We start from the raw sequence: 68,357 nt of genomic DNA, 5'->3' as shown, positions 1-68,357 counted from the left end.
AAAGCTATAAGCTCTGCCTTAGTACTTAACTTCGTTACTAACGTCTACTTAGTAGAGTGCTAGTTAATTGGTCCCCTAAATAGGGTAAACAGATATCCTTCCGTACTACGTCTACTTGTCAAGTCATCTCTAAACGCTACGTCACTTGCTCCCGTAAAGACTTAACTCCCTATATTATGCCCTAAGTATTTAATTGTAAGGGTCCTCGTCTAATATAGGTAGGTAATCGCTTAACGGGCTGCGGCGTTGTGTAGGGGTAAGGGGTTTCGTAGGAATTCCGATAGCTTACTTAAAGCCTAAGCTATATTAGGTCTCGTAATATAGGTCGCGTAGAGAAGTAATCTAATTATCCTCTAGTAGATATAGGTGTCTTAATTTAAAGCTTTCTCCGGGTTTAATAGGAGCCTATTAGTGCTTATAGGTGTACTAACTAAGCGTATATTAGTTAAATAAAAGTTATTAGCGATCTTCTTAATATAGAAGTCTTAATAGAGCTATAGCTTCCTCTAACTTTTGTCTCTTAAGACTTAAATTTTTAGGAACTAGAATAGTTCGCCTAGGTTCTTTATCTCGTATTTCTTTATAAACGTATTCTTAAAGCTTAGAAGCTCTAACTAGTTCTCCTTAGTACTTATAGCATAGATATTATCTACATAGAAGAACATAATTAGTTAATTATTGTAGTAGAGATATAGCTCTCCGCTAATAGGCTTTAACCCCAATTTAGTTAGTTCCTAACTTAAGTTATTATACTAGAGACGTAGTAATTATTAAAGTCCGTAGAGAGCTCTATATAGTAGTAGATATTTGCTTTTAATAGTAAATCCATCTGGATACTTAATATAGACTATTTTGTTAATTAAACTATTTGTAAACGCGTTAACAGCGTCGCCCTGCTAAACGTCCAAATTAAATGCTGCGATGACTGCTGCGAGAGCCCTAAAGACTTTGGCTGCTAGAGTTGCCGTATAGGTTTCCTTATAAATTAACTCTTATAGATCGCCTTTTATATAGAGTCGTGCCTTAAACTTTATTAGATATCCGTTAGTGTTCGTTTTATAGGTAAATCTCTAGGTAGTAGGCACTGTTTTAACTAATGGAGTCTTATTTATAACCTTGAATATTCTATAACCGTTTAGGTCCGTATATTCTTTTATAGCAGCAATAAGGAACTCTTCTCTATACTAGTATTTTATAAGCTCCTTCTAGTTCTTAGGTAGAGGTAGTAGCTTATTATAATAGATTTTCCTATAATATTTTAGGCTTACGTAGAAGGCTACCTAAAGTGCTTTAAAGCTATCTACCTCTTTAAGGTGAGTTAAATAAGCCATATATTGTTTAGGTAACTTCCTTAATTATTTACCTTTTATAATATTATCTTCCTTAATAGCTACGCTGTCTTTATCCTATAAGTCATCCTCTATAGGTATATATTCGTAATATAGTTATTAATAGGTAGAAGGAGCTAAGAAGCTTAAGAATCCTTTAGTAGGAATTAATTAAGGTTCTAGCGTCTTATTTAAGGTAGGTAGGAAATCGTCCTTTAAGGTTTATAAGTGTTGGTTATACAAGGGGATATCACGTAGCTATGGTTCGTAGATAGTATAATAATTGTTCTATATTGATCTTAAAGAAAGGGGTAAGGAACTTAGGGTTCCTTACTATGCTAGTGCCGCGGCGGCACGTGATGGCAACTTGCTGTACGTAACGGCAACTTGCCTTATATGGTAACCATTTACCTTTATTCCTAACACTAGCAACTCTTCTTTTATAGTTGCCATCTATATATATATACCGCTTAACTAGCGGAATAAAAATTAATCCTCCTTACTTACTATTGCCATTACAATATAAGTCTCGCTGTCCCAAAATTTGCCTCTTAGTATATAGTGCTTTCTTACTTATAAGTTATAGGTAGGTATCTTATTAGTAGGGCCGCTAAGGCGCTAGCGGTAAGCGAGCTAATAGCGATTTTCCATCTTGGGGATGGAAAATCCTAATTAGCTAGTTTAAGTCAGGGTCTACAGAATCTAACTAATTAGATAACTTTAACCGCTAGTTGAAGTTCCTAAATATCTTAAGACCTTACGTAACTAAGAAATTTCTAGGGACTCCCTTTTAACTTAACCTTTAACTCATATATATAGAGTATTTATATTAACAAACGTCTCTAGTGCCTTATTTAGGTTCGCCTTTATTATTACATCTACCAGGTTATCTTAGCTATTAATCCATTAAATCTTAAAGAGTTTTTAACGCTTATAGGATTGCCGAAGTGCCATAATATTAATTATAAGGCGCTTCTTCTTTATAGTACTAAGCTTAACTAAATACTTATAAAGGGAAAATGAATTGGTGTATATAATTATAGGGATAATAGGAAGTTCGAGTTAATCTATAATTATCTTTAGGGTAGTTCTAATTGCAATTACTATATTAACTCCGCCAACCATTCTATATATCTCTAATACTAAAACACTTTAGGTAACGCGCTTACTCTTAGTTAAGCTCTAATAGATAAGATTACTATAGATTATAAAGTTATTCTCTCTAGTAAATTCATTCGCGATAACAATCTTATATCCCAATTAGGAGCTAAAATCTTTATTATTTATAAATGATCTATTAATAAATATAAAGAGCTTAGCGGTAGGAAGATTAATAGGTATATAAAGTAGTCCCCAATCAAGATGGTTTATTTGCTAGAAAAGACGCTTATTTAGGGCAAGAATATCGTCCTTAATTAGTTCCTAGTGTTAAGCCGTAATAGAGAGATTAAATAAAGCCTTAGGTTGATAAATAGAAGCAACATAAGCTCCGTAAGCACGTTACTCCATATATCCTTACTTTGGAAAATTAACGTTAATAACATTAATCTTCTTACCTTAACCCTTCTAGCGCAAAGCAATGGAATCCTCGTTTAAGGAAAGGATGCATCTATTAAAGAGTAATAGTATTATTAAGTTAAGCTTTTCCTTTAGCTTTGCTATAAGATTTGCCTTTACTAGCTTATCCTCTTTAAGAGCTAAGAATTAGTCGTCTCCTAAGATAATTATATTATCAGTTTATATACCAACAATTCCAAATAGGGTTCCTATAGTTGTAATAAGGAAGTAGGGATTAAATATAGAAGTAGTTATTAAAAGCTTCTCTTTATAGTGCTTACTATAGGTAGCCCACCAGTAAGTTCCTGCCTCTGCAATTCTATATAATGGCTTAAGCACAACTATAATCGTATCTTTAGGATACTAGTGGCGAATTTGCTCCAAAAAGTATACCAATATTAAGCGCTAAAGGTGCATCTCTAATTGGGTATAGGCTTAAGTAATATCTTATAAATAAACCGCCATTCCATTCTTTATTAAGGAGGGAGCTAATATAATAATAACTTACTAACTAGCTTATTAAATTATAGGAGATTATATAAGAATTATCTCTTTACTATTATTATTGTAACCTTAGATAATAAGCCTTAATTTCTTAAATAGGACGTTAGTAGCCTTACCCTTAATCTTATTAACTATCCTTAACTTAAAGATGTAAACTTTATTAAACTTAGTAGGGTTATACTTCTTAAATTTAAAGACTCCTCTTATAATAAAACCGTTAATCTCCTACTTATCAGATGCTTAGAAAGGAGCTCTTAGGGTTATAATATAACCTTCCTTTTAGAGCTATTTTGTAAGCTTAAAGTTAGCCTTCTTCTTAGCTATTATAAAGGCCATTAATAACTCAACTCTATTCTTAATGGCGGCAACAAATTGTTCTTTAAAATTAATAAGATATTAGCAATTTTATAATCCCTTTAGGCGACCTCTACCGCGTCATAGTTATGGCGTATTTACTATAATTATATCGGGATCATAGTCGCCTTCTAGAGCGTATTAATTGTAGTTCTCCTCTAGGGCATCTTCTAGGGCATCCTATAAAGGCTTAAAATTATTATCTTTATAGTAAGGCTTAATAACAGTTAAACGGAATTAAGTAGGTCTATAAGGCATCTAAATAGTACAAGTTTAACCATTAATTATAATGAGTTAGTATAGGCCTAACTATCCTCCCTTTTCACGCTATACGCGTACTTTAGACTAAAGTAGTAGGTTAAGCGTAGTTAATATATTTAGGCCATTTCTTATTCCTAGTGCGTCATTAACCTAGCATATAGCGTAGAGATATTATACCTCCTTTATTGCCTTATAAATAGCCTTAGCTTATTACACAACAGAGGGAGACAGTAAAGAATTATTAGTTATTTAAGGGTAGGCGCTAAAGACTAGTAATATAGGTATAAGTTTATCTAGGCCAACAGAATTATTAATAACTTTAACAGCCATTTATAAGGTAAGTTCTTTGCTAGCGTCCTTTAGTTCTAAAGAGATAATCTTATATACGCGGCATAATGGCATGTAATATTGCTCTACTTTTTTAATGCTATTATATGCCTTAACGGGGACTTCCTTAACCTTAATTGCTATTGCCTTTATCTATTATCAGAACTCTATAGATAAGAAGTTCTTTTCTATATCGTAGATAATTTAATTAGGGGGTCCTAAATAGATATTAATCTAGTATAACTAAAGGGTATCCTATACGTTTCTAGCTAATATATCTTTTAAGAAACGCGCGGCTTAGAAGGAGGTTAAAAAGTTAATAACTTAGAGCACTGGCTTGCCGCTAAGATATATAATATTAATAATAATATAGAAGTTAAAGTTATAGTTATTCTTAAGGGTAAACTTAAATCGGCCAGGGGAGTGTTAAGCCGTAATAGAGAGATTAAATAAAGCCTTAGGTTGATAAATAGAAGCAACATAAGCTCCGTAAGCACGTTACTCCATATATCCTTACTTTGGAAAATTAACGTTAATAACATTAATCTTCTTACCTTAACCCTTCTAGCGCAAAGCAATGGAATCCTCGTTTAAGGAAAGGATGCATCTATTAAAGAGTAATAGTATTATTAAGTTAAGCTTTTCCTTTAGCTTTGCTATAAGATTTGCCTTTACTAGCTTATCCTCTTTAAGAGCTAAGAATTAGTCGTCTCCTAAGATAATTATATTATCAGTTTATATACCAACAATTCCAAATAGGGTTCCTATAGTTGTAATAAGGAAGTAGGGATTAAATATAGAAGTAGTTATTAAAAGCTTCTCTTTATAGTGCTTACTATAGGTAGCCCACCAGTAAGTTCCTGCCTCTGCAATTCTATATAATGGCTTAAGCACAACTATAATCGTATCTTTAGGATACTAGTGGCGAATTTGCTCCAAAAAGTATACCAATATTAAGCGCTAAAGGTGCATCTCTAATTGGGTATAGGCTTAAGTAATATCTTATAAATAAACCGCCATTCCATTCTTTATTAAGGAGGGAGCTAATATAATAATAACTTACTAACTAGCTTATTAAATTATAGGAGATTATATAAGAATTATCTCTTTACTATTATTATTGTAACCTTAGATAATAAGCCTTAATTTCTTAAATAGGACGTTAGTAGCCTTACCCTTAATCTTATTAACTATCCTTAACTTAAAGATGTAAACTTTATTAAACTTAGTAGGGTTATACTTCTTAAATTTAAAGACTCCTCTTATAATAAAACCGTTAATCTCCTACTTATCAGATGCTTAGAAAGGAGCTCTTAGGGTTATAATATAACCTTCCTTTTAGAGCTATTTTGTAAGCTTAAAGTTAGCCTTCTTCTTAGCTATTATAAAGGCCATTAATAACTCAACTCTATTCTTAATGGCGGCAACAAATTGTTCTTTAAAATTAATAAGATATTAGCAATTTTATAATCCCTTTAGGCGACCTCTACCGCGTCATAGTTATGGCGTATTTACTATAATTATATCGGGATCATAGTCGCCTTCTAGAGCGTATTAATTGTAGTTCTCCTCTAGGGCATCTTCTAGGGCATCCTATAAAGGCTTAAAATTATTATCTTTATAGTAAGGCTTAATAACAGTTAAACGGAATTAAGTAGGTCTATAAGGCATCTAAATAGTACAAGTTTAACCATTAATTATAATGAGTTAGTATAGGCCTAACTATCCTCCCTTTTCACGCTATACGCGTACTTTAGACTAAAGTAGTAGGTTAAGCGTAGTTAATATATTTAGGCCATTTCTTATTCCTAGTGCGTCATTAACCTAGCATATAGCGTAGAGATATTATACCTCCTTTATTGCCTTATAAATAGCCTTAGCTTATTACACAACAGAGGGAGACAGTAAAGAATTATTAGTTATTTAAGGGTAGGCGCTAAAGACTAGTAATATAGGTATAAGTTTATCTAGGCCAACAGAATTATTAATAACTTTAACAGCCATTTATAAGGTAAGTTCTTTGCTAGCGTCCTTTAGTTCTAAAGAGATAATCTTATATACGCGGCATAATGGCATGTAATATTGCTCTACTTTTTTAATGCTATTATATGCCTTAACGGGGACTTCCTTAACCTTAATTGCTATTGCCTTTATCTATTATCAGAACTCTATAGATAAGAAGTTCTTTTCTATATCGTAGATAATTTAATTAGGGGGTCCTAAATAGATATTAATCTAGTATAACTAAAGGGTATCCTATACGTTTCTAGCTAATATATCTTTTAAGAAACGCGCGGCTTAGAAGGAGGTTAAAAAGTTAATAACTTAGAGCACTGGCTTGCCGCTAAGATATATAATATTAATAATAATATAGAAGTTAAAGTTATAGTTATTCTTAAGGGTAAACTTAAATCGGCCAGGGGACTTCTGGTTTATTTAGTAGTAATAGTAGTATTTTATAAGATACTTAATTGCCTTAACCTTAACTTTATAGCCTACTTACTAAAGAACCCTAAGTAATTAGTAAACTAATAGGTAACCAAAATAACGGTATAGTTAGCGTAACTCTAACTTAGTTAAATAGCTCTAAATAACACTCTTTTCTAGTTATTAAAGAAGCAGCTAAGGGTAACCCTATTTATATATAATAGGCACCCGATTATCTCCCTATATAAGTATATTCTTAAGGTTATTAAGCTTAACGCCTAGTTTATTTATATCTCTAATACAAAATAGAAACGGGGTGTTTATAGGAATAACGTAAAAAGTAATATACCCTAAGGGGGTTTAAACCCTAATTGTGCTAAGAGAGATTATAGTACCCTTACTAAAACAAATTATATATTAGCCTGCCGTTAAATAGTTAATCTAAATAGAGCTATTAAGCTGCTAAAGGGCTTAAACTTAAGGTTCTCCTACTATAGATACTCCTGCGGCTCTAGTATCCGGCATAATACTATAGAAGACGTTCGCTAAGTATCTATCATTAAAGGAAAACGCGGAGCTCTCCTTTAGCTTATTAAAGATATCTAACTTTATAATAAAATGGAGTATAGATTGGTTATTAAGAACAGCAATAGTTTGTATGCCATTTACCTTACTATACTTAGTAAAGTATTAGTTAGGTAAGTAGTCCTCAATTTCTATATCTATAAGGAGCTATTTAGTCTTATTAACCTTACCCTTAAAATCTTCTACGCCTTCATATTAAACCAGGAAGCTTTAGAAGTAGGCTATAATAACCTTATAATTTTTAACGTTTTTTTACACTTTAACGGAACTTGTTATATGCCTCTTTTCGCTTATTAAGGGAGTATCTAGTTAACTAGCAATTTAGCTTCTTACAAACATAGCATTTCTTCTAGCAATTACTTTAAAATAAACCTCCACGAGGACCTCTATAATTACCTTATAGTTAATATTAATCGTACCCTCTTCTATATTCCCTACCACGGCCACCATATATTTAATCAGTCTAGTTATAATCATATTAGTTAGGAATACTTAGTTAGGTAGGGTTTTCGGTATAAAACTATTAAGATTCTTATATTTATATCGCAGTACCTACGGCAGAGTATAGCTTAGTATATACTCCTTTAAACGTATCCGCAGGTTTATATAGCGCTAAGTTACACTTAGGAACGCTATAGCAGGCTAAAATAACCTAGTCCCTTAAACTGTTCTTATTTTAGTAAGTTTTAGTAAGGCTATATTAGATTTTCTAAAGTTTATTAAAGAGTAGTTAAAGGCACTCTAAATAAGTCTTTATTAGGTTAGAAGCAATAACTCTCTAGAATATAGTTTCCCGCCATTTAGACATATAAAGTTGGCGATTCTTATTAGTCTTAAAGTAAGCTCTAGTAAGTTAAAGCATTATATTAAAGCTATAGTTTTTACCCGCAATATAGTCGTAATAGAATATTACTACCTATCCTTTTAATATAATGGAGAAAGCGTGGTGGTACTAGTAGCATTAAATTCCAACCTTATTACAATAGTTATAGAAGACCTATAGTTTTACTCCAAGCATATTATATAGTTCTCCTCTAAACTTCTTCTCTTTGTCCGAATATACCTTTATTAAATTCGTGACTTCTTATAATAAAGGCTTACCGGTTAGCTAGAGTAAAGGAGTTAGAGATAGTAGAGGTGGAGGAAGAGTACCTCTAGGTAGGAGAGTAGAGTTCTAGGGGTTTCGTTCCGAATTAAAGTTACCTTTTAAAGAATATAGGTTAGTTCTAGGTTTCTATAATTAATATATAATCTTAGTTTCCGTCTATACTAGTTCTTCTATACTAGTAATAACGGCCTAAATATTGCTAGCAATTGGGTTACCGTTCTTAGTAATATATACCCCATTCCTATGGAGGAAGTCTTAAAATTCCTAAACAATATTAACATTGCTAAGTACCTAGGTGTTAGCGGTCCATCCTATAAAATCCTCCCTAAAATATTCCCATAGCTGTAAATCAACGTAGTATCTACTTTAGTAGAACACAATATAGTGTAGGAAAAAGCTATTAACTTATTTTGCGGTACAAGTTATTATATTAAAGGTAAATTCGTCCCAATTTTCATCAATAAGTTTCGCGTATAAAGCTACCCCTAGTGGTAAGGAGTCTTCCCAATCGTTTAAAGTAGGCGTAGCTATGTTTTTAGAGGGAGGGAAGTGTTATTGGCGTAGGGATTATTATTTAGTACGCGTTTGTCGTTTAGTACGCGTTTAGATATGTATTTGCGATTATAGGGCTTAGGACCAGTTCTAGCCTTAAATCGCGAAGACTTATAAAGCGTGTTGTTCTACGTAATAGACGCAAGAATCCGTAATCTTAAAAAGGCTTAGGACCAGTTCTGGCCTTTAAATCCTTAGATTTATAAAAGAATTCTATTTAAGGTTTAGGACTAGTTTTAACCTTAAAAGACAGCTTCCTCTAGCACGAGTAGCACTAGTATAGTGGCTTATCTCTTCTTAGTGATACCTAGCTATTCTATAGTATAACTATAAAGTTAACCACTAATTAGTATTGGTTACATAAGGGGATATCACGTAGTTACGGTTCATAGATAGTATAATAATTATTCTGTATTAATATTAAAGAAAGGGGTAAGGAACTTAAGGTTCCTTACCATACTAGTGCCGCGACGGCACGTGATAGCAACTTGCCGCACATAACGGCAACTTGCCTTATATGGTGACCATTTGCCTTTATTCCCAACAATAAGCTTACTACATTATTATCTTAATTAGTCGCTTAGTTTTAATTTCTACCGGAATCTACCTATTAATTTCTATTATTATCTACTTAAATCTTATTTAAAGTCTTATTATCCTTATCTAATGTTTTATTAAGCTCTTCCTAAAGCGTCCTACCGACTTATAACACATTAATCACTTCTAAAATTTAATTAGCGCGTTTATAGAGCAGATTTATAAGATTTTGCTAACTATCGTTATAGAGTAACTACTTATTAAATATTACGTCTCTTATTTAAATTACCTTCTTTTCACTAGGTATATAGACCCTAAAGATATTTATTAACTAGTACCTAACTAGGTATCCAATATAAGCTCTTAGCTTAAGTTTTTAAGTATATAGGAGGTTATATTTAAGCGGGTAAGCTCTATAGCCGTATACACGTAAATAAGCTATATTTAGCTTTAATAGTAAGAGCCCTAGTGCTAACTAAAGCTTTTTAAAAGGTATTATCTATTTAAGCTAGGCGTTTAGTGTCTAATTAATCAAATACGCTATAGCTCTAACAATCTCTGGCTAAAGCTCTTCTGGTAATTAAGCTTTAATTCGCATATAACGAGACTTAATAATAATTACCCCCCTAAAACGTTTAGTAGAACCGTTCTAAGGCTTTATATATAGGGCCAATTACTCTACTATAATTCCTTCTTAGTTCGTCCAACTATAGAAGTCGCTACTAAGGGAAGTCTCGCTATTGACCAGAGTTGTTATTAAGCAAGCTAGCTTGTTGGCTTGGCTTGCTTACTTGATTAGTTATTAATTAAGCGTATAGAAATAGTTAAGCAAGTCAAGCTAGCTTGTAAGCTAATAAGTAAGTATATAGTTTAAGCAAGCCAAGCTAAGGGTCTTAGCTTGGCTTGCTTACTTAATAGCAAGTCTAATATTGACTCGGATTACCCTAATCTTCTAATTATATTAACGCTTTACCTTATTTGAATATTGTATAATTACTTACGTTAACGACAACTTATAAGCAAAGGTCTCCACCTCGTTTATTTATAGAAATTTATTATAAAAATATATCGTCTAGATATGACCGTTATACGCCATAATCTCTTAAAATAGGTCGATATATATATAGTAGAAGGGCCTCTTTGCCTTATTAGTAGGTACTCTTCTTAATACAATTTCGTGAGCCTTGCTAATAGCATAGGTGTTATAGTTAATTGTCACTAGTCCTTAAAGCTTTGTACCACCTATCTTCTAGGGTAAATGCTTAATTGCGTTAAGTCTTATATAACCTAGTTTCTTATACTAGAGCCTTCCCGCTACTTCCTAATTAGGAAGGGGGTCTCGCAATTAGATTGCAAATAAGGCTTTTAGCTTATTATACTTAAGGGTCAATTGGTTATAATAGTACTCGTAATAGGTAAACGTCTTATAATCGTCTTTATTATATAGTAGGTTCTTCTTATTATCCCACTATACGTTCTTCTAATTAAACTTCTTTAAGTAGGCTAAATTTATATAAAAAGCTGGTATATATACTGTGTTAGCTAAGAAGATCTTCCTAGAGCCTAATAGCGTCTAGATAGTAATCGCTACCATCCCTATACCCTTAATTAGATCTATACCCGTTCCGGTATATATAAAGTCATTACTTAGTTAGAGCTTATTAACAAACCTTAATTAATCGTTAATAACGTGTATAGTAGTTCCGTTATTAAGAATTACACTATTATATAGCTTATAATCAGTGCCTACTTTATAGGCGCCTATTTGGTATATAGTAAAGATACTATTATCTTCTTTTTAACTTCTATCTGGGCTTTGTATAGCTTCCTTTTATAAAGCTTCCTTACCTAAAGCCTCCTTCCTTATCTTCTCAATTTTTAACTTAATCCAATCTAATGCGCTTATAATCCTTTCCTTAACTTTTATAGCCGTGGCTTTATCTAATTTCCAATCCTTTAACTAAACCAATTCGTTAATATAGGGATAATCCGGAAACTAGTAAACATCTCCGCAGTAGTATATTAGGGTATCTTTCTTCTTTAACGTCCTAGATAGTATAGTAGGGGCCTTATCCTTAGGAGCCTTATCCTTAGAAGCCTCGTCTTTATAAGATCCGTTAATTAACTCGCCCTAAAAGCCTACTATATTAGCACTAAGCTAATCCCTTCTCTTTTAGGCAGTCTCTATTTATTAATAGTTCTAATATATTTTAACTAGTTAATCTATAGATATTATCTAGTCACTAGCCTAGTCGTATTTATTAAATTTAACCCTCTACATTAAAGCCTAGTTTAGTAATGCTAGCTCTATAGCTAGCAGAAAGTCTCTAATTACTTAGTTACCGTCTATATTTAGCAATTTAATCTTTTTACAGTCATTATATATCTTCTCCCACTACTATAACTAGGCCTCAAAGTTCTGGTTCTTTAGGCCCTTTTTAACCTTAGTATATTAAGTAGATAGGTACAGCTTATATACTATATTAGTAGGGGCAACCCTCTCCTTAAGAGCTACTAGGGTATTATATACCGAGTTAGTACCCAATATATAGGTGTTAAGGTTTTTGGCTACTATACTAGTAATATAGCTTTATAGGGAGGTTAAAGCTACCTTCTGCTTCTTATATTCCTTCTTTACTACCTTATACCTCTTATAAAGAATTTAAAGCTTGTCCTTCTTATCCTTAGAGAGAGCTGTATATAAGGTCGTTCTTATCTTTATATCTTAAGGCCTAAGAAAGACTAGTTTAAGCAAATAGGGCAACTAATCCTATTTAGTTAAGGGGTCGACATATTCTTATACGTCTCCTGTTTAAGCTTAAAGCCTAATAAGGTTAATCTATTTATCCTAATCAGCTTAATTCGATAATATCACCGTTATAGTAACAGCTTAGGTAGCTTAAGAAGTTATATTAAAAGGTGCTTATAAGGACAAATAAAGTATTTAATAAGGGGTATAATTAATTAAATTAATAGGTATAATATGGCAAGTCACCCGGGCTTATAACTGTCGATTAATAGTCCGTGCACTAATAAGTAAATAAAGAATAAAAACTCTGTCTATTGAAAATGTGGCTCTATAGCCTCTATATATATATAAGAAAAAGGGATAGTAGACTATGTCGGTGACTAAGTTATTGACCGAGTTGTTAACTGGGTCGCTGACCGAGACAGTAGTAAGACGGTAGTAAGGAAACCCGTTTTAAAACCCGACTGTCATAGGACGGGGCAGTGGCTACAAGACGTATGTATTTGAGGAGTCTACAAGACGTTGCGCGATCGATCGTAAGGGTTAAGGGCGTAAGGAGGTGATATACCTACGCGTAGCTGACATAAGCTGTATACGAGGTGTACGCGAGAGCACGGGGCTCTCCTATGGAGGCCCCTGCGGTGGGGTTCCGTAACACTACCCCCCCTCCTATAGAGGCGGAGCTCCGGCGACGCTGTGGTTACTATATATATATAGAAGGGACACTTAGGGTATAGAAAAGAAGAAGGGGGGGTATCGCTAAAGGCTTAAAATAATGTTATGTAATAAGGCTTGGCATTTAAGAATCTAACTAATTAGACAACTTTAACCGCCAGTTAAAGTTCCTAAACATCTTAACGATATTCCGGTTACGTAATTATACTTTACCGCAATCTAACAGTAATTTAACGGTAATTTGCCCCTACGTGGTAATGTATAACGGTTTAACTCTATAAGGGCTCCTATAGAGGATTAGGTATAAAATCTCTACTTAGGCCCGGTTTCTATAGGTTCGCGTAGTAAAAGTCGCTAATTAGATCCTTTGTATTTTTAAAGTCTTCCTATAGTTGCTATTCTAGCTAATCTATATCAAATCCTATATATATAACTCTGTAGTAGAGCCGTCGTCCTTTGCCTTTGCTAAAGTATTTAGAGTTAATAATTCGTTTAACGGTCCACTCCTTATAGTTCTTATCTTTATTCTTATCTTAGATTAGTACTAGTGGGGGTTTAGGCTATATCTGCCCTAGTAAGGGGTTAGGCTGGTAAAGGTATAATAGCTATAGGTAAAATATAGGCTATATCCTATAGGTGGCTAGGGCAGGCGGGAGCTTTAGCTCGTATATGGCTCCCCTATTAATAACTCGTTTAATTAGGTAGGGGCTGAGGTTCTTATAATTAAGTGACTTTATAGGCCTCTGCGTAGAGATATTGCGTATATCTAGCCATACCCAGTTGCCAACACGCATCTTCGGTGGTGGCGTTTTATAATAGTTAGCGAAGTAGGCCTGCTTTACTTAAGCCTAGGCCATTTCTCCCTTATAGTAGTTAAGTAGATTTTTTATACGGTCTGTATACTGGTTAGTAAGTAGTATCTTAAGGCGTTTTCTATATAGTAGTTTCTTATTAATAGGTTCTAGTGGTTCTATGCCGGATTAGGGGTAATATCCCTTATTCGCGAAGAATGGGGTAAGTCCTATAGTAGTTAAGATGTGGTTATTTACTATAAATTTACCTAGTGGGAGGTAATCCACCTAGTTATTTTAACTATAGGCGACTACCTATTGTAGGTACGCTTTTATGCTAGTATTAGCGTTTTTCAGTTACCTAGCAGTTTTATAGTAGAAGGATGTAGATATCTTAACGGAGATGCTAAGGCGTTGGTAGATTTGTCTCTATATATTAGAGCTAAACTATATGCCTTAGTCGGACGTAATTAAGTTAGGTAACCTATATAATTGGTAGATTTCGCGAAGAAAGGCATTAGTAACGTTGCTAACGGCTACGCCTTTGGTTAGGACGTAGTGGCGCTCTTTTATAAGTTGGTATATTATTATAAGGATATTCTTATAGGTACGGCTATGTTACTTATAGGGTGGTAGGTTAATAATAAAATCTATAGCGATATCTGCCCATTGTTATATAGGTACTAGTAGAGGGTACAGTAGTCCTTAGTACTTTGTATTAAAGGCCTTAGCGCGCTTATAACTATAGCAGGCGCCTATAAAGCGTTTAACTAAGTCTATTATTTTAGGCCAAAAGTAGTATCGGCTAAGAAGCTTATAGGTTCCTCCTCTGCTTAGGTGGCTGCTTAATTAGAGGTTATAGGCCATTTAGATTAGTTGCCGTTATAGATTTTCTAAGTTAGGGATGAATAGACGGCCTCTATAATAGAGCCTATTCTCTTTTACTTCTAAGGCTGCTATATTAATCTAGCCTAAGCTTTAGAGTTTAGTTGGTAGCGTACAGGCGCTGGCGGTCTTTACGGTAATAAGTTAATATAATAATAGGTTAACAGAGGTGTTATATGCTGTAGTAATAAGCTTATTAATTTCGGGAGGTAATTTTAGTTCTATGGTGTGGAGCTAAGGTATAGTTGGCTCTATTATAGGTAGCATACCTAGGGCCAAATTCCGTGCTTTTAGGATTGTCTATTATTGGAACTAGTTGTAGGGGTTATCTTTAGACTAAGGAAGGTCTTATAAGCGGCGTATTAGGCTATTAGGCTTAGTACCTTATACTCCTAGCCTATATATAATTTTAAAGTTAAAACTAGAGAGAAACTCGTTCTAGCGTACTTAGCGTTAGTTTAGCTATTTTGTAGTTATAAAGTACTTAAGGTTGTAATAATCCGTAAGGACTTTAGTTAGCTAGTTAGGTTCTACTAAGGAGAGTTCTGGTTAGAATTCCTTAAACGCTTATATAATTATAAGAAGTTCCTTATTATAGATCTTATAGTTATATTCTTATAGTATAAGCTTAGACGAATAGAATGTAACTAGGTAGAGGAAACCGTTATTACCTATCTAGGAAAGGACGCCTGCGTTAACGTGGTCTAAGGAGTTAGTCTTAAGATAGAGTTGTCGTCCTAATATAAAGTAAGCTAGGATAGGTGCTTTAGTAAAAGTATCTTTAAGGTCTTAGAACGCCTTCTTATATTTAGGCGTCTAGATAAAATATAGATATATTTTTCTTCCTTTTACGGAAAGGCCCTTTATTTGTATTATTGCTATAAGTAGTGCTATAATACCTAAGAAGTTATATATAAATTTTTAATAGAAGTTAGTAAAACTAAAGAAAGCTTATACGTCTTTAATGTAGTTAGGGGTTTGCTATTTAGTAATTATACGTACCTTCTTAGGGTCTATATAGACACCCTTAGTAGTAATAATTAGTCTAAGGTATTTTACTTCTATAACTAAGAATTCGCACTTCTTTAAATTAATATAAAGTCCTACGTCCCTAAGACGCTGTAGGACCTTTTAAACGTGCTTAGTATGCTTAGAAGGGTTATTGCTATAAATAAGTATATCGTCTAGGTACGTAGAGTAGAAGTTGTTAAGGTAGTCCTATAAGGTATTATTAATATAGCTTTAGAAGCTGCCTAGGCCGTTATATACGCTAAAGGGTATAACGGTATATTTAAATTGGCCAAAGCGTAATGCGAATGCGGTTTTCTATTTGTTACCTTCTTATATTTAGAGGCGGTTAAAGGCGGTAATAATATTAAGCTTAGTATAGATTTTAGCTTGGCTAAGCCGCTTAAGAGTCTTACGTATAAGCGGTATAGGGTATTAGTTCTTAATTATAATAGTGTTAAGTCCTCTATAGTTAACGTAGAATTAAATACCTCCTCCTGGCTTCTTAGTAAGGAGGATAGGGGCGGCTACTAGGGATATACTGGGGCGAATAAACCCTTTGTTAAGGTGTTTGTTAATATACTTTTTAATAACTAGAAGTTTGTCTTTTAATATTAGATAGGGTCTCTTATAGGGTAGCGTTTTTCCTTATTTAATATTAATGGTATAGTTATTAGGTTAATATAAGGGGAGTATATCTACGCTCTTTTGTAAGCATATATTAATAAAGTTATAGTACCTCTTAGGGAGGAGCTTATAGAGTTCCTTGTTAGTAAGTCCTTTTTTAAGCTTTATAAACTTCTTAAAGTCTAAAGGTGAAAGTCCATAGAGTTTTGTGGGGGCATCGTTTTTTAGAAGGTTAACTATATCTCTTCTATTACTATAGAGGATATAGTCCTATTCTTTATTAAGCTTATATAGTTATAATTAGGAGGCTGTGGTAACAGTCTAGCCTTTCCTATATACTATGCGGTAGAAGGCCGCGGCACTTATATAGTAGCAGTTAGTTATAGGTAGGGTAATAAGGGGTTCCTTAGGTTAGTATCCTAGGGAGTAGATAGAGGCGGCTAGGCCATATCCTAGGCAGGTCTCTCTATAGTATTTAGAGTTAAAGGTTATTTCTCTCTTTTTCCAGTTAATAGCGGGGTTATGTTATTTAAGCTAGTTTATTCTAAGAATAATAGGGTAGTTAGCAAGTAGTATAATATAGGCCTAGAGTTCTTCCTGGTGCCTATTTATATCTAAGTAGAGTTGTGCTATGTGGGTAATCTTCTATGCGGTATAACTACTATTAGCGAGTTATAGGGCGCGGGCTTTGGTAAGGGGTAAGGTAGGTAGGTTATAAGTGCGTATAAATTAGGTATCTATAAATTTATTAGTAGCTCCGCAATTAATTATAGAACGGCTTTTATATTATTTTTTAGCAGTAGTTCCTATTATAGGTAAAACTATCTATTTCTGTCTATTTATCTTTACTAAGTTATCTATTAAGCAGGCTAATATATAGATCCCCTTATTATTAGGGCGTCCCAACCTATAACTTAGGGCTGGGACTTAGCGTTTTCCGTTTCTGTATCTAACTCTACTACTATTGCTACGTCTTTGTCTTATATAGTAGTGGCATATAGCAATATATTTGGTGTTTAAGGTACTAGGTTAGGTATTAGGCAGCAGCTGCTAAACCTAGCTATTAGGTAGTTTAGGCTATAGCTATAATAGCCTTTTTAATAATATCTATAGTAATGCTTTAGCTTTCGGAGTAGCTCGCGTTCTTTATCTAGTAGCTTCTACGGGAAGGTTAGTATAGAAAGGTTAATATTAGGACTAGTAGTATTACTTAGGGTAGTGGGCGTTAGTGGTTTAGTAGGTCCAGAGGGCTTTTATAGGGAGGTCTTTAGGTAGGGGTTTATAGTAGTGATCTAATTTAGTTATCGTTTAATCTTCCGTATAGCTGCTACTATATTATAAATATTATTATAGTTATAGCTGGCGGCTGCGTAACTAAGGTAATAAGTGACTTTTTTAAGGAGATCTTCTTAGTTTTTAGTATTATCTTAGGTAAGGGCTCTGGTGTATTCCTAGAATTTAATATAGAACTTATTAAATAATTTAGTAGGGCTTATCTTTAGGGCACGTAGTTTAGCTTAGTTAGTGGCTAGTAGGTTATAGTCGCGGTATATTAGGTTAAGATTATTAAGGACTTCTTAGTAGGACTACTACTTCTGGGAGCTATTGGTCTCCTATTAGGCGAAGAGTCTATTAAATAGTATACCCTTTATTCGCCCAATAATATAGCCAATCTTAGTGTCTTTTATAGGAAAAAGGTAGGCGCTCTAAGTTAGTTTCTCGCGAATTTATATCTTTTAGTGGCTGTATTCTTTGCGGTCTCCCTAAAAAACTAGGGGATTAGGGTAATATATATTAGACCCTATAGTGGCAGCTTAGGTTTAGTTATTATAGCTTTTGTTATTGCTTTAGTAGGGGTTCCCGTTAAGTAAGGCTGCTTAGCGCTGACCCTCTATTAAGCGTTAAGTAGGTAAAGTTGCTAGGGGTATAAAGACTTAAGTGGCGTTATATGCAGTAAAGAGGTGTCTGGCGTTATTATAAATATGCTTATTAAGCTAAGATTATAGGTATTTAATTATGCCTTCTCTTTTAGTGATTGTAGTAATAAGTGCGATCTTAGCCTTTTTTAACTATTAGACGTCGCGTTTAGATATATAGAGGTTATCTTTAGTTTCTTAACACGTGTTATTAGCGAGCGCCTCGCGAGCTTGTAGGTCTTAGATGATATTATAATCTTAGGCAGCACGCATCTTGGCTTATATAAGCTTTAGGTGGTAGTTCTATAGAAGGCGGTAGTATTTATTAGGTTCTTGTGCTACTATTTTTGCGAATATCTTAGCGTCTCATATTTTAATTTTAATGGGTAGTAGCCCTTCCGCTTACTTATCCGTAGTTATATAGTTAATAAAAGATAAAATATTATTGGTGTCCATCTCCTTAGGGGTTAAGGCTAGGGCTAATAAATTAAATTCTCCTAGGATTAATTGGCGTTGTAGGTTAAGTATAGGTATTGGATTATTCTTTAGGTTTAATATAGTAGCTAGTAAGGAATATCGTCTTACTATTATAGGTTCCTTAGAAGTATAAAGTAAGGTAACTCATAGGCACGCTACTTTTAGTAGCGCCTGTAGTATTGCAAAGATATAGAATTAGTCGTAGGCTAGGTATTAGTGGTAAAAAGGCGCAACGTAATATCATGGGACGGGGCAGTAGCTATAAGACGTATGTATTTGAGGAGTCTACAAGACGTTGCGCGATCAATCGTAAGGGTCAAGGGCGTAAGGAGGTGATATACCTACGCGTAGCTAACATAAGCTGTACGCGAGGTGTACGCGAGAGCACGGGGCTCTCCTATGTTATCTCATGAATCAGACGCTCCGCAGAAGATTTGTTCCGTGACATGGGATAACGCATAGACCCTCTTCTGGACCAATTAGAACAGCGCACTAATTACAGCCCCCTGCGCACCCCTGTCACCTAACAAAATCTTCTGCGGAGCGTCTGAGAGCTTATGGGCGTCGCTTTGGTGAGAATTAAATATTTTAAAAATTAAATTTTGTATATTTTTACGAGCGACGTCCTAACCATAAGAGTTATTATATATTTTATTGATGTAATAGATTCTTTAGGTAATTATATCTATATATTTATAAATTATAACCCCCTACTAAGAACACTAGGGGGTAAGATACATCGTCGTAGAACGTAAGTTAGATTGTGGATTTGAATGTTTACTAAAACCAACTAGCTACCTATATCTAACTTCTTATAAAATAGAGCTAGAATATTGCTATAATATAAAGGCGATAGAGAAGACAAAGGGCTTTTAGCTCGTACTATTTTAGAAGTAATTAGACATAGAGAAGTATATAAGTTTTAGCAGTAAGGCAAGATTGCGATAAAATAGACTAAAACGACCGACTACCTATATCTAACTTCTCGTAGAATAGAGCTACGATATTGCTATAATATAGAGGCGATAGAGAAGAAAAAGAGCTTTTAGCTTATATTATTTTAGAGATAATTAGACGTAGAGAAGTATATAAGGCATAGCAGTGAGGTAAAATTGCGACGAGAAAATGCGACCGATAAGAAAATATAACTGATAAGAAAAAATTGCGACTAACGCAACCAACTATATAATATAGCTACGACGTTATTATTTAATGCAATAGATAGAGAAATTAAAGAGCTCCTACCTTATAGTATTTTTATAATAACTAGATATTATAAAAGGGTTAAGATACGCGTTGTAGTAGAAGAGTTATTGCCTAACAAAAAACATTAAGTTCTTATATAAAGGGCGCCCATAAGCTCTCAGACCCTTGGGGAGAAATTCCTCTTGGTGTGATCTAATTGGTCCAGGAGTCCACAGGACTAGGGTAAGGTCCACAAGCGTAGCGCTAGTCCTTCCACGTCGTAGCGCAATTTCTCCCCGGGGGTCTGATTTATGAGATAACTCCTATGGAGGCCCCTGCGGTGGGGTTCCGTGACACCGACCTAGATTAACACTAGGTAAAGTACTATACGTTTATAATTATCACTCGCGTTAATATCTACCCCCTTTCTCTACTAGTAGCCTAGGTACCGCCTCTTATCCTTTCTCTACTACTTAGTATAGCTGTAAGGGTTATTTTAACCCTTACTCGGGTGCATCGCCTAAGGGCCACTTAGGGGTAGCTAAGGCCTAGCCTTCGGCTAGGCTTGGCACCTCCTTATAAACACCTCGGGCTTGCAGCCCTTTCCCTCTCTATACTTAGGCTATTGCCTACCCTTATTACTATATCGTCCTCTTCTATCGACTCTCCTGTGACTTATGCTCGGCTTGCCGCTCCCTACTATACACCCTAGCAATGTGCCTTATAATAGCATTATCTATCCAATTACATTCTTAGTATTAACGTCCGCCCCTTTCTCTACTAAGATCCTAGCGATTACCTCTTGCCCTCCCTCCGCCGCCAAATATAGCGCCGCCTACCCGGCCTTATTCTTTATATTAATATCTACCTATTTTTCTACTAGTAACCCTGCAACCGCCTTATGCCCTCCTTCCGCCGCTAGATATAGCACCGTGCGTCCGCGTATATTCTTCGCGTAAATGTCCACCCCCTTTTCTACTAGCAGCCTCGCCACTGGCTTATGCCCTCCCTCCGCCGCCAGATGCAGCGCCGTCCGTTCGGTTTCATCCTTCGTGTTAACGTCTACCCCTTCCTTATTAGTAGCCTCGCCACTGCCTCATGCCTTTCCTCCGCCGCTAGATGTAGCGACGTGCGTCTGCGCAATTCTCTACGTAAATATCCGCCCCCTCCCCTACTAGCAGCCCCACAACCGCCTCATGCCCTCTCTCCGCCGCTAGATGCAGCGCCGTGTGTCCGTATATATTCTTCGCGTAAATATCTGCCCCCTTCTCTACTAGTAGCCTCGCAACCGCCTCATACCCTCCCTCCGCTGCTAGATGCAGCGCCGTGTGTCCGCGCATATCCTCCTCATAAATATCCACCCCCTTCTCTACTAGTAGCCTCGCAACCGCCTCGTGCCCTCCCTCCGCCGCTAGATGTAGCGCCGTGTATCCGTATATATTCTTCGCGTAAATGTCCGCCCCTTTCTCTACTAGTAGCCTCGCAACCGCCTCATGCCCTGCCTCCGCCACTAGATATAGCGCCGTGTGTCCGTATGTATTCTTCGCGTGAATATCCGCCCCCTTCTCTACTAGTAGCCTTATAACCCCCTCATGCCCTCCCTCTGCCGCTAAGTGTAGCGCCGTGTGTCCGTATGTATTCTTCGCGTGAATGTCCGCCCCTTTCTCTACCAGAAGCCTCGCCACTGCTTCGTGTCCTTCCTCCGCCACCAGATGTAGCGCCGTGTATCCGCACATAATCTTCACGTGAATATCCGCCCCAGCTGTTAGAAGCACTTCAGCTGCTGTAGAAAACCCCTTGTGAACTGCAGCATGTAAGATTCTGTCTCTAAAGCCCTTTGCAGCACCCGGCTCATAGTTTATGAGAATTTTTTTTAATTGCGAGCTAACCCAGCTCCCCAGCCAGAAAACGGCAGGATTGTCTGTCAATCCGGCAATGAATTGAGAGGTCATTCTTTGAATGTTTGCGTCTTGCTGGTAGCCATCAATGTGATGTTTAAGATGGCCCAGAGCATAGTTTGCTAGTGGCATATTGTCCAGGTATTGGGCGTAACCTTTGAAGTGCTCCCAAGTCCAAAACTCGATATCTGGTGGCCTCCCCGCCAAAGTCGTGTTTGCGGCACAAAGCATAAGATACCGGAGACAAGTCACAGATATGCAAACATGGGCATCTTTCTCGCACATCCTAAACTCGGAGCTTGCCACAAGTCCGTTGGGATCGAGAAAGAACTCGCGGACAGTTTGATGCATGACTTGAACTGTCCCATTTCCTACACGTTCGTTAGTCTTGGTGGTTTGAAGAGTCAGGGAAAGTTGCACTGGTACCATGATATGACTTGATTACTAAGAAGTTGCCTCCGCAAGAAATAATACGTCGCTCGAGTAGAATAGGTATTTGGAAAGAATCATCTGGAATGAATCTGGTGTCAGGGTCATCCGGAATACCAAGAGCATGGAGTAGTTCGTTCACTGTAAGAGGGCGTCTTGCCCAGAGGACGAGTCGGAACATTTTTATCCCATCCTGGAGATCCCGGTGATTCCGTAGATCCTGGAGATTTCGAAGATTCCAGATATTTGACTTTTTCGTAGTCATCCTCTCGAGCATGAGTTCATAGAAGGTTTCCAGCTCTTTTGGAAGGCACTTGAGGAATTCAATGATATCTTCTTCAGAATAACCAGACTCTTCACAGGCCAATAGTTCCTTTCCAACTAGTTCTACCCACAAGAATACTCCTTGAGCGTTTTCAACAATATATTCCCTCACTTGGACAGAGCGACGTCTGAGACTGAGACGATTAAGAAAGGAAAGGGCGAAACTAGATATATCGGCCTTGGTATTGTCTTGCAATCTTATGAAATTGTGAAATTGGGTTCTGCAGAGTTCAAGCTGTCCCAACGGCCGGCTTGCAATAAATATTTTCATGATGCAATACTTCGTCTCACTACAAAGTTTAAACAACAGGTCGAGAACATCGCGCCTGTCATTGTTCTCAGACTCGTCCAGTGCATCAATAATTAGGTAGAGTGGTTTCGCAAGCGAGTGATCCTGTAACGATTTGAGAACTGTCTTCAATGATGCGTAATCCCAAGTAATAAGATACCCGTCGCGACACTGAGTTCGGTACTCAGTTTGAAAGCGATGGTAAAAGAAGGCCTCGTCCTCGTGTAGAATATCATAAAGAATCGACTGAAACATACTATAGTGACTTCTTTGAAGCTCACCCTCTCTGTAACTGTAAAAGAACTTAGCTATAATAGCCGACTTTGCCGCTCTCTCCCGCTCCAGGAGATGATTGCTGAAATATTTTGTAATAGTACTTTTTCCGCTGCCAGGCTTTCCTTGGATATATAGAAGTCGGGAAGTATCGGACGTGCACCAATTCTTATACTCATCATGCACCCAGATCCACTCGAACGAACCTTTATATTGTGGTAAAATCTTCTTGTACCGCGTGTTATCGAAGCGAAGGCTAGCTAAGCAATCTGCGTTCATTAATGTGAGTCCAACTTTTAGTTAGAAAATGGGATAGGCAAACCTTTTCGTTCTCTGTCATATTCAATACACGGCAGCCCATTAAATAACTCTCTGATCTCGGCTAATGGTTGGCTTGTAAGCAAGATCTTAACTTTCGAGGCTCGTTGTTGTAGATGTTCAATGAATGCACGAACTCCCCTAATACATTCGTCTCTCTGATGCTCAACTTTGTCCAATCCATCGACAATAAGAGATAGACCCCGTTGCTCTTGATCGCCTAGGACTGCACGTAGAGCAGTAAAAAGTTCATTCACTGGAGCATTAAGGATCTTCTTTATGTTTTTATCCGGAGAACATTCCTTGTCAAGGCTCCACCTTTCCAAATTAAAAACTGCTTCCCTTTTAACAGCCTGCCCAAGAAGACTGTGTAGGAAATTTCGGATGATTGATATCCTCTTACCCATTGGTGAACAATAGACAATCTGTTTAAGGAGTGTATGAATGAAATTGGCGACACTTGGCCTTCCCCCAATTGCAGATGAGCAGAAAAAGTACAGAACAAAACGGCCTGTCTTTAAAGCTGTCTCCTTCTCCTGGTGCACAACATATGATGAGACCTGATCGATGTTGCGTTCGGGTAGACCAGACAACCAAAGCACCCGGGAACTCTTGGCAGAGCTCCATTGCGAAAAGTCCTTGTTCCTAAAGATCCAGTAAAACATCGGATGGTCACGATCCGGGCGTGGTATTGCGAATATATGCTCATCTTGGTCTAGTACTGACAGCATTGGAAGGAACCGCTCCAGATCTAAATCGTCAATAGCGGATCGAAGCATCCCCTATGTTAAATAAAGGATTAGGATATTAGGCCGCAAATTTCCATTTATTTAGGTAAGCAAAGGGTTAACATACATATATAGCAGCCCCATCGACAGTACGTGTCGTGGCTACTTCAGCTGCAGGAATGACTGACAGGATCTCCTTAGTATACGCAGCTGCAGTTGCCGCCGCGTAAGGCTGCCACTTTTTATTCTTATGTGAGTCCGCATAGTCACAGATCCCTCGGATTACAAGACACGAAAAACTGTTCATCAGCCCAGCAGCTTCCATCTCAAAGCAAAGGATGTTGCCAAGTTCCGAGCTTAGCCTGTCTCTTTGAAGACCGTCCCTGATCACTTGATTGCCGGAGGCTATCGTGCCGTAGTGGACCATAATCTCTTCGCTACTACGCGAAGTTCGCACCACTAATCTATCCTTGCTACACCTCTCACATGTATGCCCTTCAATATGATTATAGCTCGACTCGAAGAGAATATCGGGTCCTGTATTGTTGCGAGCGAATTTCGGTAGATCGCTAAATATAGATAAGTATCTAGTAAGACTACTTGTACTTATATGGTGATTGGCTTGCAATTTTGTAAGAGCTTGTAGCAGGATCATTGGCGGTGTATTGAGAAAGCTAGTCCGTTCAAAACCACTTGGCGTAGTCTTCCCAAAGTCATACTGAACTACTCCGCCGTGGCCTAAAAGTGGTTGACTGACCACTACATCTCCAAGCCGAATATTGGGTTCAGCGCTTGGGACCCCGCCTCCAACGCCTACCAGCAGGCCGAATCGTATTGACGAGAACTTCGACTTCATCCGGTTGGCGACACTGGCCGCAGAGTTGGTTCCCGTCTGGCCTGCCGGCAAACATGCGATAACGATATTGTGTTCGCTAATACGGCCAAGCGTGTATAGGTTGCCATCACTGTTGTCTTGAGGGAAGTCTTCATGCTCTTCGTCCAGCATTATCGTCGCCGCAGCGAGCTCGATCGGGAGGGCACACACCCATCCCACTGTGTAGTCCTCGGAGTGAAGGCGGTGCCGTTTCATTTGAAGGTCTCAAGGTGACACGATCAAGATATTCGGTTGGGAGAAGGCTGGATTCGGGGTCGCTACAGTTTGGCATTGTGACAGCGAGGACGGTGGAAACCACCTTGAGCGATGCACTGCTTGGCAGTAGTGTGCGCAGCTGCACGAATAAACGTTGTAGCTGAAGCCCGCGCTACGCACCCTCCATGCATAGACAAATAAGTCGTGGCATAACTTTCTTACTAAGCAGCTTCTTTAACGTAAAATTATCAAAGCTGGTAGGAGATAGAATGTAAAAAAATTTATGCTAAGTATAAAATTACTAATGGGCTTTATATACGAAACTTTAGAAAATTTTACTCGAAGTGTGGTTGTTAAACCTCAGTTGTTCTTCGCATGGGCAAAAAAGTGAGCCACGACTTATTTGTCCATGCCTGCCTTCCGCTTCCTATGGGGTCCACGGCGCGTCTCCTGCTTCTGATGGAGCGGAGCTAGGTTATTGAGACCTTTCCTAGCGTCTAAAGTCAGAAAATGGCTTTTGGTGAGGTTACTTCTCAAACATCAAAAACCCTAGAGTTGGGGAGAACGCTGGCTCTGTGTAACCGGGAGAAAATATTAATAGGATATATCGAAAATTCTGCTTCCGTGATGTGGCAGACTAAAGCTATTTGTGTATGCTGGCCGTCTAAAATCCGTTTTCAGAGAAAGCCTCGTTCAAAACAACACACAGCTCAAATGATGAAGCAACCCAGTTTTGTACATGACCGATGTCTCCACAGTCCTGAGAAGACAGCTTGACATATCTAGTCAAACCGAACCACACAACTCCAGTTCACGCCCTCCCAAAAAAGGAGAAATAGGCTGTGGCATCCAACCTGCCGGCCGAACATGCAACACTTTTATGATGTGCTGTGTATCATCCCAAGGGAAGTCCTGAAACCATGCACTCGATGCGACAAAGAAAGAGAGATGCAAGACCCGCTCAAATGCAGAAACAGCAACATGAAGCTATCGCAAAATAAACAATACAAAAGTTTAGAACCCAAATCAAGGACACGACGCTCAAACGAAACGCTGATCTAAGGAAAAAAGGTCTTCGAAGCAAACTTTTGTCCGCCTGCATATTTGCCTCGTTTTCGTGACTGTAATTGCCGCTGGAGCGAAGACCAGTACGCTCGCAATGTTTCAATAAACCATAGCCTATGAATCTACATGACCGTCATTAACTTCATCTGGGTGGCTAAGTCGTTTTCGGTTTGAAATATTTTGCTAAAGGGAGGCTCTTTAGGGCTCGTGCTAGGGCTTGAATACAGCCCTTCCGCTTCTCGTAACGCATCTTTGACTTTTCGCATTAAAGTATTGACATATGGGACGATGTGTCTTAGCGTTGCTGTGTCGAATGGGACTTTTTTGGTTGGCGGGACTGGCTGCAAAGTAGAAAGAGGTTCACTCGTACTCTTTCGTTTCTGCAAGGCTTCGATTACTGACCGTGCCTTGGCTTCCGAGTCCCTTCGTGGCCGTGTGATGGAGGTTTTGGGTTTTTCCGGAGTTCGTTGCGTGATTGGCTCAGACGGCGTCGTTAAAGCAGACGGTTTCGAGCCAAAAATATTATGATTTGGTGGGAGGATAGATTTTCGTCTGGGGCGGTTGTTTTGCGGTATTGGATGGGGGGCATTGTGCGCGACCTCGTCTTTCGCTAATAAGCTTGACTTACGCCTTCCTCGTCCGCTATTGGGGCTAGGACCTGACACGTCGTCGAAGGCGTCTAGGTCAATCCCTGGTGAGGACGGCGGCGAAAGGCGTGGAGGCACAGCCCCTTCCTCTGCTTCTTGATCTGCAAGATCAATCATTGCATCAACTTCCTCCCACATACTAGTGTTTGGACCTTCCAACAAACCAAGAGAGACGGCCCGAATCCGTTGTTCTTTCAATTCCTCAATGAGAAGGCCCCATTCTCTTAGCAGTCCAATGTTCGCCAGGACGTTGCTTTGTTGTTCCTGAATGTTCTTGGGCACAACCATAGACATGCTTCCGTCTGTTCTTTGCGTATCACCAGTACCTTGGACAGTAGGGGAATTACCGCAGTCAGTGAAATCAAAATCATCGTTCCAGTCCTCAGTGACTCCCTTGCTTCCGACGCCCCAGGTTCCAAATTTGTTCGTAACAACAGTGTTTCGCTTGCCAGCAACGTCGGGTACAACCGGTACACTCTGGCTTCGGGCATGCAGGGCACTTGGAGCCCGACGTCCAACAGATCGACTACCTCGACCGTCAGTATCCTTTTTCCCATGTACTGTTTTTGGACGTGGCGGAGTGCGATTGCCTGGACTTTTATCGGCTGGTTGCTGCTCGGACCAATCAAAGATGTTACTTCTCGCATCCCTATCAGTATAATCTGCCGCTAGGTGCTGTATTGAGGAAGATACAGGACTTGATGCAGATGCCAGCAGGCGAGGATTACTTCGCCTAAGACATAGAGGCGTAGCAATTCGGGTGGCTGGTATCTGATCGCGATACTCGCCCCAGAGGTCTTCGTCTTCGTCTTCATCAGAAGACCATCTGCTGTCGTCTTCTTCAGCGACTGTGTCCCATTCTAAAGTTCCTAGACTGAGCGGTTTTGGTACGTCGGGAGGGGAAGATGGAATGACTGAGGGAAATAGTGAATTGCCAATCACTCGCGCAGAAGTGGGAGATTCGTTGTCCACTCGTTCTGGAACAATAGTTCGCACTGGCGTTGATATGCTTTCCTCTTCCTCAGTAATGCTTTGATTGCCTGTGATGCTGTCCATATTCTGATCTCGGAATGTCCCCTTCGGTAGCAGATCCCTTAAAGCGGTCACTTTACTCTTTGATATTTGTGGAGGTGATTCGTCAAATATCGTTTCGATGCGGGGCCCCCGTGCTCCGGAAGTACTTCGTGTGGCGCCCGTACGCAGTGAATCAAACACAGTTTCGCTCTGAATATCGGTATCATCCTCATCACCGGACCCAACTCCACGAGCTTCGTTGTCAGATCCGACCAAGGTTGAGGCTTGTTCTGACGGAGCGACGGAGTGTCGGGATGGCCGGCCTCCAGCCTGGACCAGAGTCGGAGAGGGAGGGACGTGACTGGGGCTTCCTCTAGAAGAGTGTGTAGAATCGTTGTTACGTAGCGACGGTGGCGAGTTGTTTTCTGACCGAACATTATCGGAGTGTGGTAGAGGTGGTAAAGGTGATGAATCACTTGATGGCCCTTCTTGCTTTCTGCTTGTATCCCGCGGGCCTTCGGGCGACGAATAGATTTCCCGCCGGAACATAGTAGGATCAGTAGCATCTCGCCGCTTCTCCTGCTTTTGTGACTCTCCATGTGCTGTGACACTTTGCCTGCTCCCCATCGAAAGAAGCGGAGCGGAGCTTACTCTCTTGCTCGACTTGCGTGCTAATTTAGCGGCTGGGACTTTAGGTGCCCGCTGTTTCCTTGAGTTTGAGCCAGTAGATAATAAGTCACCGATGGAGAAGGACCGTCGTGGCCGAACCTCATGGGTGACTTCCTCAGGCAATCGACGTTTAGCGGGGTGATCTTCTAATGGATTTGCTGTCTCTGCATTGGGCGAGAGGAAAGCAGTTATTTCTAACGGCGTTGCAGGCCTGCTAACAAAATATACACTATCGCCATCTTGACTTGAAGAATCATCCACCTCCAGCGAACATGCTGAGACGGTTTTAGCTAACAAAAGAGTTGGTTGGTGCCTTCCATCTGGGAAAATGCGCTTGATAGCTTTCGGGTTTCCCGAAGCACTCCGCTTTTTTGATAATGTCTTTTCTTTCGCGACCTTTGCAGAAAAAAACTGTGTGTACTGGATTTCTTGATCTGTTTCCGATGAAAGTTGCTGTTCATCAGAAGAAGACGAGTCTTCAATGGGCATCTCTAAGAGACTGGTTCGGTGTTGAAGTGTAGCTGAGCGCTGATGACTTGTAGCGGGACGGCGAAGCGTCGGTAATCTTGAGCCGGAGCTTTGAGATGGAGAGTCTCGAGCGACTCGAACTGATGAAGAGCGCTTGACGAGTTTGTTGGGAGGTAAGGGCGAAGGCGAGCGTTTTCCAACCATTGGCGCAGTAGAACCGTCGTGAGAGAATGCCATGGATCCATTCGAGCATGAAACGGACGGCGATAGAGGCCCGGGACTGGAGTTACGACTGGAATTTTGAGACGTGGAGATGGTCGAGAGTCGTTTTAACCAAGACGGACGAGAACGCAGCGTTACGGATGGATCGAATTCGTCGAAGTCATGATCGCTGGAAGGTGCGTATACGTTATTCATAGCATCGTGAAGTTGGGAGGCATCACCGCTCGTCATTCTTCTGGCTATCTTGCGTTGTGATGGCCGTCCATCAGGATTTCGTCGGGTTGCGACGCGCGAGGAAGCAGGAGCGGACAGAGGTAACGGGGAGCTGAAAGCGAGGGCAGTGTTTGTCGCACATAACGTGTGATTTACAGAAGGCATTGGTCTGGCGTCCAGCACCTTGGCTGGATTAGCTTTTCTCTTGTTCGGGGGTTCGAGGGAATGTTCTGTTCGCCCAAAGGACAATCCCACGGCGGACGCACCAACGACAGTGGCAGTAGCACAAAGCTGTATCACACGACAGGTCAGTCATTGCAGGCGGTGGGACTGGGATGCGAAAGATATGAAATTGGGGAGGGGACAGCCGCGCTTGGGGTGCGGGAGCCATATGAGGCCTGAAGCAGCCCAAACAAGTGTCGGCGATGGCCATCTCGGGGTGGAGGGCGGGAGAAAGGAGGACGCGGCGGGAGGGTAAGAGCAGCGAGAGCAGCGAGAATTACCGTTGGAACCGTTTTCATTCTTCCTACAGACCAAGCCGCCGTGACCTGCAAGGCACAATCGAGGAGGTACTCGTGACGACGCGGTGCGTGGTCGTGAGCATTATGGCATCCTCAGGGAGCTCGAGGACCACGGGACGAAGATGCGAGCTCCACGCCGGCAAGGGAAAGACTGGAGCAACTACTCAGTCATACATAGGGGAGAGGAGAGGGTGGAGGGCAGTAGTGTTTGTGGCAGAGGCGGAGGGCACAGGGAAGAAATGCGGCATTGGCTCTGGAGGATCGACTGGTAGGGGAAGTCGACCAGGGCCGCCCCAGCTTTGGTGGACACAAGCGAAAATAGGCCGGCGTGTCGGTTTATGGCAGATGGAATGTCAACATGGCCACCAGCATCACGTTTTGTCAGAAGCGTCTCGCTGGCCTGTCGTGTTTGGAGGCCACTGTGGCATCCCTGATGCTGCAATGGCCGATGCGCCTTTCATCATGATATGTGAAGCATACTGACAACCCACGGGCAGTTGCACGACTTGCCCTCGTTGAAATCGCGCGGATAACTATCAGGCTAAGTGCTGTAGTCTACCAAAAGTGTACCCGCTATGTAAGGTTTCGTGAGGTCGTGTAAAGACGTAAACACCGGGCAAAAGCCTGTCAGACGATATAAAGCGCCTGTCCCTGCTGCTTGCACTGACCATAACCGCGACGGGGGAGGCCGCAATATCAGCCGTCATCAACGCCGCGTGAAGAACAGGCCTGGAGGCATGATTGCTTTTAGGCATCTTCTGGGCTTCTGACAGCAAAAAGCATGCTACTGAGGGTATTCTTTACGGCGTCATCTAAGGCGCCCAGCCGTCGGGCTGAAGGGCAAAGCCAATGGTGGGCTCTGTGAGCGTGCTGCTTGGAGATCCTGGCAGGCCGAAACAGCGAGCACGTCAGCCGCAGAGGGACGCGGAGGAACATTTGGGAATACATTTGCAATTTGGGAGAGGGAGACAGGGATATCAGTCGCGTCGGAAGGCGAGCGAGCAAACTTGGGCTGGAGCGCGGCATGGCGGCGAGGTTAGGCATATCAAACAGTGGGATGTGAGCCCTGGCTAAGAGGAGACATGGACTCTTGTACTCAAGAATCATGGGCCCGGTGGGCTTGCGGGCTTTGTGGGCTTTGTGGATGGAGGAGAAAGCAGGTGTTTGGAGCGCAGCATCGGTCAAGGCCGCAGGCGACATGAGTAGAATAGCTGCAAAAAAATATGTCAAAATTTTGAGGCTTGACGGATGTAGCTGCAAGCAAGGCAGTTGTCACCCTGTTTGGCGACTCTGGCAGCACAGGGCGCGACTGTGGACGACTGAAAGCTGGCGCAATTCGAGCATCTGGAGCCATGGCGTTCCACAACACAGCGTCTCTGAGATACCGGCAGATCCTTGACGTGCATCGTATGCAGCTTCGCTTCAGTCATGGATGGAGGATGGAGAGTGGAGAAGAGCGGTCGGTGCAAGAAATAGCGTGTTTTGCCGCAGATTGCCTGCCAGCCTCTGAAGTTTGATGTTCTGAACGCGTCGTGCCCCCATTTTGCGTCTCTTTGCCCGGATACGGGTGATTGGCTGTATGCACATCCTCTGCGCTTCCTCCGCGCTTCTAGAAGGAACCCGCAATTAGCAATTGGGCCTCTCGTCCCTCTGAAGACGCTTCTGCTGTGCCCGGAGAATCGCCGTGGCACAAACAAATTACCACCCAACAGCGACGCCGCACAAGCTTGCCTGAGATACCTGGCTGGTAAGCAACCGGGCCGCCAAGGCTAGAGGGGTGGAAGATCGCCTTTCGACCTTGCCTCCGCGAAACGCCACAAACTCCAATTTTATCGCCCGCTCCAACCGAGGGTAGGACCAAAGCACCGCTCACACAGCTGGCAACCAGAAATAATGGAGGCAGAATTAAGGGCCCAGATCCCAAACATCGACCCCATTCTGTCAGATTATTCGGTCGGCTACTTAACCCATGCCTCCAACAGCTTCACCCCAGACGCGGACCCCAACTCTCCCTCTCCCCTAGCGGAGGCGGCTTCAACTATTACCGCCCTGCTTCTCTCTGCATCAGGTGACTTCTCAAGCCAGAATGAGGCTACCATACAGAATCTGGTAGAGAAATTCATCTCTCTGTTGAGTGCAGCAAATAGCAGTGATGAAGATAGAAGGCAGATGGCCCCGTCGGCCAAGAAGCTCGACCACGCAATCCATGTTGGCTCCCAGCGAAACATATCCTCTACCTTAGGTTTGACGGGTGGAGGTGTAGACCTTGAGTCTGCAAACACTAGGAAGGTAGAGTCCAGGGTAGACCGCAAGAAATTGGAGAAAGCGGAACGGAAAATCCGAGCCAAGCAGGATAGAAAGGTTATGAAAAATGTTGAATATGAAGCATCCAGGCTTCTCAATCAGCCTGATGAGGCTCAGTCATATGAGGAGTTCTTCATGGCTGTCAATCCTCTGCAGATGGGTTCCGACTCAAGCTCTAAGAGCAAGGATATCAAGATCGATAGCATCGATATCTCAATTGCAGGGAAGAGAATCTTGACAGATACCAATCTGACTTTGGCATATAGCCGAAGGTACGGTCTTGTTGGTCAGAACGGTATTGGCAAATCTACACTGCTTCGAGCTCTCAGCCGAAGAGAGGTGGCTATTCCAACGCATATATCGATTCTGCACGTCCAACAAGAGGTAACTTACATTACGACCCTAACCTTTTCTTTGTGTGAGACTGATTGAGTGATATAGATTACTGGTGATGATACGCCAGCTCTGCAGGCCGTTTTGGATGCTGATGTTTGGCGGAAGCATTTGTTGAAGGAGCAGGACGTAAGTTTGTCCTGCGACGAGCCACTCTAGCATTCTAATTCCTCTGCAGAAAATATCGAGAGAGCTGGCAGAGCTCGAGGCAGAGCGGTCTACTATGGCAGACACGTCAGCAGATGCCTTGAAGCTGGACAAGCAACGTGAAGGGCTCGATATTACCCTAAGCGATATCCACGCAAAACTTTCCGAAATGGAATCAGACAAAGCAGAGCCACGAGCCGCAAGCATCCTTGCTGGGTTGGGATTTTCTGCAGAGCGCCAACAATTTGCTACTAAGACCTTCTCTGGTGGCTGGAGGATGAGATTAGCATTGGCAAGAGCGCTCTTCTGTGAACCCGATCTACTACTTCTCGATGGTATATCTACAGGACTCTCCATACAATACAAGGCTGATGAGTAGGCAGAACCGTCCAACATGTTGGATGTGCCGTCTATTACATTCTTGTCGAATTATCTCCAGACTTACCCAAGCACTGTGCTTGTAGTATCTCACGACCGAGCATTCCTGAATGAAGTTGCAACAGACATTATTCACCAACATTCTGAACGCTTGGATTATTACAAGGGTGCTAATTTCGGTATGTTGATCCCTTTAGCTTCTGTTATGGCAAGTTATGCTGATAAGCGGTAGATTCCTTCTACGCTACGAAGGAGGAACGCCGCAAGACAGCTAAGCGGGAATATGAGAACCAAATGGCTCAACGCGCTCACCTCCAAGGTAAAAAAATTTTGCTCGTTATTTCTATCTCCACTAAGCTATTTTTTTTAGCTTTCATCGATAAATTCCGTTACAATGCCGCCAAATCTTCGGAAGCTCAATCTAGGATTAAAAAACTCGAGAAAATGCCGGTCCTGGAAGCCCCAGAGAGCGAATATACTGTACATTTCAAGTTCCCTGAAGTTGAGAAATTGTCTCCTCCAATCATCCAGATGGACAACGTCACTTTTGGATACACACCTGGCAAACCGCTCTTACGGAACGTTGATTTGGACGTGCAGCTCGACTCTCGAATAGGTATTGTTGGTCCCAACGGTGCCGGTAAGACTACTGCATTGAAGCTCCTCATTGGAGCACTTCAACCAAGCTCGGGATTGATTTCGCAGAATCCTCGTCTCAGGATGGGATTCTTTGCTCAGCATCATGTTGATGCACTGGATTTGAACGCTAGCGCAGTTGGATTTATGGCAGCCAAATTCCCAGGGAAGTCGGATGAAGAGTACCGGCGTCATCTGGGAGCGTTTGGTATCACCGGAATGACTGGACTGCAAAAGATGGAGCTGCTTTCTGGAGGTCAGAAATCTCGTGTAGCATTCGCTTGCCTATCGTTGACCAACCCGCACATTCTGGTGCTTGACGAGCCGTCGAATCACCTTGATATTGAAGCCATGGACGCACTATCCGAAGCTCTACAGAAATTTCAGGGCGGCGTACTAATGGTTAGTCACGATGTCACGATGTTGCAGAACGTGTGCACAAGTTTGTGGGTCTGTGACAACGGTACGATTGAGCACTTTGACGGCACGGTGAAGGACTACAAGCGCAGAATTACTGCTCAGGCAAATGAAGCAGGTGTCGTGCAGGCGCATTAGTAGAGAGACAGGAAACATCAAAATATCTAGATAGACTAAAAGTGGCAGCGTTGACAGCGCACCACTTTGCCCTCGGCCTGGGAGAGTATGAAGTTGCTTCTGTAGATCCAGACCATGCCATTTTGGGTGTAGATCCTAGTACCGCCGGGGGCGGGCACTTCTGGGCCTGTCCGTGTCCTGATTGTTGACGACCTCCCAAGAGCCTCGCAAAGCAGACTGCACTACTACCCTTGCCCATCGCCCAGCAAACTTATATTCTTCATCATTTGTTCCTTCCAATGCAATAGGCTTTCCCCTACCCACTAGCGCCCTCGGTCAATTGACTTTCACAGTGCCCTTGCCCCTTCGCGCTGATCTGCTGCTTCCAGAATCGACTTCGTCACAGCCGTCACCTTGTCGCCGACACGAGATTCTAGCGACGGCTTGCCCGTACCCGTCACTCCTTTAACTTCACCTTCTCGCGAAAGCGATAGTCCTCGCCCTCTCTACTCAATCACGCTAGCCGCCACCGACCAAGCAGTGCTGACAACCGCTGGCGAATCACCTTACCCTCCGCCATTCTCTTCCCTCTACTTCCCCTCCGAAACCTCTAACGACCCGAACAAGGCCGTCGTTACCAGCAACGCCTGCGAGTCTCTTCCGGCCTTTGCTCCAGCACCACCTTTCACCGAGTCGTCATCTTCAGCTGCGGCCGCGGCTGTCGCCGAGACTAAAGCTGCTCTTCCGCGCGACACAAAGGACGGTTCTAGCAGCAAGGATATCGACGACGGAGAGCCTCCTCCACCGTACAGCGAAGGATCAAGCCCGCTTGACTCATTCACATACGTCATGGCGACTGCAGGAGGCCCTGCAAGCATCATAACCCAGGTGTCGCAGGGGGGCGGACCACCGATAAATACGTTAGGAGGTGAGAATGGTTCCAGCCTAATCTACGAATTTTCGACTAACGGCAGCGACTTTTAGCAGGTGGTTCCGATGAGAATATCACATTAGAGCTCCGGTAACAATCCACTCGTAGCTTTATGTTCGAGCCTCGCTACTCACATGCATATACAGAGGCACGCGGTTCACACTATCTCGAGACGAACTTCTGACTCTTCCCGAATTTGTCCTTTTGTCTCTGTTTCCAAATGGCCTTCTTCCTGACGGGCACATGAACTCATACCATGACGGTGATGTGTACCCAGTAGATGTCGGTAGCCCCGATTCTTCTCCCCCTACTCCCCACTCAAATCGCCCTAACTCCATCCAAATGATTACGTACCGCCTGTCCAACCTCTCATTATATCTATCTGACATGTTTTATTATTCCCAGTACGACCCTAATTCGCTGCAATATATGCTCGAATTCTTCCGACATGTGGCCCAAACAATCCCTGCTTCACCCCCTTCCCCATCTACACAAGCGGGTTCCGATCATGCTCCTGAGGCCGTTCCTATCGAGCCTATGCATGGATCTGCAAGAGATATGTTGCAGGACCGTGCAGGGATTATCGTACTGAGGGAGGATCTGGATTTTTATGCCATTCCCCCAAGGCGCGATGTCGAGCAGACGGAGATGATTGAGGTGAAGCGGGCGGCAGGCAAGGCATTGCTTAAGCAAGACGGTATTTTCTCCGGATTGAGGAAAAGCGAGGAACCGGGGACGACAGAACAACATTTAATTGAGATGTTGACTGCTGGGTAAGTCGAGATCGTTGCTTAATTAAGGAGGGGTTATTACCGCTCGTGCTAACGCGGAGTTTTTTAGTGGATTTAATCACGACGATAGATGGGGCCATCGGGCTGGCGAGCCTAATAAAGCTGTTATATGTAGCATTGCGCTTGCACGGTTAAGGACCGATATTAAAGGGAACGATCTTGCAAACAGCAATGCTGTTGGTATGGCGCAGAAACTCCTCCTGTTCTGGCGTAAGCCTGCGCGGCGATGCTGGTGGGAAGGTGTCGAGTTGAACGATGTGGAAGGCGTGGATGGACCGCTGAAGGTGTGGATTCGACGGGTATGGACGCTTGAGATGGTAAGTCGACTTGGTCCCTTGAGACTATCGCCCTTTGCAATGATGAAGACGAAGCTAACGCCTTTCTCAGAGCGTGATTGGCCTGCGCTAACCATTTCCATTTGTCTTCCTTTGTGGGGGGAGTTTGCTGTTCATGTGTCCTGTTATTTCATCTGAATCATCCTGTCCTGTTTCCCTGTACGTCACATGTTCTGTTTCATTTCATTGGGAAAAAGCAGGCCTTCAATTCAAAGTGGGTTCTTTTTGATACCTCTATTCCTCTGTCTTTCCTTGATGGGGCTCACGTCAAAGCCTCAACCGCGGCATTTGCATATTCTTTGATTTGCTTTGTTTTGGGGCGGCTTTTGCAGCGAAACGGAGCGGTGGGACATGCGCGTCCGGCGGGGAGAGCGAGGAGTACATAGTGTAGACAATGCACACACATCATTCATAGGGAATCATCTCCTCTGGTGTGTGGCTTTGGGCTTGTGTTGACGTGACGCTGATTGTTTCTACTGCTCCGGCATGGGTATCTGCGGCAACGGGTTGTTGCGGATGACTGACTCACCGGGTTGAAATCATGCATATTGTGCCGTATTTAGAGCGTTGCATAGCGCTGGGATAGCGGCATGCAGATGACTCCAGCGTCTACTTGTGTCGTGGCACGCTCTGAAGATGTTTGCTTTCTGCTGTATATGTTTCATGTTATGCAATGCGCGGCATTGACAACTAGACGCTCCGTCATGGTACGGCATGGAGCTGTATCGATGCTCCCCCTCGACACAGCATGTTCGTAGATCCGGGCTGCGATTTGAGGAAGGGCTAGATGTTAGTTGGGATTAGGCTCTGTTTGAAAGTAAGGATCATACTAGTGGGCCGTTGGTTTTGAGAGTGAGAGCGGTGTGCTGTACATTTAGGCCCAGAGAAAAAAGGATAGACTATTGACATATTCTGATGCAATGGACCATACACTTTATTAGCGGCAAGGAATGACCAGCATGGCTTGCCAGCAGTGCTTATGTTTACGGAAGCTAGAAGTACCAGCTTTGTGCACGACCAGCTTCCAAACTTTGGCGAGACTCAAATTTGGTACGCACTCAATTTCGCTTGATTGCCACCAATTGTACATAGCAATCGTAGTGAACACCTCTGTTTGCGATTGGCCTTCCTCCGCAGTGTCGTGATCTTTGTTAAATATTGTGAGGTTTCCACCCGTACAATATTGCCAAATTTCATCGACCTCTCTGTAGAGACAGCGTTGCATTCGCGTTTTGGCGGAGGCGTGGGGGAAAAGTGGGGGAAAGCGGAAGCGTACGGTAGGCAAGTTTAAAATTGCTTCAATTCGATTCTCTTGGCCAACTAGGATAATTCTCTAGGGCAACTAGAATAGTCCTTGCGTGCAGCCACAGCCGTTTGCTACAATTACCATGTACGGTTGGTGGCGATTGAGCGAAATTGGATGCGCGTAGCGAATTTGAATCTCGCCAAAGGCGGGGGTGCTGGCCGTGCACAAAGCTGTAAGACGATGGAACGTCAATTGAGCTCATCTCTGGTTGGAGGCAAAGCGGCGGCGACTGTGAGACATGGACGCGGGTATTGAATCCCAAAAATCAACCGAGATAGAGCTAAATCCTCTACCTCCGAGCTAGCAGACTTACCTAGCACACCCCTACCGGTCTGAAATGTAACCTCTTCGTAACGTTTAGACTTCTCTAGGCTCGCCAGGACCCTCTAAATGTTCCCAACCCTATTGGTGACTTCTACAAACCGTTCCCATTCCTTCAGGACTGCTCCACTCTCTACCGCCCATCTAGCCCTCCTAACACCCTCCTTCCACCGTCCACCACCAGGTCCTCTTTCCTTGATCACATGGCCATCGTCTCCGGGACCCATATTACTTGTGTCGGCTTCACAGATACCAGACACCACAAACAGCGCCGCAGTATTTATCAGCACAAAATGCAAAATTGGGTCCTCCCGGTCAATCTCGCCACGCAGTATCCGCAACAGAATCTCCGCATTCTCTTCTGGAGATTTCCCCGACGACACCTCTGTCAACGGGTGTCTGGGTAGCCCAAAATCCTCTGGTGTGAGCTTAAACCACACAATCTCCGCTTTCTCCCCACCTGGAGGCACTCCAAGCCGCCAGCAGTGCGTTGGACCTGCACAGCTCAGCTCGTCCAGCTCCTCGTCCCCGCATACTACCAGCGCCTTTTTGGCGCCGCTCTGCCGCAATGATTCGGCAAACTCGGGGCCAAGATCGCGGCGCGCGACGCCGACGACGCGCGCTTCGAGGAGAGTATGGAGAGGGTTTGCGAGCGGGCCGAGAAGATTGAAGATGGTGCGCCAGCCGAGCTGCTTGCGGATCGCGGCTGCATGGCGGGCACCAGGGTGGAAAACAGGAGCGAAGAGGAAAGCGTAACTGGAAGAAGAGTATATCTCGGCGAGCGTTGCGGGGGTGATGGCGTTGATTTGCGGGGGAGTAGAAGGGATGCAGGAAAGGAGGTCCGCAGATCCTGATCGCGAGGTCGATGCCCTGTTCCCATGCTTGGCTATCATGAGGAGAGACGAGGCGAGGATTGAGGCGGTGGTCGAGATGTTGAAGGTGTTGTGCGAATCACCACCTGTGCCTACGATGTCGCACTGTACAACCAAAGAGTCTGATTAGGCATGGATGGGTCCTGATATTTGAGAGACCAAGGCATACCGTACCAGCCCCCCAGCGTAACCCCCCTCTTTACGCCCTCGCTGGTGAATGATAAAGCCTAATGTCTCTGCATCAACCTCCACAGCCGCGTTACGCATTGCCTCGGCACATTTTGTGAGCACGTCGGCCTGTCGGTCTCGGTCCGTGAAATGTAGAGCTGTGAGGAGAGCCCCGGTCTGAACTTCAGATAGACTGTTGCTAAAGATTCGAGAAATGGCGAGGGCAATTTCGTCAGCGGTTGCTGTATCGGCAGACTCATGCCAGAGACGCTTGAGCAGCGGGGTGATTGAGACTTTGGTCGTCTCGGTGGATGGATCCGTAGACATGGCTGGGGCTTAAAGATAATAAATGATAAAAACGATTGTTGAAGTTATTTTTAAAGCATTTCCCAGCAATTGATGTGTAGAATACAGATATGCCCCTCGAGTGAGATGGTATCGTTACAAAGTCGGCTGGTAGGAAAGAGGCCCATGCTTCGGGGAAATGAATTTCCGCCTTCATTGGTGAATATTTTCGGGTGTTGCGCTTCGCTGGAGCCAGTCAAGGTGACCAACCGCCAGAGTTTTCTCTGACGGCACCTCGGACTCAGACAAAGATATGGGAAAGAAGCGCACACATTCAGAAGCCCAGGATGGCTTTCAAAAGTCGACTCCGGTCAAGGACAAGAACAATACCTTCAAGGGCAAGAAGAAGAACCATGTGAAGAAGTCGGCAGAGGGGCATAAACCTGCCTTGGTAAGAAACTTCGGCGTGTACATCAAGTCTCTACTCCGTTAACAATTTCTGTTAGGTGTTTACTCCACAGCCGGAATGGCACGCCGTACAGCTGCCCGAGCTTCCGGCTGTCGAGAACCCTACAGTCCCACCCCGACACATTCTCGACGAGCTCCATAAGTATGCCGATACTCTGTTGGAATTAGAGGCTACAGCGTATGGGGAGTCGCACCTATCCTCTTCGTCCTCTCATAAATTCCTTTCGACAATCATGGCATCTGGAACACTTGAGGACAAAGTGTCAGCGCTCACTCTGCTTGTTCAGGAATCACCCCTTCATACTATGAAAGCGTTCGAGAACCTCCTAGGTCTAGCTAGGAAGAAGAGCAGAAATGCAGCTTTAATGGCTTTGGGAGCTCTCAAGGATCTTATGGGCCAAGGTGTTGTGCTACCTCCAGACAGGAAGCTTCGAGCATTTGCGAAACAACCGGGCTTAATCAGCTCATTACAAGGGAAATCTTCCAACTGGGCAACAGGGGAAAAGTTACCAGGTGCCATTCAGGAAATACATTTAATCTCTTGGGCATACGAAGACTGGCTGAAGCGGACTTATTTTGAGATGCTAAAAGTCATCGAAGGATGGTGTAACGATGAAGTTGAATATGCGCGTGGTAGAGCAGTAACATTCGTGTGGGAGTTGTTGAAGGAGAAGCCAGAGCAGGAAGAGAATCTGCTGCGGTTGCTCATCAATAAACTTGGAGACACGGATAAAAAAATTGCTTCCAGAGCGTCATATCTTCTCCTACAACTTCAAGTCACCCATCCTCTCATGAAAAGTGTCATTATCAACGCAGTTGAATCAGATTTACTTTTTCGACCAGGGCAAAGTGCGCATGCGAAGTATTACGCTATTATCACGCTTAACCAGACCGTATTAAGTGTGAGGGAACAGGAGGTAGCGAACAAGCTCTTAGAAATTTATTTCAGTCTCTTCGTAGGATTACTGAAAAAGCCGAAGGATAAAGAAGGAGCTGTTGAGAAGAAGTTAAATAAAAACGGGCTTGTTCAAGGTGGTGGGGGTACACCTGGGAAAATGGCCCGGAAAAAGTCCAAAGAAAAAGCCACTCAGGCGCACAAATCCGAAGACGAAATGAAAGAGAAGATGATTGCCCAAGTCTTGACAGGAGTTAATCGAGCCTTTCCCTTTGCTAAGACTGATGATGCTACGTAAGTACTCATGTTGTATTGCTCAGGAGCCTATTCTAACCGGTACATGGAACAGTTTCGAAAATCAATTGGAGACCATTTTCAAAGTAACCCATTCTTCAAATTTTAATACAAGCATTCAAGCATTGATGCTTATTCAACAAATCTCAGCCGCAAAGCACTATTCCGCCGACCGGTTTTACCGTACTCTCTATGAGTCCCTCCTGGACCCACGTCTTCTAAATTCCTCCAAACAAATCATGTATCTCAACCTTCTATATCGCTCCCTTAAAGCCGACGTAAGCATTAAACGCGTCAAAGCCTTCGTAAAACGTCTGCTCCAAGTCATATCTCTCCATGAACCTCCTTTTGTCTGTGGAGTGCTCTACCTCATAAGCGAGCTAGCCACCACCTTTCCTAGCATCAAAACTATGCTCTCAACCCCTGAAGAGGATGCTTCCGACAATGAAGAGCACTACCACGACGTCCCAGAAGCCGGCGAACCTAAACCGGAATTATCGAAACCAAAGCGAACCATTTACGATGGCCGTAAACGTGATCCTGAACATGCGGCGGCTGATACATCGTGTCTATGGGAGCTCCTCTCGCTACAGACTCATTTCCACCCTTCCGTTCATCTCTTCGCCTCTCGTCTCCTTCGTTCTGAGCCAATGGCAGCGAAACCGGACCCAGCCTTGCACACATTAATGCACTTCCTCGACCGCTTTGTCTACCGGAATCCGAAGAGTAAAACTGGCACCACTCATGGGTCGTCAATCATGCAACCATTAGCAGGAACTTCTCGCGCGGCTGATATATTGATCACTAACCGGGAGGGAGGTCGGACCGCACAGCCAGTCAACACGGAAGCGTTCTGGCGGCGGAAGGTTGAAGAGGTGGCCGCTGACGAAGTCTTCTTCCACGCTTACTTCATGAAAGCTGGAAAGGGCAAGCTAAACAAAAAGGACAAGGCGAAGAAGAAAGACAATGAAGATGAGAGCAGTGAGGAGGATGAGATTTGGAAGGCTCTCGTGCAAAGTAGGCCTGAGATTGAAGGGGAATCAGGTGATGAAGGTTTCAGTGATTTGGATATGGACGATATGTCAGATGACAACGAAGAAGGAGAAGAAGATGTGGGGATGGACGAGGGAGTTGAGTTGAATTTAGACAGCGACGTTGAAGATCCTGATGCCACAGATGTAGATGAGGATGCGACGGCGGCCGCTTCAGATGATGGATTCGACCTCGAGAGCGCAGATGAGGGCGCGTTCATGAAAAGCGATGAAGAGATACCTGCTGATTTTGACGATGCGCTCCAGGCAAATGTGGAGAGCGAGGGAAAGGCTGCTGAGAAAGCGTCTAAGAAAGATAGAAAGAAGGAAAAAGACAGTAGGGGGAAGAAGAGGCGGAAACTTAAGCACCTCCCGACGTTTGCATCAGTCGAGGACTATGCGAAGCTATTGGAAGGCGAGGACAGCGAGTAAATACTATTTTGGAGTGAGTAGCTGGTAAGCGTGAGACAGCACTATCAATCCTAGCGGATTCAACCGCGTAAGAGAGGGTTGGCGTTCTCGGGCTAGCCCTCGAATGGCACTGAAGGCATTGTATATGCTGCACCACATCACGGTACTAGGATCCAGTTAAGGTACCCTAGAACGCCTTGTCTTATTTCCAACATGTCACATTGCTCATATTATGTCATATCAAGTATCGTAGTCATACAAACCTCCATTCCACTTCCTGTTTCTGTTAAACTCTCTTGGTAGCAGCTTCCTCCTTCTGCATCCCCTCACCACTAACTCCCTTTCCAAGTGTCTCTTCTACCTTACCAAAGCCCTAAGTTGGATGGCGATTCTCACCGGCCTCCCCCATTGCTTCAATGGCATGATGCTTTGTCTCTTCGCCTGAGGCACTCCACTCTTGAGAACCAGAGAGATTACCAATAGTATTCTAGAATTCATTAGCTGGGTATGAACGGAAGCACCTGGGGTACAAAGAAGGACTTACGACTGTGACGCCTTTGATGTACTGTGCGTGGTCGGCAATGAGGCCAGGGTGTTGCTCCTGATCGTTGGGGTTTGACGAAGACACGTTAGAGAACCTGGAATTTGAGATAAACTAGTTTGGTACGAAGAGTTGTTGAGTATTAGTTTAATTGTGAGTTGATTATTTAGACTTGATGTGGATGTTCTAGTAAGAATGTACGTAGCGCGAGCTCTATGGAGCTCATCGTAATGACGTCACGGCCATTGTGGGATGTGCTGCGTCCGTTACTGCTTTTAGACACCACTGCAATATTTTCTAGCCATCTACCCTTTGAAAAAGACCCCACCGAAGAAGACATGTGCAAGGTTGCAGCATGTATAAAGCACAAGTTATGCGTTCGCTGTGCCATTCCTAGTCAGTTCTGATGTACTGTGGTTTCAAAAAGATCGGTAAAAGTCGCCAAGCCGCATCACCCCGTCGTGCGGCTTGGCGACTTTTACCGATCTTTTTGAAACCACAGTATTTTTCGCGTCTCGGAGGGGCTGCGATAAATTCTCCGAAACCTGCATCAACACCACGGATTGTGTAATCATGGAACTCCAATTACTCGGCAGATTGCAGCAGCCTCGTGGGTTTTGTTTAGACCGAATCACTGTTACCTCGCATAGCCCCTCCTGGCACGGCGAGGAATACAGCAGGTGTCAGCCTCCAGCTGTCTAACAAAACACTCTCTTGATCCATCTACCTATGGGTTTTAGCCACGCTATTGCTCAGCCTGATCATTATGTTTGACTCATAATATGGGGAAAGATGAACTACATTTAGTTCTGGGTGCCCTATGCCTGACATTGTGCCAATGCCCCAAGACCCATTGGTGAACAGCTTGCTATTGTGAAAGAGTCGTTCGATAATGTCGACCTGAATCGGACTTTACACCTTGACCCGGTCACTGACCCCTTGACCCGGTCACCGATCCCTTGACTCAGTCACCGACTCAGTCACCCTCATGTATTTATAGAGGCTCTAGAGCCACATTCAATAGACAGACTTCTCATTCTTGACCTGCGCACGGACCTCCGATTGATAAACCCCAAACTTGGGAACATGGACCAGGGATATCAGTACTCCCCCCTTGATCCAAAAAATCGGCAAATCAGGCTTGTAACATTGGAATCTGGAGCTTGGTCAGACGAAATTTGCTGCAACATTGATGTCGTCTCCTTCGACGGCCACCCTATTTATGAGGCCCTCTCCTACGTATGGGGAGACCAGAAAGATCAGAAAGACATCCGACTCAACGATCATTTGTTCGACGTAACAGAAAATCTATGGATGGCGTTGCGGCGCCTTCGGGATCCTGTTGATAGCCGTGTACTGTGGATTGATGCTATCTGCATTAATCAGAAAGACAACAATGAGAAATCCCATCAGGTTGCAATGATGGGGGAGATATACAGCAGCTGTCAGAAGGCGATTATTTGGCTTGGAGAAGACCTTGATACCACCGAGGCAGGATCCAAATCCATCGTCGCCTCTCGCGCCTGCGACATGCTGAAAATGCTTGGGGCTGGCAGACGTTTGGACCAATTGCCATGCTTCTCAACTAGCGACGGTCAACGAACTGAGGTATCGGAGGAATACACCATCCAATTCGAGGCTTTCCGAAAGTTTGTGAGTGTTCCATGGTGGAAACGAGTTTGGGTCATTCAGGAAATGGTTTTACCCAAGAGCCTGAAATTCCTCTATTCCTCTGAGGAGTTTTCTTACGAGGTGTTGAAGTCGGTTGTTCAGGGCTTGCAAATACATGGCACGACATGTTGCAAACAATATTGGTATGTTCTGCGAGGTCTAGCCTTCGACACGATCTTGACTTTCCAAGAACAAGTGGAACCCATGGTCTTCACACGCGAGACGTGGACGCATCAGACCCCGACGACACTCTTTTATCTGCGAAGGCAGTTTTCAGCATCCCAGGCTTCGCAGAAGCGAGACCTGTTCTATGCTCTTCTGGGTCTTGTTACGAGCTGGGGCTCCGACACCCCCCTATACCCAGACTATGGGATTTCTCAGAAAGAAGCCATCACCCAAGCCGTCTTCAAGTGCATCTCAGAACAGGAGGGCTAGAATTCTTGCAAGGGGAAAGAATCTTTCGCGGCAAAGAAGATATGCCGTCATGGATTCCTGATGTCCATTTCACCACAGTCCCGTCACAGTGGGTTATAGTGGAACAGCGGAGACTCAGAATAGCTTCCGGGTTCTCTGCTTCAGCGTCGCTCCGTCAAGATGCGTCAGAGCTAACGCTCGCCGTAAATGGGACACTCCTTTGCCAGACACTCAAAGTTGGCAATATTGTCGACGTTGGACCTGTTTGTGAAGCATTGGAGCGTTTTGAAGAAGCACCTGACATCTTCCGTGAATGGATGCAGATGATAGGGATCGGGATGGGAGATTGGCCAGAGCAACCGCCCCCAGGAGGGTCGAAGGCTGACATCTTCTGGAAAACAATGCTCAACGACTCTGTTGAACTGGACACCAGCGAGAGTCCCTTTTATCGTCGAACCAACGAAGATGACTACACCCAATTGCGAAACCTGTGGCTGACGTCACTCTCGCCTCTTGGGGGGTTTCTTGCAAGCAAACTTTCGCTGTCTCTAAAGTCACACGACGATCTGATGTCTCAAGCCCCGTCTACAATATACCACATTCTCGTTTGCCTGTGGCACAGACGTCTCTTCAGAACAGAAAAAGGGTGGATTGGATTGGCTCCGGAAAACTCCTGTCCAGGTGATGAAGTCCACGTCCTACTCGGATCTCCCGCCCCATTTATCCTTCGACGGCTAGACGAGCCCTTCAGGGCGGATGGTCAAACAGAAGCAATACCAGCATACAATATTATAGGCAACGCATATCTCCACGAGATCATGTTTGGTGAGGCTTTCAAGGACGACGGCGAGAAAAGCATCAAAACAATTGCGCTTTCCTAAGTCCGTCCAAGGGCAAGGGTAAGGGTGGATGACTGTCAGATAGAAATAGATTAATATCTTTTGCTAGGAGTGATAATGGTAATGATTTATGTTAATAATGTGTGAGTTCACTGCGTAGACCTGCAATATTAATGCCTTGAACGGTAATAGACCCGTAGCAAACGTCAGTTCCTTTGAGTTGAATTGGTCCCTCGAGTTTGCTTTCTTGAATAACTAGAGTTTAAGGTTTTAATGATGTCCTATGCATAACGTCGCGTCTGCTATAATAGATTTATTTAAAGATGCCTATATCAGCTGCATCTTTTTTAGAACTTCTTGTTTTATTCTATTACTTACAGTGATTGCAGTAATGAATGAGTGAATATTTTGCCCAAATAGTTATCTATGAATGAATACTATGAATATTGCTCATATGATGACTATCACGAGTCCTGGGGTGGCGTTCTGCTCAATCGTCATCCTCAACCTCGCCGTCTTGATCGTCCTGGAAGCCTCCCTCCCCCCTATCTGTGCATTAATCCTTTCCATAAACCCTTTCCGTTCTTCTCTTCCTCATTCCTATGAGGCTTCCGTGCGAAGGACCATGTGTTGACGGCTTGGAGCTTGCGTTTCTTGCTGGTGGAGGTAGTATTGGTAGAGGTTGGCGCGTTGGATTACTCATCGAGTTCAGGGTCATTAAATATGGCGGAATTGAGCTTAGATAACTCAGATTGAGAGCCAGCCGGGCTGCTGGTGTTAAGTACTATATGACCTAATAAAGCGAGGGGCATTGGGGATGAGGCATGGATATAATATTAAGGTAGTGGTGGAGTATATTAATATTAATATTAGAAGAATCATCGTATGTAGAAAAAGTGGATAACCGAGCTCTATGTATATATATTTGATTGCTTTGAAGACATCTTCTACTACCACTCAAGCTTTACATATATTATATATACATTCATGAGCTTTGAATATTATTCATATCATTGCGATCACTGCTTGGAATCCTTATGTCGCCGGTCGCTGATATCGATTTTGCAGCATATTTATCTCAGGTTCCTTTCCATTCTTCGCGGCTACCGGCCGTACGAATATACTTTTGGCCGTCTTTCGTCAGCTATTGAGTACTTGCATGGTCGTCGTATCCGGCACAATGATATCAAGCCTGCGAATATTCTTATCAAAGTGGGAACATCCTTACCGATTTTGGACTTTCTCGATATTCAATAGATGGAGATGGAAATATAACATCCGAGGTTGCACCCCTCTCGCCTCGATATTATACTCCTGAGGTCGCTGCGTCTGCAACCTGTAATGAATCTTCGGATATATGGGGTCTAGGATGCGTGCTCTTCAAAATGGTAGCTGTCCTCAAAGGATGGAAAATGTAAGAATACAGGGATTTTTTCCGAAACCATGGTACCAAAGACCTCTACATTCGCGACAACTTCTACGCTGCGGAACAACTCATAGCGGTTCTGGGAAGTACAGGGCTTCGAAACGATAACCTGCCACTAGAATGGAGTGCGTTGTTGCTGCAGTATCATCGTCATAAACGCCCAACCGCTGCGGACGTTGTCTTTGTGATAGTCAGGGTCAGCACAACGCTTGAATGGCTCGCATTCTGTGGAATTTGTTGTATGGAAGAAGAAGGTTCAGATATCACGGATGATTTAGTCGATGGCTATTCCGAGAAACATGCTACTGAGGTAGAGAACCCGAAGCAAGTCAAGCCACCCCGGAGGCTGGAAATGTCTACCTCTGGAACAATAATCTTATCTTCGGTTCCTGGAGCTTTCTTAGATAGCCACTGCTCTAACTGTTTTGAGCTGTTGTTCAATGATCGTTTTCAGTGCGGATTATGCAACGGTGGGGGATTCTACCTTTGCGCTTCTTGCGTGGATCGGGGTGTTCATCGCCCGCGTATGGGGCGTGGGCGCCACCTGTCTCAGGACGTTAAAAAGGGAGATAAGGCGGAGGTTACTTTTTCTAAAGATGGCGCTGGACTTGGCATCCAAGAAAATCATATGACGGAGGAGTTTCAGAAATCGTTTCAAGAACGTGAAGGCCTGCCGGGAAATTATACGGGCATGACAGCCGGTTACTCCGAGGGCCAAAATCGAAAGGACATGTTGTTAGAGGCTCTGACCACTTTGCAGCATTCGAGGGTCAGGGAATTGCTATCCGATTTTGAACACGTACAACGGTTTGATAAGCTTCATCTCATGATTTGAGCCCTTACCTCCCAAATCCGCAAATTTATCTGGAAACAGCAGGGAGGACATAATGCGTCCGAACGTCGCCGAATGGCTCGTGGAACACTTCTTCGACCAAGTCTTCCACCCGGATCTCGAACCACAGCTATCGCAAACACTCAAAAGAATCGAGAGGAAATTCAAAGAAATTGAACCGTCTCGCTCCGGACGAGGGCGGAGTGATGCGGTTACTGAAGGTTATAAAAACGTGCTTTGAGACTGACCATGAAAGGACTGCAGGCGCAATCGTTAATAGCTTATCCCTTCCGCTAGTGGTGTCCTACAAGAGTTGGACTGTGCGCGAAATGGCCTTGATCCCATTGATTCTATTGGCTAGCTCTTATCGATAACCGTAGGTAATGGGATATACAACACCAGCTCTCCTTGCGACTGGATCCTACAGCACTTTCGGGGTTTGTTTACTTGCGTGCTCCATTCTCTCTAGTGCGGGTTTACGCGTGATTATGTATTAATGCGGTTCGAATTTCGTTGGCTGTCCTTTAATTCAAGGATGGTATCGAATACCTGTGTTTAAGGCCGCGTTGGTGCACTTGATGATTGCGACGAGGGACGAGGCTCATCTTACTCTTGGGATAAGCTGGGCAACTATATTCTCGGTTGAAATGTTGTCAAGCTCCAGGTTGTATGGAAGACATCCAAGGGTTGGAGCGTTTATGGAACGAACGGTAATGGATCTCAACGTCCTTTGGATTGCTTTTTGATTAGCATGGTTTGATGCTGGGATAGGACTTAGGGTTAGCCTCGGATGCGTTGGGAAAAAGATGAGATAGGGTGCTTATATGTCTCCCACGTGAGAACGTAATTACATGTCATTAAGGCTGGAGGTGCCTTGCCAGCCTCGCTAAAAGCGGGCGAGATCCGCTTTGGCAATAAATGCGTACCGTCGCACGGTACACGCCGTTCTAGAAAACCTTGATGATTGCGCTGGAAATTGCGCATTACAAGGTACGACTCCTAACGCATCTCTCACGCATCCAGTCCCCCGTCTCACGCCTCTCAACCTGCTGTGGTGTTGCTGCAGTTACACAACCTGACGTCGTAAAACAACTCAATTTCACGATGCTCCCGACCCTAGGAAACCCCTGATCGACGGGACAACGGCTGCGAAAAACTACCTGGTAATGGCCGCACAAAATTCGGCCGCGTCCATGGGACTGCCGTCTCCCACTCTCACGAATCCTGATATGATCCTTCCAGAGGCCACGCGCAGCTTTTCGCCCTCTCCCTACGCCAATGCGCAGTGCCCGCCCTCCCCCTCACTCTTCTACCACGGAAACCTCTCGTCCCAAACTGTCAAGCTATCTAGCGCGCCGCAGGGCCGCCGAGGCTCTTCTCCCCGAACAATGTCTCCTCCCATTACGGCGCGTCCCTCAAGCACCACCTTACCAAACATCTCCGAAGTGGACGTAACTCCAAAGAGGCGCAGTCCCCACGACGATATGCTAGCCTCATCTCCAACCCTGAGGGACTCAATTTCCGGACACAATATGGAAAACTGGGATGCGTATAGGGATCGGAGACTGAGCAGCGCGTCAAGTTCAGTCCACAGCGAGGATTTGGAGAACATGAAGTGGCCTGGTTTCGATGGACCTGGTGCTTTTGATGACAGCGGAGTGGTTCTGGACGAAGAAGAAGACCATATTGGCCACTTACCGAAAGTTGCGAACGGTGATGATGATATTGAGACTGAGCGGTGGCTGGACGGTCCAGAGGATGGTGATGATGATCCTTATTCCTCAGCAGCGCTGAGTAGGAGAGCGGAGATGATTTTGGCCAACGCGAAGAAAAGGCTAAATGTATGAACGAAGTCCCTATTTTACGGCCGAATTCACCCACTAATTTTGAATAGGTCATGGAGGGGAACTTGAGAGGTGCCAGACACTCGCTCCTGGTCACTCCTTCCACTTCCTTAAGCAACATGAAAATGGCTTCCGAGCTCTCCCAACAACTTTCTGCTGCCAGAGACCGAGATCGAAAACTGTACGGCGGCCTTGGATTTATTCCACCGAGACAACGTCCATTTCATTCATCTCCTCTCTCGGCCGGTAGCAGTCCTGGACATTCGCGCGTTTTTAGCGAGACATCGATCCCATCCCCATTGTCTCCTGGGGTGATCAATCGAGCAAATGGGAAGGACAGGCGCTCGTCCAGTGCAATGGGTGCAGTCAGCGGGCCCTGGTCACCTGTAGATGGAATTCCTTCGGCGCAATCTGTGAGAGAAAGCAGGAGCCACGAAGCAATTCGAGATTATCGGGGAATGGGCTGGAGTTACAATGACCGGGAGTATCCCTTGCGTAAAGCCTCCAATGAGTCCAGGAGCTCTCCGAGTAGTCTAGAACCATTGCCGGAAGACGAGATTCCGAAATTACATCGATCGGCATCAACAACCAGCGATTTACGTGTTCAGATGAACGAATTGAAGGGTAAAATTTCAACGCTCAAACAGCGTGCACGTGAGGATGGCCTAAGGAGACGCAGCCTGCAGAGCCTTCGAACCCCGAGCCCTTTCACGGCTGCTGAGATATGGTATTCGGGCGTTGAAGCTTACAAGACTAGCCCTATTACCACCGGTGCTGGAATCGGCATCAAGGGAGACTCATCACCTACTAGAAGGGAACTCTACGAGGACGATGACAGCGATGCCTTTTTGCCGAAAGCAGTCACTTCGGATTTACGTGTCGACCAACTATCACCAGCTGAGCCTGAGAAGCAGAGCGAGTATCAAGAGAGCCACTACGAGGACGCGGAAGAGGGTTCTAGCGACGACCATCTGGACGTCGAGAGCCATGATGACCTTGATGAGCCAGATTTTGTGTCAGTGGTGAACGGTGACCTGGAGCTGGAAGGCGAGAGCGTTTACGAAGATGCGGCATATGAACCAATCATTACGGAACGACACGAGGACCGCTTAGATGCTTTCGACTACGAGAACTTCTTCCTCCATAGTGCGATGGGTAGCTATAGCACTGGAAGTCGCCGATCAAGCGCAAGCTCTGCTGATTCAGTGGAGACTACGAGGCCAGTAACATCAACTCGGAACTCTCCTGATCTTGAGTCTACGCCAAAACACTCAAAGTTGTCAGTGAGGCTTCACCAACGCAATGACAGCGTGGACTCAATCTCAACTGTCGCTTCATTTGCTACGGCTAAAGAAGGCAACGATTCTGATGACAGCTCTGATGAAGGATCTAACCCGCTCGATGAGCTCTCGCAGCAAATTATCAGTCATCAGCAACGTGCAGCCGCACAGGCCAATGGCGGACAAAACGTGGCAGACGCCAACCGACCAGATCCAGCTGTAATGGCCCTGAAGACACGAGCAACAAATCAGAGCCTGGACCCTACAAAGTGGCCGTCTCAAAACTCTCGAGGCGGATCGCCAGGGGCAGATCTGGTGGGCGGGCTCCGAGCCTCGAAGATATTCTCCACCTTACTCGACTCCGGTTCGAACTCAGACCGCCGGCTTTCGCTCAACGAGCAGGAAAAGCAGCTCGTATACGGCCTTGCCGCCAGTTTCCAGCAAGTGTGCATGAACCTTCAGAGCACCGCTGAGGATAAGTATGAACGAAAAGAATGGCGACGACGGCTCGACGAGGCTCGAAAAATTCTCGACGGGGAGCAAGCCGACGAAGCGTTTTAATTTTTTTTCCCCTAGGACTAGATGACATTTCATTTCGTTGTACCACGTTTTGATTTTTGATACCTTGATTTGCTGCGCTTTAGCGATTCCATTGATTATAGATATTAATTCGCCGTCGTCTAGTCTAGTCTCTTCCTTCTGTTTTTCCTCGGGAGGGTAATCTTCTTAATGCCAGTATAAAATTTACGCCTCACGGCATCATCTCACTATCAATTTCGTTTGTTATCGCTGGAGGCCTGCTCGACGAAGCTTTTCCCGTTTCTTTCAGGAGTCAATGGGGGGCGATTATCTATCAATACCCGGGCAGAGACGATTTCTACGGAGAAGGCAGCTTAATGGCTTTCATAACTTGTTTGTATCTATATATACCCCCATCATATATACCCAACCAAAGCAGCGTCTAGATTAAAAAACATATGCTAAAGCATTACGCCACCGAATTTGCCGGACATAAAGACAAAGCAATGCTAGCTGTTCATGCGTCGGCACCATGGCTAGCTACCTTAGCCTAGCACATCCCCTCCAGTTTCTGATATACAACTGTCACTGGCCCCACAATTAGCAATGGCTCAACTGCATCCTCAACGCATCGTCAGAGCCCTCTGCAGCAATGAAACCGGCATGCGTTGTCCACATACCATCACCGCCTCGCCCCCAAAACGGGCAAATCCAAATTCCTCGCCGCCGTCGCGCGCCGCAATTGGCCTCGCGCGCGCTCTCAAGCCGTTAGCTTGCGGCCGCCATGGCCCACCTAAACACGCTACGGGGGGCGCGGGCGGCTTGCCATTCGCCCGCGACGGTGCTGGGCCCGCTGAGAGGGCCCTTCTTCAAAATGCGGTGAAGCCGACAACCTCAGTCGAAGCCGACCAATTAACTTGCCGCGAGCGCAGCCATGATGGAGAAAGTGGGCATTTAGAGCAGCGGCGTGTTTACGCCCGTCCCAGAAGTGCTCAGGCATTTGATCCAGTTGGTTCTTTCGGATAAAGAATGTGGCATTTTTTTGGGGTTTGGGGTTCGAAAGAATGTTTTTATTATGGTGTACATATGTACGTCTTATGCACGTCGCGACGGCGCCGGCGGCAGCGGTGCAGGAAGGGCGACAAATTTTCCTTCATGGCTGCGGCCTGGGGGTTCTCTAAACTAGATGCATAACCATGTAGCCTTAACCAATTCCCGAAAAACTCATTTTTTCCTCGAGCGTATACAAAGCTGTATACACAGCTCTCTCTGCCCCCCTCCTCGCACCAGTCGAAACGGCAGGATTTTTTGCCTCTTCGCTACTGTGAAGGGCGTGTGACGGCCAGGGTCCGGGCACGCCAATCTAGCTATCGCTGCCAATCTCGCTCCTTGCCTGGGGAACAGACAGGGGATACGGGTCGCTCGCTCGCTGACGAAGGCGTTTCGGCACACTAACCCACCACCCACACAACTGCGACACACACCCACACACAGCGGCCCAAACTGTTTAACCAATACCCATGCGCGCCTTGTGACCGACCCCTTCACTCGCTCGCCCGCAGCTGCTGGTTGCCCTTTCCCAGCTTGCTTGCTTTGCTTGCTGCATCTCTCTCGAACCTGCGTCGTCTTCCTCCAACAGAAAGAAGACCCATCAAAACTGCACTCGCCATTCGCAGAACGCTGGGGAGAACCGGTGTGTGCTGACGCACAACAATAAAATCCTCACTTCCTCAACTTCTCGAGCCTTTTTTTTCAAGGAGGAATTCGGAGAGAGTGTTTTCTGTTTCGACAACGGAAAATCACTCACAAGGCCCGCTGCAAGAGACCAGAGTGAGCCAGCCTCACTCCGCACGCCTGACCCTCAGCCTCGACACACCCACCCACACACACCCTTAATCCTCCCACCCTCGCACCTCGCACCCAAAACCCCCGTCGGTAAACCTCGCCTTCCGACGACGACCCTCGACGAAAACCCGGCCTGCATTTTTTCCAGCGTAACAAAAAGCGAAAGGAAATCTCCGCAAAACCTTCAATGTGCCCAGCTGCTCCCCCAGCCAGCACACTCGACTCGCGTGCCTCCAGATCCGTTCCCCGCGGCTCATCGCACCATGCCGCCAGCCGCAGCCGCAGCCGCTTCACGCCGCGGGGCCGTCGTGAGAAGAAGAGCCCGGCGCGTGGCCTCGAGGACTGGGTTGGATAAGCGGGGCTGGAAGTGGAGGCGCGATGGCGGGGACGAGTCTGATAAGCTGGATTGCGGGGTTGAGGAGAATCGAGGCTATGGGCGTGCAGAAGGGGCTGGTGGAGATGGAGAGCCCGTGGTCCAGATGATGGCTGAGATTCGGGGGGTTCTGGACCGATTGGAGTGGAAAGAAGTTGGAATGGTGGTGGTGGAGGAGAAGAAGGGAGGGAAGGAAGAAGAGGAGCAGCAGCAGCAGCAGGAGCAGCAGCAGCAGCGAGGGAGGAACGCAGAGATTGATATCTCGGTACGATGCTTACAAGCAATTCCTCATTTTGGCCCTCCTTTTTTTCTCCAATCGTCCCTTGGGATTGAAGTCTGCATGGGTGTTTTGGACGAGCTTTGCTTCCCCTTGCCCCCGTCAGGCTGCTTGAAAACCCCCCCAGATTTCCTTGCCCCTTTAGTTTTACCCGCAAACCAGCCCTAACACGCCACAGATCCAGAACCTCGCTTCCCAGCTCAATGGTTTCCTCCCGCCCTCCCATACTCCGTCTCCAGACCTTTGGATCTCGAGTTCCCCGGCGGAAGCCTCGCCGCCACCGTCGTACGGCGACAGCATAGCGGACTTGCCCCCGGACTATACCACCACGGATGCGCTGGCCACCGCGCACATACTCGACTACACGCTGTTCCCCTCGCTGAATCCCTCAGTTGCTTCCAGCGTCCCGGCCTGTCTGCGCTGGAGCGGGGCCACGTCGCCCCATTCATCCATCATCCTGGACGAAAAACTCGTGTTTCCTGACATCGACTTCTCGAATTGTGATCCGGAGAATATCCGCAGGCATGCCAAGAAGAAGGGTAAAGGAGGGGCGGCGAAGAAAACCACACTGACTAATGATGGAGGAAATGAGGGGGGGGAAAAGGACGGATTGGCAGGTGAAGAGAATGCAGGGAATGGAGGTAATGATGGTGGTAACGATGGAGGATCTGGAGGAGCTGGAGGAGACGGTGGCGACGGTGGAGACGACTTTGGGAGTTGGGATGATGGTAAGAAAAAGAAGGGGAAGAAAGGGAAGAAGGCTCAAGAGGAGGAAGAGAAGAAGCGGAAAGAGCATGAAGAGGCGGAGAGGAAAAAGAAAGAGGACGAAGATGCCGCCGCAGCAGCAGAAGCAGAAGCAGAAGCTGCTGCTGCTGCTGCGCCGACTAATGATCCCTGGCCAGAGGCTGGCGAGACCGGTGCGGGGGATGATTATAGTGGATTTACAACATCGGGAAAAAAGAAGAAGGGGAAGAAGGGAAAGGTATGCAACCCTTATTTCGGCTGTTTGGAAGTCAGAATATACGTCGTAGACGTCAGGCTAAATTAGTTCTTAGAATGTGGAGTCGGCACCTGCACTACCTCCACCTCCATCTCCACCCCCTGAGCCACCTGTACAGGAAGAGTCAAAATTCGATGAGATTAATCTTGACGATGGCGGCAATGGCGGTGGTGATGGAGCCCCGAAACTGAACCTCAATTTCGTCGAGACCAACACACCCAAATCATCAGGTTTCGCCTTCGGCCTAGGTACCTGGACTGCTTCTCTGGGAAGCGGTTTGGGATCCAGCTGGGGAGGTAAACCCTGGGGCTTCGATAGCGGTAACGATAACTCTTCTAAAGATAAAGTCGACGAATCGAAGGAGGATAATCCATGGGAAACTGGAAAGAAAGAAAAAGCAAAAGATAGTGGTCCTGGGTTTGATTTCAGTTTCGATGCCTACGGGAGTTCTGGAAACGCAGGCGCGGATCCAGCTGCTGAGGAAAAGAAAGAAGAAAAAAAGGAGGATAAGACAGAGGAAGACGGCTTAGGCTGGTCTTTCGGTGCTGTCACCAAGAAAGATAAAAAGAAGAAGAAAGGTGCTGCTGCCTTCCTCGAGGAGCCGTTTCCTGAGCCGGTTCCTGAGCCTGAGCCTGCGCTGGAACCTTCCAAGGACGATGATTTGTGGGTAGGAAGTGGTTGGGATGCTACCGCAACAACAAAGAAGGGAAAGAAGGGAAAGAAAGATGCTGCTGCGGTGGTGGAGGCTGCCGAAGAGAGAGCGGCTGAACTGGCTCCCCCGGCTCCCCCGGCTCCTGCTGAACCGGCCGCTTCTGCGCCTGCTGATAATAGCTGGGGCGCCTTCGCTATGACGATAAAGAAGGGCAAAAAAGGGAAGAAGGGGAAAGAGGAACCTATGAAGGAACCCGAACCGGAGCCTGAACCTGTACCTGAACCTGTACCTGCTCCTCCTGTTGAGCTGGAGCCCGAACCCGCTGCTGATGAGTGGACTAATAGTTGGGATCTAAGTAAAAAGGATAAAAAGAAGGCAGGGAAAAAAGGGGTGAAGGTTGAGGAGGCCAGACCGGCACCAAAGGGATCTGAACCTGAGCCTGTACTGGAACCTGAACCTAAATCGGTCGTTGTTTTAGAACCTGAACCTGCCGCTGCTGCTGACGATTGGGCAAGTGCTGGTTGGGGCAACCTGGGCAAAAAGGATAAGAAGAAAGGAAAGAAAGGAACAAAGGTTGAAGAACCCCCTCCGCCGCCGCCACCACCGCCGCCACCCGCAGAACCTGAACCCGAACAGGTTATTGTCGTTCCGGAGCCTAAGCCTGCTGCTAACGACTGGACCAGCAGTTGGGATTTAAGTAAGAAAGACAAGAAGAAAGGAAAGAAAGGCGCAAAGACCGAGGAGTTTGTATCACCACCACCTCCTCCTCCTCCTCCCCCGCCGCCACCCGTAGAACCTGAGCCGGAACATGAGCCGGAGCCTGTCGTTGTGCTGGAACCTGAGCCTGAACCTGCTGCTGACGATTGGACCAACAGCTGGGGATTAAGCAAAAAGGACAAGAAAAAGGTAGGGAAGAAAGGAACTAAGGTTGAGGAAGTCAAGCTAGAGCCACAAGTGGAGCCTGTTCCTGAGCCTGAGCCTGAGCCTGCTGCTGACGATTGGACCAACAGCTGGGGATTAAACAAAAAGGACAAGAAAAAAGCAGGAAAGAAAGGAACTAAGGTTGAGGAAGTCAAGTCAGAGCCACAAGTGGAACCTGTTCCTGTGTCTGTTCCTGTGTCTGTTCCTGTGTCTGTTCCTGTGTCTGTTCCTGAGCCTGTTCCTGAGCCTGTTCCTGAGCCTGTTCCTGAGCCTGAACCTGAGCCTGAACCTGCTGCTGATGATTGGACCAGCAGTTGGGGATTAAGCAAAAAGGACAAGAAAAAGGCAGGGAAGAAAGGAACTAAGGTTGAGGAAGTCAAGCCAGAACCACAAGTGGAGTCTGTTCCTGTTCTTGAGCCTGAGCCTGAGCCTGAGCCTGAGCCTGAGCCTGAGCCTGAACCTGCTGCTAATGATTGGACCAGCAGTTGGGGATTAAGCAAAACGGACAAGAAAAAGGCAGGAAAGAAAGGAACTAAGGTTGAGGGAGTCAAGCCAGAACCACAAGTGGAACCTGTTCCTGAGCCTGCTCCTGAGCCTGGTGAGCCTGAACCTGCTGCTGACGATTGGACCAGCAGCTGGGGATTAAGCAAAAAGGACAAGAAAAAGGCAGGAAAGAAAGGAACTAAGGTTGAGGAAGTCAAGCCAGAACCACAAGTGGAGCCTGAGCCTGAGCCTGAGCCTGAACCGGTCGTTGTTGCACCAGAGGCTAATCCACCCGCGGACGATATCTGGGGTGATACTGGTTGGGGAGCGCCGACGAATAAATCTAAAAAGAAGGGCAGCAAGAAGGCTGCGAAAGAAGAACCCAAGATCGAGGAGCCTCCGCCACCTCCTTCACCCCCGCCAGAGCCTGAGCCGTCTGTCATTCCTGAGCCGGCGCTGACGGCTGACGATGGCTGGGGTGATGCGGCCTGGGACACAACAACTACTACCTCCAAGAAGAAGAAAGGCAAAAGGGGTTCTGTTGCCACATCGTTAGTCCCTAACTTGGCTTCCAAGGAACCAATCCCCGAAGTTCCCGAAGTTCCAGAGGTGACTGCGCAAACTACGACCAAAGATACTGTTGATGACGACTTGATGAATTGGAGTACGCCTGCTACTACTGCCACCGCCAAGAAGCCGGGCAAGAAAGGGAAGAAAGGCTCTGCTGCCGTTGCAGAGGTTGTCCCTCCTCCAGCTCCCCCACCTCCGCCTGCAGTTCCTGATCCTGATCATGAGCCTGAGCCTGAGCCTGAGCCTGAGCCTGAGCCTGAACCTGAGACCGGGCCAGCACCTGGAGAAGAGAAAGTCGAGTCTAGCGGCTGGGGCTTCAGAAGTCTCTGGGGTGGCGAGAAGAAAAAGAAAGTGAAGGAGCCAGGTCACACTCCCCTACCTCCAGATCCACCTGCTGCAGCAGATCCTGAGCCAGAACCGATGGAAGATCTGGCGCCGGTAATGACACCAGATGAGGTTGATGAACCGAGAGCCGAAGGTGAAGACGATTGGGGGACTCCTTCTTGGGGAAAAAAAGGCAAAAAGAAGACATCCAAAGATACACCGGTCGATGTCACGGATAACGCGCCCGCAGCTCCTGTTCAGCAACCTGATAATGTTGAAGATGACCATTGGGGCAGCGGCAGCTGGAACCTCGGTAATATCAGCAAAAAGAAGAAGGGTAAGAAGGGCTCAGCCTTCGACGCCCCACCCCCTGCTCCCACACCTCCTGGCGATGCCGCTGCCTCAGAGCATGATCCAGTGGTGCCTCCTGTGCTTCCGCCTATGAAAGAAATAGAGGCACCTCCCCCACTTGAGGAAATTAAAGAAGAGAAGGAAGAAGAGGATCGTTGGGGTGTTCCAGCCAGCAAAAAGAAGAAGGCTAAGAAGGGCGCAGTGGCAAAGGAAGTCCCAGCTGCTGAGCCTAAAAAGGCTGAGGACGGCGGGAAGCTGAGCAGGACGAGTACGAAGGACTCTAAATCTTCAAAGACTAAGTCAAAAGACTCTTGGGTTGACCTTGCTCAGGTGGAGGAGCCAGCTCCAGTTGTTGAAGAACCACTTCCCGTTATTGAAGATCCAGCTCCAGCTCCAGTTATTGAAGGGCCACCTGAAGAAAAGGGGCCCGAAACAGCTGCTGCTAGCGCTGTTAGGGGCCTGTGGGGTGTTGTCTTGGGTGGTAATAGAAAGAAGGAAGCCCCAAGTCAAAAAAGGGCAAGAGAAGCCCAGGAGAAAGCGGAACAGGAGGAGAAGGAAAGAAGGGAGCTAGAGGAGCAGGAAGAGAAGGAGAGGATTGAACGAGAGGCTAGGGAGGCGGAGGAAGCTGCTGCTGCTGCTGCTGCTGCTGAAAAGGCTAGGATAGAAGCAGAAGAGGCGGAAAAGGCCCGATTTGCCAATGAGATTGTCGAGATTATTGACGAAGCACCAGCGAAGGGGAAGAGGAAGAAGAAGGCAGTAAAGAGCGCGAGCACGGTCAAGAAAGTCGTGAAGCCTCCCACGCCGCCACCACCGATGCCGCCACCGCCTCCGACCGATGATGATCTCCTAGCACTGGTTGAAGACATTCCAGAGGAGCAACTTCTCACCGAATTGGGCCAGTATAGCCAGCCGGCGGTCAAGGCAGAAAAGGAGGAGGAGAAGATAGAAGAAAAGATAGAGTCGTCGTCGTGGGGTACCATGTGGGGAGTCTCGCTTAGGAAGTCGAAGCCACCGCCCAAAAAGGAAGAAGACGACACAGCCAATCAGCTCATCTCGGTTGATGACGGGCCGAAAATGCCAGAACCTCCGATTGCTGACCTTGCTGACGAACCGCCACCCGAGAAGGCAACAGCGTCGGCGTCTATAAAGACCAAAGGCGCACCTAAGACAAGCATCATCGCGGAGAAGATCAAAGCTTTGCAGGCTGAGAAAGAGAAGGAGAGGGCTGCTGAGATCGCAAAGGCTCTCATACCAGTGTCTGATCCCGAACCTGAGGTAGCACCGCCACCGCCAGAGCCTCTGCTTGAAGAAATCGTCGAGGCAACACCAAAGAAATTTTCAAAATCCAAAAAGGCCGACAAATCTGCTACAAAGGCTTTTAAGAAGAAGAAGGAACTAGAAGTCGCTCCGCTCGTTCCTGAGCCTGCGCCTGAGGAAATTCCTCACGTGTCGACCCCAGTCCCCGGAGGCTTCCCAATGGATGACGATATTATGAATATGATAGATTTCGAGCCTCCCGCTAAACCAGAACCAGAACCAGAGCCTGTTGTGAAGAAATCAGCAAAGAAGGCTTCTAAGAAGAGTAAAGCGAAAGTGGAGCCTATTGTTGAGGCTCCACCGCCACCTCCACCGCCTCCGCCTCCAGCCCCAGAGTCCGTTGAAGAAGAGGACGAAATGTCACGAGAGTTTCCTATGGATGACTTGCCAGCTAAGCTCCCAACTCCACCCCCCGAGCCTGAAAGTAAAGCCGAGCCCGCCAAGAAAGAACGCGCACGTGTTGTGCGAAATCAGAATGCCGCTTCTTGGGGCTTCTGGGCTGCCGCTACACCACGACCAAATGCTAGAAAGACATCTCGGGATGACACTAACGCTACCCCTGCGAAGACAGCGACGCCTGGCTTGACACGGTCCAAGTCGGCACGTGTGACATCGAGCAAAGAGAAAGATGTCATGTCGAAATCCTCTGGATCCGAAAAGGTCGCAAAAACACCATCTCGTACCAGACCCGCTCGAGGTGCAAGCTTTTCGCTTTTCGGACCTCCCCCACCGTCAAGGTCGAAATCAGTCCGTCAGTCCGCCACGCCGAAGACAGCCTCGCGACGACCTTCTATAGATGCTGATGCAGCCATGATTTCGCCACCGCAAACCGATACTGATATGGCCAAAGTCTCTTCCAAGGCTGCAAAGGTCATGGGCATGCGAGCATCAGTGAGCAGGCGATCAAGTACCAGGGATAAGGGCAAAGCGAGAGGTATGGTTAAAATTGCCAAGAAAAAGTCTGTTCCATCCAACAAGAAAGACACTAACGAAACTCAATCAGCCGTTCCAGATCCCTATCCCTTGGATGACGATATAGTCATGGTTGACGGGGACGATGACGATCCACCATCTCCGTCTCCAGTTGCCATAAAGGAACCTCGTCCGGAGCCTTCCAGACGCAAATCTACCCGTCGCTCTGCAGCTCCTGCAGAACCCATCACCGCACCTCCCAGCGCTGACGATCCCGTTATGGTTGACGCTCCGCCTGAGGCGCCAGCTCCGACCCGCTCAATTGGCAATGATGTCGGTAATGGAAATGATGAGATGAGATACATGGACACACCTCGCCGCGAGCGTGACTCGGTGCGACGCACTACCTCGAATGCGAAGAAACCAGCGGATGGCTTCATGAGCATGTTCGGACTTGGCTCTCGCAAGAGGGAACGCCCTGAACCTGATGACCGCCGCGAACGGCGCAGAACCGTGCACGAGAGTGACGACGACCGTGCACGCCGTAAGAGGTCATCCGGTCGTGGCGCAACTACGGACGACGAAGCCAAAAGACTTCGTAGAGAAAGTCGTCGCGTCCACCGCTCTCGCAGGCCTTCTGAGACGGACGGTGCAGCCACAACAACAGATGCTGCTCCTAGAGCGGGAGGCAGTGCGAGCACAGACATCGAAGATGCTGAGCGCGAAGCGAGAAGAGCGGAACGCCGAGCAGCCAGGCTCGCGGAGAAAGAGAGAGAGGTCGCACGTGCCGCTGAACTGGCGCAGGCGGAGGCGAAGGCAGAAAGGAGGCGGGAGAGAGAGCGGGACCGTCAACGTGCTCTGTTGGATGAACAGAGGTCGAAAGCTAGAGAGGAGCGAGATCGAAAGAACAGGGAGACTGAAGCTGAGGCACGCCGTCAAGAAGAGAAACGTGCGAGAAGAGCTGCGAGAGAGGAACGGAAAGTCATGGAGGAGCGAAACCTACGCGAAATTGAAGCCAAAGAGGCAGAGCGTCGCAGACGCCGCGATAAAGAAAAAGAAACATCACGTCCTCGCAATTCCGAACGCCGCAAATCTCACATGGACGAGGATCCTGAGGCCCGTCGCGCCCGCCATGAAGAACGACGCTCTAGGCGTGCGTCGGAATACCGCCCGACAACTATTACATCCAACGATAGAGCCGAGGGCCCAAAGCCCATCGTAGACTACTTTGATGAGCGCAACGGCACAAGTCATCGCCGCCGCGGTTCGCACATCACTCCCACCAATGGCGAATCCAGCCGAAATCGCCCATATTTATCCAAAAGCGGCGACAAGACATCCTCCTGGATCGACTCTCTCAGCAACGAGCCTCCACTCCCACCGCCAGTCGAAAGCACAGTTTTAGACCCACCCCCAGGGGCCCGCCAGGGCGAGCTTGTTGACGAGGAATCACCCTCAGCAGACGAGGACATCCGACTCCGCATCGCAGGCCGCAGAGGCAAGCATCGCGAACAACGCGAAAAAGATAGCGGGAAGGAGAAGGAACGGGACCGCAAGCGTGACGGCCACCGCCGACGTTCGGGCGGCGAGGGCTTAAAGAGCAGCGACGACGATAAAGACAAGAACAGGCGTAGGAGTTATGCGTATCCGCCTGCGGTAGCGTTTGATACCGCAGCGCCAGTCAAGACGTGGGATGGACGCCCCGCACCAGCGCCGGCGCTAGCGGGGGGGAAGAGAAATAGCTGGTTTAAGAAGATTGCCGGGTTCTAAGTTTTGGATGGAGATATTTGGAAAATGCATGGACCATTCATTTCAAAGGAGGACTGTTACAGGATTGGGTTGGAGACACCCCGAAATGCGCTTTTTGAAGCACAGCCAAGTTTTCGCGGCTAACTCGTTTCGTGTGCCATTATTTCGGCTTTGTGAGGCCGGGACTTATCAGGACTATCAGCTTTAAACGCTTCGTCGCTATTATTATTGTTGTTACTATTATTGTTATATTACCCTACCACCATATTTCCCACCTCGTTCCCCATATTTTCCTCGCTTAAAGTCCGGGCAGGACCCCGTAGCGGAGCAAACTATGTCTCTCTCAGGCGTGTGTGTTTCTAAATGGGTTTTTCTCTGCATGGACAACGGGGTTGCATTGGGATTTCCCTGGTGGGAAAAGGTGTCTCAGGGTAGTCACAATCTGGGGATCATCGTTTCCTCTATTTCTCTCTGGACGAGCGTTACTTTCAATTCAATTCTAGCGTGTTATGTCTTTTTACAATTGGTATTCTTTTGGAGATTGGGGAGTGTGTGTTTAGGGGTTTTTACTGCATGAGCTTTTGATTCGGATTGGTGCGAGATAGAGATACCCCTACTCATTAATTCCCCCATGACGGAGTTCGTTTATTTAATGACAAGTTGATTATACGGTGCGAAGCTATACTTCTTACGCTGCAAACTGGTGAACCGAATTCTGAAGACGCTTTCAAATTGGCTGTGGGTTTGTAGGCTTAGTTTGTTAGGCCGGTCACGACTAGACAAACTATAACATATCCATTAATTGTATTACAGGCCTAAGATATAGTCAAGCTTTACCACAGGATACACTTTATATATCACTTAAAAGTTAAAAGGGACCTAGGTATTTTGTATTATTATTATTCATTGCTTAACGTCCGATTCGGATCCCTATTAGGCCCACGCGGACTACTCCTTATATACATGTGGGGAGAAAACTCTATTTAAGAAAACCCCGTAATCCATCTCCCCGCCTTTTAGGACTCGCCTATAAGGCGCCTACGAGGCGCCTGCGAGTTACCTATAGTGCTCTACTACCTTACTTTTTAACCTCTTTAGGAACCACTGCTGCCGTAATAAGCCTACGGACGCGCTAGTATTGTAAACTTTACTCTACCACTATAGAGTTATTAGGGGGCGCCCGTTACTTACCCCCCCTACTCTTTATTACTATTTTCCTTATAACCTAAAACTGGTTTAGTATATTTTAGCTAATAAGCTACTAGGTAACCGCCTTAAGGCCTTTTTATATTAAGAGTAGTATATTATAGTTCTCTATACTAGCTACTAAAAGTATTACTTCTTAGTTGGTGTGTAAGGGGTATAACAGTATTATATATTTTAGTGTCTATCTTAGCCAGCTATATTTATATCTTGGGCTACCTACTAGGACACCTACTTAGTAGAGCTAGTCTTTTAGTCCTATTATTCCTATTCTTAAGAGTGTTACTATTATATTTTCTGCCTTTATTAGGCCTTCTTAAAGCCCTAGAGTATTTACCCCCTATAGCGTTAACTATACTATAGCTTAGGTTCCTCTTACCTTAATTAGCCTCTATACCTTTAACTCCTATATACCTCTCTAGCGTTAGTCCAGCTAGTATTATATTACGGTAGATAGTTTCCTAGCGTTCTTTTATACTTTACTTTGGCTCCTTTCTCTCTCTTATTATTATCTTTACTGGCCTTTTATACGTCTCCCTTCCTTCTCTATATAGGCCTAGGCCCTAAAGTAGTACTATTCTTCTTCTGCTTTCTTTACCTGTTTCTTTAATATATCTTCCCTATTTTAGGGTTGTTAGTTTATTCTCCTATAGGGCACCCTAGGGTCCCTTTATAGTTTATTTAGGCGTATCTTAATATACTTTATAACATTAGAGTTGCGTTTATTTTATGCCTTTTATATTATAGTAGCTTTAATATATAGTTATAGGGGGGGAATATTAGCTTCCTTTTTAAGCAGTACTGTAGCCATTCGCTTATATCCACCTATTATACTCTAAAGGTAGGCTATTTAGACCTTTTAGAGTAATTTAAGGAGTAATTTAGGGGGGCCTTTTTTAGATTCTCTAATAGCCTAAATACTAGACCTATACGTTATAGTTAGCCAAATAACTGCTGTATATAGTAGGCGTGACCTTTAAAAGCATAGACCCTATATAGAATTGACGATCCTAAATAATATAATGTACTATATTTAGCCCTTACGGGCCGCTTACGCTATATATACGCTCTACTAGAGCTTACTATTTACCCATACTCCTAATACCCTTAGGCCCTAAACTAGTTAACCCCTAAAGCCTTAAATGCGAATTATATACTAAAGATCTGTAGATTAGTTGCGTTTTCTTATAAAGTAGATTAGCTAGTATTTCTCTAGAAAAAATTAGACTTTATATCGTCTTACCTATTCTATATAAGTATTATAAACTTTCTCCAGTGTTCTATAATTCTTTACGGCTATTAGCCCGTATATAATTAGGTTTATATTATTAACAAAGCCTATCCCCTAGGTTGCCCCTTCCTTAAAGGAGTTAAGTAGGTTGCTTATAAAGAAAAGGAAGAGTATAGGTAAGAGGGGTAATCCTTATAGTATTCCTGTTGTAACTATAATAGGGGGGCTCTAGTATCTATTAAAGACTAATAATATTTCTTTCTAACCTGTAAACCCTTAAATAAATTATATAATCTATTCTAGGAAGCCTTTTACCCTAAGGATATATAGAAGACGCTTGTAGGGTATGTTATTATAGGCGCCGCTAATATCTAGGCCGAGCATTAATATTATAAAGTCTCTTCGCATCGCCTATACGGATTTAATAGTAGTAGCGAGTAGCGTAAGTGCTAATAGTGTTAAGCGGTTCTTTCTTGCCCCTATTTGGCTTTATAGTAGTAGGTTGTATTCCTTAGCCGTATCTACTATATAGTCCGCTATTACCTTTTCTAAGATCTTGCTAAGGGTGTTTTCTAAAGCAATAGGGCAGTAGCTTCCTAGAATTAAGTAATCTACTTTACCTTCTTTCTATAGAACAACCGTCGTTATAAATCTTCCGAGTCGCGGGTAGTAGCCTATGGTAAAGTATGCCCTAGCTATATCTATAAGCTAGGGTGCTATAAGTGGTCTATAGGTTTTTAAGGCCTTATTTAGAATCCCATCTAGTCCTAGTACTATATTATTTAAAAGGCGGCTAATAGTTCTGGCCATTTCCTCTGTTGTTATATCGCTATCGACCCTTAGGCGAGTTACTAGTGTTTTACCTATAATGTTACTAAGGTCTGCCGGAGCCGGTTAGAGGAAGAACCTCTCTATAAGGATCTTTGCCTTCTTATTATTATTATTAGTAGCCTATAATTCCCCTACTCTTTATAGGGGTAGTAGGTATAGGTCTTCTACTAGGCGCCCTGCCTTTTTCTTTACCTATTTTGCTATAGCCTAAAGGCCCTTATTATAGGGGAGGCTTAGGTTAAAAGTATGCTCGTTTATAAACTATCTCTAGTTATTCCTTACTTCTTTCTTTAGGGTATTCTTTAACTGGTTTCTCGTGTCTTTATATTATCTCTTATCTTTAGGGTTATAGCTGCTTATATATTTCCTTCTTGCTTGTCATTAGCTAGTAATAAGAACCGCGTATTATGCGGACTATATATGTCGCGTATAGGGGCCCGGTTTTAAGACCGGGCAGTGCTCTTTTAGCCTATTTTTAATTGCTGCCTGGATCCTTTCTAGTCTTTAGTTAATTTCCTTAGGGGTGGCTAATAAGCCTTACTTATTTAGAATTAGGTGGATTTCTTCTAGGTCTTAGAGTTATTATTTAACTATATTAAGGAAACTGTCTATCTTAAGCTTCCTTATTACGTATCTTTTACTACTTAATTGCGCCTTAATATCTAAATCTAGCTGTATTTAGATGGGGATATAGTCTAAGGTAAGTGCTTATTCTTCTTTAGGGTTATACCTTTTAAGTCTTTAGTATAGGCCTTCGTCTATAAATATAAGGTTAATTATACTTTTAGAGGTTCCTTATTACCATATAGTTGCTCCTAAGGGAGTGGCCAACTTAAGGCCCTAGGTGTCTATAGCTCTTAATAGGCACTCTACCTATTAATTAGCAGCAATATGGATACCCCTCTACCGCGGGTAGTAGAGGTTTATGTCTCCTAATAGGATGGACTTTATACCTTTAGTTTTTAGCAAGCTTATTACTAATATAATATTCTCTATTTATGGGACCCCTTTAACCCTAGAGTTATATATATTAATAATTTATACCGGTCCCCTATATATCTGGATTATTATAACTATAATATCTAAGTTAACTACCTGCTATAACTATAAGGATAGGCTAATAGCCTTATTAATTATAAAGCATACGCGTATAGCTGCTTTTGGTTCATATAGGAGCTGGAATCCTTAGGGGCAGTATGTTAATTATATATAGGTATTATAGTACGGCTCTTATATAGTAAGGATATAGTATTTCTCTAGGTCTAAACTGTCTAGTAAAGGCCTTATAAGACGGTAGTTTATATTGCCGCAGTTATACTATATAATAGATAGGTAGCGGACCCCTAGTAAGGGTCCTTTGCCTTTCCTTCGTTCCTTACTTCTTTTATTTTTACTTTCTCTAAAATATTTAGAACTTCTATCTCTTATATTTATACCCTAGTTACTACTTATTTTATATAGAGCTTTCTATTCCTATATCTTATATTCCTACTAGCGCTTCTATATCTAAATCTATTATTATCTCTAGTTCCTCCCCTATTCTTACTAGCTAGCTATATACCCTTTATAGGTTGGCTATAAATGTTATATTTGCCGCGTTAAATCTAATTCTTAATTATCCTGGTCTTAAGCTTACTATAGCTATCTATAGGGGTCTTCCTACTAGGCGTCCTCTCCCTTATATCCCCTGTGACCCTTATATCCCTATATAGTCTAGTAATATCGCGCAGCGCCGCTTCTAGCCCGTTAAGGCTTAGGATGGCTAGCCTAGCCCCCTAGTACTAAAGGTAGGAAACGCTAAAAAGGCACCTGTGTCCCCCTAGCTTATCGCCTATTGTTTCTATTTATATAACCTAGCGTGCAGTTATTCCCATAGCTATTAAGCCCTTACCTTCCGCCTCCTATATTTAATATAATCTTCTCTCTCCTACGCCTTATATATACTTCAGTAGCAGTTTACGCATTTTATTTAGTCTTAATTTAAGCAGTGTCTTATATTATAGGGGCCTACACAGTGGCCGCAGCACACCTATACTACGCATGTGGATTAGGTGTGTCCCTATTATATATAGCGGTAGTATTATTCTAGGCGTAGTCTGTGGTTATAAAGCCTTACGTTATATATAAGGCCATTTATAATTATTCCTTTTTGGATAAAGAGTTTTTGCATTCCTAGTATATATATACTGACGATAAGGGAGCCATACGTTTAACTAGCGTCTCCCTAGCAAGTCTCTAGCGACCCTTATATCCTCTTATTATTCTTATTATTTACTTAATTTATATTTTCCTATTAAAGCCATTAGATTTAGGTAATCTTAAGGCCTAATATAAGGCGTTCTATATATTTTACTATCTCCTATATAGTTGCTGTGTTATCCGCCTAGCGTCCCTTTTTTACCCTAAGGTTTATAGGAACCGCTAGGACTTT

The 68,357-nt window shown here is 44.7% G+C and overlaps 14 protein-coding genes across 14 annotated transcripts; 7 read left to right on the top strand and 7 right to left on the bottom strand.

Annotated features, from left to right (window-relative positions):
• Positions 1-21,370: 21,370 nt before the first annotated feature.
• K441DRAFT_463046 (ankyrin) lies at positions 21,371-21,577 on the bottom strand (the record flags this gene model as incomplete). The annotated part of the gene is made up of 1 exon (XM_067641792.1): positions 21,371-21,577. A coding segment is annotated over one exon (207 nt), but the record flags the coding sequence as incomplete, so codon positions are not given.
• Positions 21,578-21,832: 255 nt separating this feature from the next.
• On the bottom strand, positions 21,833-23,791 carry K441DRAFT_547211 (uncharacterized protein; the record flags this gene model as incomplete). The annotated part of the gene is made up of 3 exons (XM_067642900.1): positions 21,833-22,122; positions 22,172-23,335; positions 23,389-23,791. Coding segments are annotated over 3 exons (1,857 nt in total), but the record flags the coding sequence as incomplete, so codon positions are not given.
• A 439-nt stretch (positions 23,792-24,230) lies between these two features.
• On the bottom strand, positions 24,231-25,202 carry K441DRAFT_605311 (purine and uridine phosphorylase; the record flags this gene model as incomplete). The annotated part of the gene is made up of 1 exon (XM_067645366.1): positions 24,231-25,202. The coding sequence occupies one exon, from the start codon at positions 25,200-25,202 to the stop codon at positions 24,231-24,233; it is 972 nt and encodes a 323-aa protein (XP_067506993.1).
• Positions 25,203-26,184: 982 nt separating this feature from the next.
• On the bottom strand, positions 26,185-30,101 carry K441DRAFT_363128 (uncharacterized protein). The gene is made up of 2 exons (XM_067641397.1): positions 30,004-30,101; positions 26,185-29,791 (listed from the first exon to the last, which is right to left on the bottom strand). The coding sequence occupies exons 1-2, from the start codon at positions 30,019-30,021 to the stop codon at positions 26,390-26,392; spliced, it is 3,420 nt and encodes a 1,139-aa protein (XP_067506992.1). The 5' UTR covers positions 30,022-30,101; the 3' UTR covers positions 26,185-26,389.
• Positions 30,102-30,544: 443 nt separating this feature from the next.
• Positions 30,545-31,325, bottom strand: K441DRAFT_363121 (uncharacterized protein). The gene has a single exon (XM_067641396.1). It carries the CDS (start codon positions 31,219-31,221, stop codon positions 30,769-30,771), a length of 453 nt encoding a protein of 150 aa, XP_067506991.1. The 5' UTR covers positions 31,222-31,325; the 3' UTR covers positions 30,545-30,768.
• Positions 31,326-31,679: 354 nt separating this feature from the next.
• On the top strand, positions 31,680-36,887 carry K441DRAFT_694083 (P-loop containing nucleoside triphosphate hydrolase protein). The gene is made up of 12 exons (XM_067652697.1): positions 31,680-32,709; positions 32,767-32,847; positions 32,897-33,200; positions 33,249-33,422; positions 33,476-33,562; positions 33,614-34,414; positions 34,465-34,519; positions 34,803-35,341; positions 35,398-35,434; positions 35,491-36,117; positions 36,185-36,452; positions 36,523-36,887. The coding sequence occupies exons 1-12, from the start codon at positions 31,915-31,917 to the stop codon at positions 36,541-36,543; spliced, it is 3,789 nt and encodes a 1,262-aa protein (XP_067506990.1). The 5' UTR covers positions 31,680-31,914; the 3' UTR covers positions 36,544-36,887.
• A 1,284-nt stretch (positions 36,888-38,171) lies between these two features.
• K441DRAFT_630462 (uncharacterized protein) lies at positions 38,172-39,464 on the bottom strand (the record flags this gene model as incomplete). The annotated part of the gene is made up of 2 exons (XM_067646274.1): positions 38,172-39,074; positions 39,144-39,464. Coding segments are annotated over 2 exons (1,224 nt in total), but the record flags the coding sequence as incomplete, so codon positions are not given.
• A 271-nt stretch (positions 39,465-39,735) lies between these two features.
• On the top strand, positions 39,736-42,542 carry K441DRAFT_547465 (CBF-domain-containing protein; the record flags this gene model as incomplete). The annotated part of the gene is made up of 3 exons (XM_067642912.1): positions 39,736-39,873; positions 39,929-41,079; positions 41,135-42,542. 3 exons carry the CDS (start codon positions 39,736-39,738, stop codon positions 42,540-42,542), a joined length of 2,697 nt encoding a protein of 898 aa, XP_067506988.1.
• Positions 42,543-42,894: 352 nt separating this feature from the next.
• On the bottom strand, positions 42,895-43,113 carry K441DRAFT_546416 (uncharacterized protein; the record flags this gene model as incomplete). Its single annotated transcript, XM_067642862.1, has 2 exons — positions 42,895-43,008; positions 43,066-43,113. Coding segments are annotated over 2 exons (162 nt in total), but the record flags the coding sequence as incomplete, so codon positions are not given.
• Positions 43,114-44,148: 1,035 nt separating this feature from the next.
• Positions 44,149-46,098, top strand: K441DRAFT_703739 (uncharacterized protein; the record flags this gene model as incomplete). The annotated part of the gene is made up of 4 exons (XM_067653493.1): positions 44,149-44,715; positions 44,755-45,143; positions 45,188-45,906; positions 45,943-46,098. 4 exons carry the CDS (start codon positions 44,149-44,151, stop codon positions 46,026-46,028), a joined length of 1,761 nt encoding a protein of 586 aa, XP_067506986.1. The 3' UTR covers positions 46,029-46,098.
• An 816-nt stretch (positions 46,099-46,914) lies between these two features.
• On the top strand, positions 46,915-47,556 carry K441DRAFT_363032 (uncharacterized protein). The gene has a single exon (XM_067641395.1). It carries the CDS (start codon positions 46,974-46,976, stop codon positions 47,241-47,243), a length of 270 nt encoding a protein of 89 aa, XP_067506985.1. The 5' UTR covers positions 46,915-46,973; the 3' UTR covers positions 47,244-47,556.
• A 1,626-nt stretch (positions 47,557-49,182) lies between these two features.
• Positions 49,183-52,365, top strand: K441DRAFT_694080 (uncharacterized protein). Its single transcript, XM_067652696.1, has 2 exons — positions 49,183-50,085; positions 50,139-52,365. Exons 1-2 carry the CDS (start codon positions 49,411-49,413, stop codon positions 51,927-51,929), a joined length of 2,466 nt encoding a protein of 821 aa, XP_067506984.1. The 5' UTR covers positions 49,183-49,410; the 3' UTR covers positions 51,930-52,365.
• Positions 52,366-52,493: 128 nt separating this feature from the next.
• Positions 52,494-52,913, top strand: K441DRAFT_674918 (uncharacterized protein; the record flags this gene model as incomplete). The annotated part of the gene is made up of 1 exon (XM_067650811.1): positions 52,494-52,913. The coding sequence occupies one exon, from the start codon at positions 52,494-52,496 to the stop codon at positions 52,911-52,913; it is 420 nt and encodes a 139-aa protein (XP_067506983.1).
• Positions 52,914-54,129: 1,216 nt separating this feature from the next.
• On the top strand, positions 54,130-54,600 carry K441DRAFT_655334 (uncharacterized protein). Its single transcript, XM_067647836.1, has one exon. It carries the CDS (start codon positions 54,212-54,214, stop codon positions 54,548-54,550), a length of 339 nt encoding a protein of 112 aa, XP_067506982.1. The 5' UTR covers positions 54,130-54,211; the 3' UTR covers positions 54,551-54,600.
• The last annotated feature ends 13,757 nt before the right edge of the window (positions 54,601-68,357 follow it).

Source organism: Cenococcum geophilum (genome assembly GCF_001692895.1).
Source record: "Cenococcum geophilum 1.58 unplaced genomic scaffold K441scaffold_9, whole genome shotgun sequence".
NCBI lineage: Eukaryota > Fungi > Ascomycota > Dothideomycetes > Gloniales > Gloniaceae > Cenococcum > Cenococcum geophilum.
The sequence above is the reverse complement of the archived record's forward strand: the minus strand, read 5'-3'. Positions and strand labels throughout refer to the sequence as shown.

What these genes read in the sequence shown, in the direction of transcription:
- K441DRAFT_363121 (XM_067641396.1), bottom strand. Translation starts at nt 31,221, where the DNA reads ATGTCGCCTGCGGCCTTGACCGATGCTGCGCTCCAAACACCTGCTTTC.
- K441DRAFT_694083 (XM_067652697.1), top strand. Translation starts at nt 31,915, where the DNA reads ATGGAGGCAGAATTAAGGGCCCAGATCCCAAACATCGACCCCATTCTG. An exon ending in TTCTGCACGTCCAACAAGAG is followed by an intron (nt 32,710 to 32,766) that starts GTAACTTACATT and finishes TGAGTGATATAG; the next exon opens with ATTACTGGTGATGATACGCC. An exon ending in ATTGAGATGTTGACTGCTGG is followed by an intron (nt 36,118 to 36,184) that starts GTAAGTCGAGAT and finishes GGAGTTTTTTAG; the next exon opens with TGGATTTAATCACGACGATA.
- K441DRAFT_363032 (XM_067641395.1), top strand. Translation starts at nt 46,974, where the DNA reads ATGAGCTTTGAATATTATTCATATCATTGCGATCACTGCTTGGAATCC.
- K441DRAFT_694080 (XM_067652696.1), top strand. Translation starts at nt 49,411, where the DNA reads ATGGCCGCACAAAATTCGGCCGCGTCCATGGGACTGCCGTCTCCCACT. An exon ending in ACGCGAAGAAAAGGCTAAAT is followed by an intron (nt 50,086 to 50,138) that starts GTATGAACGAAG and finishes AATTTTGAATAG; the next exon opens with GTCATGGAGGGGAACTTGAG.
- K441DRAFT_655334 (XM_067647836.1), top strand. Translation starts at nt 54,212, where the DNA reads ATGATGGCTGAGATTCGGGGGGTTCTGGACCGATTGGAGTGGAAAGAA.